The 61,359-nt window shown below is 32.4% G+C and overlaps 3 protein-coding genes across 4 annotated transcripts; all 3 read right to left on the reverse strand.

The window, feature by feature from the left end:
* Positions 1 to 2,628: 2,628 nt before the first annotated feature.
* LOC134683490 (uncharacterized) lies at positions 2,629 to 4,565 on the reverse strand. Its single transcript, XM_063542800.1, has 2 exons — positions 4,444 to 4,565; positions 2,629 to 3,425 (listed from the first exon to the last, which is right to left on the reverse strand). The coding sequence occupies exons 1-2, from the start codon at positions 4,496 to 4,498 to the stop codon at positions 2,731 to 2,733; spliced, it is 750 nt and encodes a 249-aa protein (XP_063398870.1). The 5' UTR covers positions 4,499 to 4,565; the 3' UTR covers positions 2,629 to 2,730.
* Positions 4,566 to 13,482: 8,917 nt separating this feature from the next.
* LOC134684690 (uncharacterized) lies at positions 13,483 to 17,210 on the reverse strand. The gene is made up of 2 exons (XM_063543993.1): positions 17,096 to 17,210; positions 13,483 to 15,725 (listed from the first exon to the last, which is right to left on the reverse strand). Exons 1-2 carry the CDS (start codon positions 17,148 to 17,150, stop codon positions 13,726 to 13,728), a joined length of 2,055 nt encoding a protein of 684 aa, XP_063400063.1. The 5' UTR covers positions 17,151 to 17,210; the 3' UTR covers positions 13,483 to 13,725.
* A 16,069-nt stretch (positions 17,211 to 33,279) lies between these two features.
* On the reverse strand, positions 33,280 to 58,776 carry LOC134684721 (uncharacterized). Of its 2 annotated transcripts, none has more exons than XM_063544027.1 (4): positions 57,902 to 58,776; positions 43,752 to 43,868; positions 36,086 to 36,227; positions 33,280 to 35,267 (listed from the first exon to the last, which is right to left on the reverse strand). In XM_063544027.1, exons 1-4 carry the CDS (start codon positions 58,024 to 58,026, stop codon positions 34,548 to 34,550), a joined length of 1,104 nt encoding a protein of 367 aa, XP_063400097.1. In that variant the 5' UTR covers positions 58,027 to 58,776; the 3' UTR covers positions 33,280 to 34,547. The 2 variants fall into 2 exon arrangements, with proteins under 2 accessions (XP_063400097.1, XP_063400099.1); XM_063544029.1 differs by lacking the exon at positions 57,902 to 58,776 and adding an exon at positions 48,209 to 48,500.
* Positions 58,777 to 61,359: the final 2,583 nt, after the last annotated feature.

Genomic DNA, 61,359 nt, shown 5'->3' on the forward strand with positions numbered 1-61,359 from the left:
TAAAATCACAGAAATACTGAACTTAGAGGAAAATCAATTTCGGAAAGTCCATAATCACAGGGCAAAATCAAATAACAAAACGCATAAAAAACGAATGGATGAGAACTGTCATACTCCTGACTTCGTACAGGCATTTTCAAATGTAGAAAATGGTAGATTAAACCTGGTTCTATAGCGCTAACCCTCTCACTTTATAATGACAGTCTCATTAAATTCCATTTATTTACATTGATGCGTTAAACAAACAGACACAATAAACAAAATAGTCAAAACATGGATAAATCAGTCATCATCGTATAACAATTTTAAAAGGAACAGTTTAACAGAACACAAACACATCTACTATCTACGAATACTTTGAGTGTCTGACGTCAGAAATTTGTATACGTCACATAACTTTGTCGTTCAATGTGCATACTATAGTTTTAAAAGTTTACATAGGCAATGTAAGCCTACAGGGTTCTATGTAAAGTATTCTATGACATTATATTAAGTATAAAGTGTATACATGTATGGCCTAATACAATCAACACAACAAAAATGAAACTAATGCGGATCCAGGATTCCCAAAACGGGGATGGGGACTTAACAAAATGTGAGTGGTATATTTCAAAAGTATGGATAACCAATAAATGAAAGAACACAGGAACCAATGTATGTCTCCCTCGTCCATCTCTCTTGATAACGTGAAGAATAAAGATTTCCCAAAACAATAAAGATAAGCGTCACAAGTGTATGATATGCTTTTCTCTCTTTCAAAGAGTAAAACACTAGTTCCCTTCAATATCATATCAGACATATCTATAATCTATCTAAACACTGAAATGATGTAAATCAGTCATCAAAGTTTGATGGAACTGCTGAAAGCACGTTTGATTTGTTTTAGAGCCTAACCCTCCCGTAACCTGAGACAGTGGTGTAACATTACAACATATAAGAACGAACAAAAAACAGTTGAAAAAGGCTAAACACATCAGATGAATACAAATAGAAATTCTACACAAAGTGGACGTGGTCGGGTACTTGTATATCCCAACAGCAAAAAGTAACGAAGTACAGATCTAAGAGTAAGAAAAATGGAAACCATTACCTTTTTTGCGAATAACATCGTATAACTCCCATAAAGTTAGGAACATCAAAAGGGAGCTTATTTAAACACTTCACCAAATTTTCACATTAAGTGCTAAAAGCTTTTTGATTATTTGTCGAAAACTAGAAAATACCCTGTCGGGTTGAATATTACAGGTGAAATATGTAGCATGCAAAGATAATTCATATAAAAAGAGGTATGAACATACAGAACTTAATTTGTTTTGATGATAATTTCATCTTATTTTTAACATATGTGTCAATTTTAGGTTTTCTATGCCCGTACAGATTTCATAGTTTGTCTGTTTTATTGATTATTCCTCTGTCAACAAAACAATATGTCAAAGGATTTGTAACTAAATAATATACTCCAAGGGAAGTTTTACAAACGTCCTCAAAAGATTAATCATGCTTGCGTTTGAGTTAATTGCGAAAAGTTAACACATTTACTGTTCAATGACAAAATGCATTGGTAAAAATTGTGTACATAATTGTGTGATAACTAAACAGGTGTTTGCAACCAAACATTGCAAACATTGTTTCATAGTGTAAATTGTATGCAGGACATCTTTAGTCTTAGATGTATTATTTTTTTATTAGTTGTTAGTGGCTTTGCAATAGCTGTCAGTAACTGCGAGTACTCTCAGATCTGTACTTCGTATCTTTTTGTTGTTGGGATATACAAGTACCCGACCACGTCCACTCTGTGTAGAATTTCTATTTGTATTCATCTGATGTGTTTAGCCTTTTTCAACTGGTTTTTAAAGTTCGTTCTTATATGTTGTAATGTTACACCACTGTCTCAGGTTACGGGAGGGTTAGGCTCTAACATGTTTTATCCCGCCACATTCGGTATAAATTCAGTGGTTGTCCTATGTTCATGTGTTACTTAAAAAAAACGTAAATTTTTTGGACATTCATTAGACCGTTAGTTTTATCGTTTGAATTGTTTTATATTTGTCATTGTATAGCTAATTATACGGTTTAGGTTTTGCTTGTTTTTGAAGGGTGACCTATAGTTGTTAATTTCTGTGTCTTTTGGTCTCTTGGGGAGAGTTGTCTCATTATCAATTATACAACATATTATTTTTACATTAAAGAAAATATTATCCATGAACAGTATTAACCATAATAAAAAAAGAAAATGCCAGCTTGCACTATTCAATAAATGACATTTTGAAATCCTACAAATGAATCTAATGTCAAGTTTGCCTACCAAACACTACTTAAAAATGTTTTAAGAAAACTGTATAAGGATGTATATGTGTGACGTTAGGTTAAAGTCTATTGGTTTTAAACCTCATCTAAATGTCATAACAAAATGATTGTACTCATGTACGCAAATTATAGACTTAAAACATCTAGACTATCTTCGTTCTTTGAAACTTGTTATTGCTCATTGTTGAATGCTGTATAATGACCTATAATTGCTATATTAACGTCATTCAGTCTATAGTGAAAAAAATGTCTTGGCAATATTACCAATCTGATTATTTTCATAACAAAAACCAATAAGTAAGAAATAGATCGTTACCCGTTTATTGATTATATACAAATATGTCATTTCATTACAAATTGTACAACAAAATACTCTGGATTTCTAAATGTTTGGTACAAAATACTCAAATCGTAACCACGTGATCATAACCACCCACTCCCAACTTGTCTGTTTGTTTCAAAGCGGTTTCTTCTGTCATTTGAGTTTATATCCAATCTGTTTCTACTTTCAAAATTAGTATTCTGTCTGTTTCTAAATCTACCACCTAAATTCGAGTTTTGTACTTCGTTAAAGAAATCACTACCTAAGCTATCAACGAATTCTCCGCCTATTCTGCTGTTTAAATTTTGGTTTCTTCCTCCATCTAAACTATCAACGAATTGTCCGCCTATTCTGCTGTTTGAATTCTGGTTTCTACCTCCACCTAAACTATCAACGAAACCTCCGCCTATTCGGCTGTTTATATTTTGGTTTCTGCCTCCCCCTAAACTATCAACGAATCCTCCGCCTATTCTGCTATTTATATTTTGGGTTCTGCCTCCATTTTGCCACTGGGAACCGCCCTGCAATCTATCTAAATTATCTCCCCTTCCTCTGTTGCATATATCAACATCACAGCCTCTACACCTGACGCCATGTTCAAATCCAAATGTTTCTTGTATACACTCTGGTGTTATTATCTGAAGAGTACATCCTACATCACAGTCAGGTAGTCTCTTACTTGGTAACATGACAGGTTCTTTAGGTATATGTATTTGATCTGTCGGGAATCCAATGGGATCCTTTACTTTAACCACGTGAGCCTTTTTTATCTTTTTGTGATAGCCATATGTTCGACCTGAAAAGATAAATTTAGAAAAGAATGTAAGTCAAAAAATATTTACATTTGCATGTAATAATACACGTCTTATCTTTAATTTCTGTAATTTTAAAAGAAAGATTTAATCATCAAGTTAGGAACAACGACGACGTCGGGAAGCTTTTTACGTAAGAATGTACATTTGAAACTTCGTTAACGATAGTCTCACCGTATCGAAGAGAAGAGCAATAACCAACAAAGTCGTTAAAAAGATGAATATTTTTGACAAACTCAATAAATGTAACATAATTGTCTTTTTTGGCATACATGTCTTTAAGATTTCAAAGTATTTTATATAGTGTTATATTTTGAAACAATTGGCATGCTGTTTAAACACAAGAAACCATTTGTGTTTTGTCTTTTCTTTTCCTCGCAATAAAACATCTTGTTATTGATCGTACTTTATAATACATACATACATTCACTTTATTGTTTTATTATAATTATTATTCGTTTTTCGAACGTATTCATATTTATTGATTCATTAATTTCAACACAAATATCAGAAATAATAGTAAATGAAAAATATTTATCAATTTTGAATTCATAAAATTGAGTTTGCACATTCATTGATTAAATCATTTAATAGATCACACTTTTAATTAAATTGGGTGCAGAAAAATATCTATGGTTGTACCCACGTTTTTTTTATCGAATACAATTTAAATACAATTGCCGGGCGCTCATGGAACAAAACATTTCAATTTAATATTCCAGTTAAAAACGTATAATGCATAATCAGTGCATACATTTTATTATGTTAATGTTATAGTTTTGTCTAGTAAAGGCAAATTGTCCAATTGTTCTTTTGTTCCATTGTTTATTTTTTAGTTACTCGACACATATATCTGGAATTACTATTCATAGTGGTCCCAGTATATTAATTTTTTTACAAAAATACATATTTATCTTTTCAAATTCTATTATGTTTGTTTCTACAAATTATCTGAATGAACTTTAAAGCCTGGATTTATATTAACTAAAATGAAAATCATACCTTGCACTAAATAGAGAGAAACCAAAACAAGCACAATACAAAGAAGAGACTGCATGTTCACTGTTTGAAAATTATGCCCAATCTGCTAAATTTTTCTTCTTTTATACCTTATAGAATGTCCGTATTAGAACTTATACTACGTTGATTGGATTATATTAGATGAAAATAAGATGTGACGTCACGACATTTGACTGATAATGACACCTTAATTGCCCATATGTCATCTTTATTACTTTTTATGGACCCATTGAGCGAATACGGTGTCATATATATATATATATATATAGTAACCTACAACATTGGGTGTTCAAAAGTAACGTATTGTTCATCTATATTGTATAATCAGTCGGGTTTTTTCCCCAAGTGTTTTTCGTACATTTAAAATGCAAAACGTTAAAAAAAACAGGTTATGAAAATAACCTTCAATTTACACACTAACATATGATGTTAAACCAATCAAACACAATAATGTTTTTTTCTCAAATCAAATATGTCAATTTGATACATGTCTTAAGATTAATCAATACGTGTATGCCTACAAACTGGACTATGTCTTCATTCATTGATACCGAGGCTTTATGCATATGAAAAATAATGTTTCTTCTTTAATTATTTTTATTATCATTTTATTATTACGTACCTTGAACAGCTTATGCAAGCAGCAGTAATTTATTTTTACAACGAGCAATTTCGCATTATTTTAAATACATGTTAGTTTATTCCACATTTGTTATAAGGGAAGGATCAGATCTCTCTAAATATGTCGCATTTTTGCACATGTCCAAAGAAGGAACATCTTGTCCTTGTTAGTCTTGTCTGTTTTGTATATAAATTTTGGTTCACTTTTATGTTTCGGAGGTTAGTGTGACATCTTTTTTTGCTAAAATATTGCATACTATATATGGTCTAGCAGAAGCCAGCCTCCAGGTTCTGTATTTTTTCACTGTATTGTCATGAATGAATGAAGTTTATTTCTCATTAACTACAAAGTACATTAATAAAGATAATATATATGTATACACAACTACATTAAATATTAAAGCACATAAACACAATACAAACATATACATAAAATTGAAAACTCATTGGTGTCCCTCGGTGCTGTTTTCTGCTCTTTGGTTATCTCTATTAGACATTTACCGTTTCGATTCTCAATTATGTACTAAACTATTGTCTTTTTGTAATAATTACATCTTATGTAAGAATTCTGGGTTTTGATTGGTTGAAAGCCAATGTATTTTTTCATTAATTTACTGTTATCACATGAATATCAATCATTTTTAGCCGTGGTATATGCAAAAAGGATATACCTTTTTTACCCTCTCTGTCATGGTATTTGCCAAAAAATGCTCGATCCGACTGGACACTTGTAACGTCACGATCATCAATGCGTTGTTGAACATTAACATTCGGTGTAATTAAACGGATATAGCATCTTCTTGATTGGTATTTGCAAAAAATACCAGCTATTGTAGGGTATTTGAAGTAAATTGTACGATATAGGTTCAATGATAAGATGTGATGGTTTAGTTCAATTATACATAGTTATCTTACATTTTGGGATAATTCGCGGGTAGATTAGCTCTTTTTGATTGTTTAATGTATCTTGTAAGAGAGAGTTGTTCGTTTCTTTCTTTAAAGACCAAACAGCCTTTTCATATCAGTGATTTTTCCTTACAATTTTGAGCGAAGGTGTTGCATGATTTGAGGAACAAATATGATGAAAAAAATAGGGTTCACCGACTTAGTTTTGTCACTATAGCAACCTCAGTTTCGTATTTTCCCGAATATTAACATAACATTTGCTTGCTATCTAAACTCTCCAAAAAATTATTAATATCAAACCTACAAGCACAATTCGTGTTTCACGTTAAACAGTAGATTTGTATCTTTCAAATACAGGTTCAAGAGTTTAAGGCTCATATTGATTTGATCTGTGTAATTAAACAGATATAGCATGTTCTTGATAGGTATTTAAACATAAACAGACTTTCAATACAAAAGCGGCGTGAAAGGTTATTTCAAACAATTTTCCATTCCGACGGATGGTGTTTCTGAAGATTTCAAATCTACTGTTTAACGTGAAACAAGAATTATGTCGTCTGTCCCGAATAAGCAACATTATTGAAAATCAAAAAAATAAATGAAAGATGGAACTGGTTAACTCGTCGTTAAATCGTAATTATACATCACCCTCTCTGCATGATGTCTCTATTAATGACTTGCTGCCATGCATACAAAAACCGTTAGGTATTCATCACATTCGCACGAAACTTTATTCATTATCCCTTTCAAAACTTCATTCTCTGTTCAATTTATGTTTGGAATCCACTGTCACAAACCCTCATTCAAACCAATACAAACTACAAAATATAATTTCGGTTATTGCTAGTCACAGACTTTTCAAGCCAGTTCGCATTGGAAAAGATGAAAAAGAGAAAAGATTTTTTCTAAATCTTTCCTTTGCCAACAAAGGTCTCGATGGCGTCAACCTAGGCAATATCCTTCATCATAAATTAGTTCAATCGAAAATACCTCCTTATTTCAAAGACCAGTCTGTACCAATTATTTCTTATACCTATACCAAACCTATTGCAACTAAAATTTTCAATTACAAACGCGTTTTGCAGGATCTCGATATTGACGACTTCAAGTCTAAACCTCCTGATTGCACTTGTGCTAGTTCCCGTTTCACATATAATCCTGCTGGCCACGTTATTACAGGAGACCTTTACATTGTTAATAACACTTCTCTACGAAACGTGTTATCGAAAGGTCCGAAATATCGTGAGCCTAAATCCATCAATTGGAAATACAACTTTAAAATTCTGATGGATTCAGTCGAGGATTATGCCAGGCAATGGGCTAAGCGCGAGAAGGAAGACGTAGACACTCTATCCGAATGGATTAAGGCAGTGAGGTCGTTAATACAAATCAGTATTAAGAAACTGAATGGGTCCATCAATGCCCATGCTACGTCAATCTTCAAAGATCCAAATGTTTTTAAACACCTATCTGACCTCCATGACAATTATGTTGTTGTCCCCGCAGACAAAGCCCCAAATAACATCGTTTGTGTCTGTAAAAGTCATTACATTAATTGCTTGATAAACGAATTAGGTATAGACAATTCACTTGGAAACCCAACATATACCCTCACGACACTTACCAAAGAGGAAATCCTGGATAATCATAGGTCTGTTCTTTGTTCCTTTGGTATTTCAACCAAAGATGACGAACTGGATCTTCCATCACTGTATTGGATACCTAAACTACATAAGTGTCCTTACAAACAACGGTATATTGCTGGGTCTTCCAAGTGCTTCACGAAACCCCTTTCTAAATTATTAACATCCATCTTATCAGCAATCAAAGACGGGCTTCAAAGTTATTGTGAAACTGCCTATTCCAGAGGTGGCGTCAATCAAATATGGATACTTAAAAATTCCAAAGATCTCTTAGAGTACATACAATCTAACTCTCTTTCATCTTGTAACAGTATTAAAACATTTGACTTGTCTACTCTTTACACAAGTATTCCACATTCCAAACTAAAAGACAAATTAAAAGAGTTGGTATTACTTTGCTTCATAAAAAAGAATGGCCAACGTAGATACAAGTATCTTGTCTTAGGGAGGGATAAATCCTACTTTGTAAAGAATCACTCTGATTCAAACAAAAAATTCTCTGAAACCGATATTATCAAGATGATTGATTTCTTGATTGACAACATATTTGTTACGTTCGGAGGACGTGTTTTTCAACAGACTGTCGGCATCCCAATGGGCACAAACTGTGCCCCTCTACTTGCTGACTTGTTTCTTTATTATTATGAGGCTGACTTCATGCAGGAACTTCTTAGGTAGAAAGATAAGAAGTTAGCAAAATCCTTTAACTCTACTTTCCGCTATATAGATGACGTTCTTTCACTAAACAATTCAAAATTTGGTATGTGGATCGCATCTATCCCATAAAACTTTACGACAAAAGAGATGATTTCAGCTTTCCAATTTGAATTTTCCATTTCTAAGTAGCAACATTCCAGCAGCACCTGCATACGGGGTATATATCTCCCAATTGATACGATATTCCCGTGCTTGCGTTTCCTATCATGATTTTCTTGATACTGCTCACAAGGAAGCTATTAAACCAAGAGTTCCAAATGGTGAAGTTGAAATCATCCCTTCGTAAATTTTACGGACGCCATCACGAGTTGGTTGACCGTTATGGAATAACACTTTCACAAATGATATCGGATATGTTCCTTACGTCGTAACTACAATCCCCTTCCCTTTCATGAATTTGACCTACCGAATTAGACTATTTACCGGATTTGTAATCACATAAGCAACACGACGGGTGCCGCATGTGGAGCAGGATCTGCTTACCCTTCCGGAGCACCTGAGATCACCCCTAGTTTTTGGTGGGGTTCGTGTTGTTTATTCTTGAGTTTTCTATGTTGTGTCATGTGTACTACTGTTTTTCTGTTTGTCTTATTAATTTTTAGCCATGGCGTTGTCAGTTTGTTTAAGATTTACGAGTTTGACTGTCCCTTTGGTATCTTTCGTCCCTCTTTTACAGAGTATTTGACTATACCAGACTCGATGTGCTTGTCTCTTTTTTGCGTCAATTTCAGAAGTTTGCCGTAACGAACTCATTCATTACTGTTGAAAGACGGACATACAAAAGCATGGACGGAGTTCTTAATATCATTATTTTACTTGACTAAGACGGTTGGAATGCTGAAATCCATGAAACACGGAAAATAGGACGTTATTATTTGACGTTTTTTCATTGCTAGAAACAACGTCATAGAGCTTTTATGTCAATAGCAAGTTGCGCTAGCTGATGCGCATACACAATAGGCTGTTATGTGAAAAAAAACATTTTTATAATTCCTATGTTATACTTTATCTTCTACTATATACATAGATCGCCGTGGTCCGATACTTCAACCCTGTTAAAATAATACTTTAAAAGTCAATTCAATAACAATGATTAATTTTTCTTTCAAATTGATTTTTGTTCAATTTCACTCATAATAAAATTGAGAATGGAAATGGGGAATGTGTCAAAGAGACAACAACCCGACCAAAATAAAAAAACACAACAGCAGAAGGTCACCAACAGGTCTTCAATGTAGCGAGAAATTCCCGCACCCGGAGGCGTCCTTCAGCTGGTCCCTAAACAAATATATACTAGTTCAGTGATAATGAACGCCATACTAATTTCCAAATTGTACACAAGAAACTAAAATTTAAATAATACAAGACTAACAAAGGCCAGAGGCTCCTGACTTGGGACAGGCGCAAAAATGCGGCGGGGTTAAACATGTTTGTGAGATCTCAACCCTCCCCCTATACCTCTAACCAGTGTAGAAAAGTAAAAGCATAACAATACGCACATTAAAATTCAGTTCAAGAGAAGTCCGAGTCTGATGTCAGAAGATGTAACCAAAGAAAATAAACAAAATGACAATAATACATAAGTCTGCTATCTACGAGACGCGTGTCAAGTGTGCTAATTTATAAGAAGCCTGGTATCTAAGAGATTTGACGAACTTATATTATTTCGCTATTCAATCTTTTAAAACACGCAGAAGATTTAGCACGCTAAACATGCTAAATATTTACCACAATGATTTACAAAAAAAGAACAAACAGAAAACAGAAAAAAAAGATAGCAACGAATAAATAATGTCAAAATAAATTAAAATGTACTTAATTTACATATAAATTGTAATAAAATTGAATGTAACAAATAAGGAAATAACTTTGCCGGAAGCTTTTCTATTATTTAAGAATGTTTTTATTGACGTGTACTATTTATAGACATTACAAAAAACTAAATATTTGAATGCATATGAATCAAGCAAAATTTACAAAAACATTTAAATGCAATTAAGAATAATATAATTTATAAAGAAGTCAAATATCATGTTCAGCTCGTGAGGACTATAAACAGACTGGCTCTGCTAGTATCCATAGTGATTGAGATTATAACGTAGAGTTGGCTGTTGTGTCCCTGTTTTTGACTTGTTTGCCTATTGTGTCTGTTTATTTTGTTTACGTATCGTTGTCAGTATAACTGATTTTGATGCGAGTGTCCTACTACTGAGAGGTTTAGCTAGCTATAAAACCAAGTTAAATTCGCCAAGGTCTACATAACATAATTCCTGTACTAAGTCAGGAATACGACAGTTGTTATCCATTCGTCTAATATGTGTGAGCTTTTGATTTTGCAAATTTTAATTTATTTACAAGATTAAAACATCGATAAACTATTGTTACCACACCTGATATGACATCTGACAGCTTAAACCATCTAAATGATTACCTATTAGTACATTTAGTATATGTTAGTTTGATTGGATAAAACAATAGCGCGTCATTTCAAAATCCTGCATATGAAAATAAAATGTTATATTCGTGATGACACGTACTTCTACAAAAATAATCCTCACCAGAATAACAGAAAAGCGTAACAAAACGTTTTCCGTGGTCTGGTCATCATAAGAAAATTAATCCTACTTAATTTTATTGGCATATGAAAGTGTTGACAGTGCACACTTGTATAGACTGAAGCGCGGAAGCGCCTAATGCAAATGTGCTTCACTGCCTCCAGTCAACACTTTAACAACCAAATATTATTTTTTTTTAAAATGGCATCGATTACTTAATTCAACATGTTGTCTCTCATTCATTATTTTTTTTTTGGCAATGTTTTTATTACCAATAAACTGCATATACACACACTCATAGTAATTAATTCCATAGTACATTAGGAAAATCGAGCCATGGTTTCCAGCTGGCGAATGCTCTTTGTAATGGTTCATTTTTAATTAACACATTTTCTTTATCATATTTTTTAAAGCTACAATATTTACTTGTTCACATTGCATTGTTTTGTTTTGTATATATATAATGTGTTTGTACAATGTTTAGAGAGATAGATTTTGTGTATTGAAAAACATTTTAAAATGCAAAACGTTGCCCTATGTAGTTCAAAACTCATAAATCCACGGACAAAAAACTAAATCAAGATAACGAACTAAACTGACGGAAACGCATTTAATATAAGAGGAGGACACCGACACAATATAACAATGTAACACACACACAGAAACGGACTAAGCATAAGACACTATCCTATGAGAAAAACATATATAACATCAAAACCAAATATATGATTTTTTAGATAGATAAGTACCGTGACACGTTTTATAGTAATGTGAATACACACTAAAAAATAAGAGAAAACAAACGACACAACGGAAACAGATTGTTAAAATGTATCACACACAGAAACGAACTATATAATATAACAATGGCTCTATTCCTGATTTGGTGAAGGACATTTTTAAAGGTCAAAATGGTGGATTGGACCTGGCATGCCAAACCTCCCTCTTTTATGGCCATGTAAAATATAACATTCAAATGACAACACAACATTACAGGCCTACAATATAAATAAATAGAAGAACACAATTGACAAAGAAACACACGAATAATAGCTAACAAAAGGCAACAAGTTTAAAATTTTAATACGCCAGAAGTGCATGTTGTCCACACAAGACTTGCTAGTGACGCCCAGATTCAAAAGTTTGAAAGCCGAAACAAGTACAAATTTTAACAGCATCGAGTACCAAAAGTTCAAAAAGGTTGTGCCCAAAACGGTGAGGGTTTTCTATTTTCTAGGTACAAGAACATCCTATTATTTAGAATAGTCTTTACTTTTGAAAACAGTAAATTTTATAAAATGACTATACAAAAGATATATGATAAAACTGAAGTATTAACTAATTACAGGAAACAACCAAAATACATTACATAACCTGATTAGACACATCCGAATAAGTTGAAACCTTAAAGCCAAGTGACGTCATATTTGAAATTGTAAAAAATTACAAAAAATTGCCAGCTGTTATTTTTACTATTACTCGGGAATGTGAAATTTACAAAACGAAACCTCATTTAATTGAGTTTGCTCAAGATCAAAGTCTGCAGTTATAATTCTAGCTGATTGTATCATGAAACGAGCGAGGAGATAAACTATGCGTCATTATATCTATGGTATCTATTCGTGTAGGGTGGTTCGTAGTGCCTGTTATACCTAGAAACATATCGTGTTGCTTTTGTTTATATAAACCCCGTAAACTATTAACAAGATAGTTAACCAAAGCTAACTACTGATTGTGTTTATTTTATCGTTAGATAAGATACGTGTAATTGTTTACTGTTCCAAAGTCTTTAGTTAACACACTGCTGTCCGATTTTTTCTGTAAATTTCCAGGAACCTTGTTAAGGTATAAGGGAGACTTAGCTCTCTTTTAATTCTGTAACGATCAGTTTTGATATATACACATAGTGATAATAAAATGTCATCATTTTGGTAACATATTTAAAAACCAAAATATTCCATCTCTATTAAAGATTTATGTGAAACTGCAAATCAAAAAGACATTTATAACACCAAATCTGGCAGAGGTTTGCAATAGTTATTTTTAATAATCCTTAACATACTAATTGTCAGTCAGATTTTTTTCTAAATGAAATATGGTTAATTCAAACGAATAATTTGACGTCGGATACTACTACGACATTTAACAAAATAGTGGTAATCTGTTGAGTCTCCGTTTTTAAATTGGTTATTTATTTATATAAAAACTTTTCGAAAAACTAAGGATTTTCTTACCACAGGAGTAGATTACCTTAGCCGTATTTTGCACAACTTATTGGAATTTTGGATCCATAATGCTCTTCATCTTCGTATTTATTTGGCTTTTTAACTGTTTTGATCTGAGCGTCACTGATGAGTCTTATGTAGACGAAACGCGCGTCTGGCGTATAAAATTATAATCCTGGTACTTTTGATAACTATTATTTGTTTGCGTTCTGTATATTTGACTGTTATATTGTCTTTTGAATTTAAACAAAGAATTAATAGATAACTCGAAACTTCCCAGTACAATACAGAAATACCTGTCAAATGCCGGTAATTCGTTAATTTCATATAGGTAAAAAAAAAGGGTTACAGGTTTGTAAATTTGTGCGTCATATGTACGGTTTGTCATAAATAAAATTCAGCAGTACCGCTCTAATGAAAAGGTACAGGCCAAATTATGTTCGATTGCATTGATGGTCAATCAATAAGATTATGAACTAAATAATAATTTTTATTTTATAAAATAAAAGTATGGATTTCTATGTATGCTTGTAATCTACTTGCCAAATAAATAAGTAGTCAATTCAGAGTTAATAAAATAACAAACAATAAATGTAATTACTGTTGAGCAATGGGACCATGAAAACTGTTAGAGCTTGCCGGTAAAGCTTGGTTTGTTACGGGATCAACAAAACCACCTGTATTTGATGTTTGTACATTACTTTGGCCTTGATTCACAAATCCTTGAACAGATGCCCATGGGTTTGAGGCGGTTAACGCAGGTCCTGGAAAGTTTCCATTTAAAGGCGCTTGACCTGGAAAATTTCCATTTAAAGGCGGTTGACCTGGAAAATTTCCATTTAAAGGCACTTGCCCTGGAAAGTTTCCATTCAAAGGTACTTGACCTTGAAAGTTAGAATTAATGCCTGGAACAGGAGGCAACTGGTTTAGGAACTGAGAAACTTGACCGTTTGGGTTAGGTCCTAAATTTTGGTTTGAAACTGGTTGTTGCATTCCAGTCATAAACGGGTTTGTGTTTTGTCCAAAACCTTGGAATCCTTGTGGTACAAAACCCGGGAATCCTTGTCCCTGTAGATTTGTATTTACTCCATTGGCTGGAAAACCTTGAAAATTTGGAGGAATTCCATTATTAGGAAAACCTTGTTGAGTCTGTGGTATTCCACCAGTAGGAAACTGAGGCATAGGGAATTGTCCAAATGCTGGAACCTGCTGCTGACCTCTTAATTGTTGTATTTGAAATTCTAATGCAGCTTGTTGTCCTCTGAGTTGGTCCAATATCTGCTGATTTTGAACCAATTGCATTTCAGGGGATTGACCTCCACCTTGTAAATTTTGAGGCATAAACCCCGGAGTTTGAGGCCAAAGATTATTATTTTGTTGACCTTGAATTGGTGCTGGGATATTTTGTAAAAACGGATTCTGCATTGTATTTTGATTCATCAATGGATTCTGAACATTTTCAGTTAAACTTGAATCAACTGGTGGTAGTAACAAGTTTGCATTACTGCTGTCAAATCTTACTCTGTTAGCGAAGTCATTGTCAGATGGAGGCGCATTAAGAACAGCTAGAGGATCTCTTATTTGTTGTCCAATGTCAGGTATTATAATTGGTTGAACTGGCGGTGAAACGGGTAGTGCAGCAGGTGGCAGCAAGTCTGGTAATATTGTACGTAGAGGAGAATCTGGTCGTGCAGCAGGTGGCGGCAAGTCTTGTAGAATTGCAGGTAGCGGGGAATCTGGTTGTGTAGCAGGAACCGGAGAAACTGGTCGTGGTGGTGGAGCAACTGGGGTATCGTTTGGTCCGACACTGTCTGCTGGTAACCGAACTGACGAGCCTGGAAATGGACTTAAAGGTTCAACGTTATCTTGAAACAATCGAACTGATGAATCGGGTGTAGGATCACGACTCACAACGTTGTCTTGGCGCAGCCGCACTGAATTATCAAATAAAGATTCTTCATTTCGTAAGATATCTGGGGAAACTAGAATGGATGAATCAGAAAAGGAACCTAGACTTCCAATATTGTTTGGGGGCAATCGAACGGACAAATCGGATAAAGAACCTCGCCTTCGAATGTTGTCTTGGGGAAGCCGAACAGCTGAATCAGATAAAGAACCTAGATTGCTGCGGGTGTCTGGATGCAATCGATCAGACGATTCTGGAAAGTTATCTGTATGGTGAACATTATCAAAAGGCCTTCGAACTAAAATGTCTGGGAAATTATCTCGGATAGATGGTCTTCTTTCCTCTTTTTCAGCATGGACTTCAATAACTTTGACTGTTTTTTGTTGAATCGTTCTAATATTTTTCTGTTTTATTGAATGTATTTTTTTCACCAAACGTTTTAAATCTGTAACCCTTTTTGTACATTTGTTATTGTCACATCCTTGACATTTGTAACCGTTTTTATAGAAATAGGTTTTCATCCGACATTCGTCAGGAATAAATTCCTGTTCACATGCCACAGGTGGACATGGACCTGATGACTTCTTGAAATCTTCCAGGAGACGTTTCTTACGTGAGAAATCTTCTAGGAGACGTTTCTTCACTTTAGATCTGAACACTTTCTTGTTTCTATCATACCGATACGAATGACCTGAAATGAAATAAATATTGAGGTTAGAAATATTAAAACTTGTATTAAATCAATCAAATCATTATACATAAAAAGTTGAATAATTTATGAATAAAATAAAGATTAAGATTAATAAAGATATAAGTTTCTGACTGAATTGTATGCTGCTTTAACTTATAAATTTTAGTAAGCTTATAATAATGCTCCTACCTGTCGTGTTTGGTGTTTTTCCCGCCTCGTCGAAGAGATGTGCAGTTGTGTTACACTATTTATACAACATTTAAGTGTTGTTGTGATCAATCAATTTCAATCGGTATGATAGTCGTGTGAAAAGATGAATGAAAGTGTCTGTATGTAAATATGTGTTTGTTTAGATTTATCTATCTGGTTTTGAACCACCATGTGATTGAGTTGATAAAATCATTTATATTTGGCACATGTAATTTCAAAGAAAAATATTGGACCACGCAATCTCAATGATGTTCCTTTGGCATTAAAACGTTTGTTGTTTAACATGTTAAAGTTTGTAATTATATCATTTTAAGGGGGAAAAAATGATTAGAAACAATAAGCTAATGCTAGTTGGTGTGTTATTACACTAGCATAAACATATACAATTATAAGTGTTGTCTCTTTGACACAATCCCTATTTCCATTCTGAATTTTATCATTTTTATGGATTTTATATATCAGTCCCCTCAATCATGGTCCATTGACGTTTACATATTTACATATTAAGGTTTGTGATTATATGAGAAAATTTATTCGAGAGATAAAAAAAAAAAAAAGTGCGAATAAATCAGTTTAAGATGAAAAACTATAGTAAGTTAATGATACTTTGTATCTAGTTGTATAAGTATTTGTATATTATTTGGCCCTGTACCCTAGGGTAAAGTTTATTAACTTTGAAAAGTTCCATAGTTTACATTAACTCATCATACCAGGCTTATATTCTTGTAAGAAGGATGTCAGTTTCGTTTTCCATTTAGAATTAAAACAACATTCAAGAAAGGCATTGGTGTTACCCGTTTATAATAAAGAAATATAATGACTATATATTAAACGGAAAAGAAGTGATTGACAAATGAACACAACAAATAAAATAATAAACGACAAAAAGTACTGATCTGATAAGTCTGGGGGATTGAGGAAAGATAATCCAATTAAATTCAACCAAACAAAAGCTTGTTTCCCACACCTATCTTTAATTTTTTTTTTAATCTTATTTTGTTTGAAAGTCAAATGTATTAACGTAATTAGACTTAATTCAGTTTATTGTTTAACTCTTCTACATAGTATATAGTATATTCTAAGAAATTGCCTTACACGTAGAGTGTGAAAATAGTCACGAATACCTGATAATTGACTGTTTTTAAAAACTTTCAACTCACCGTTTGCTAGATATATATGAATCAACAAAAGAGTCACAATAGCCGATGTCCTCATTGTTACTTCCCAAACACCTTTACGATAATGTTTATAATTTGAACTTTTTTTCGTTTTATATCGTCATCTTCGCGCCATTGTATAGTATAACAATGAAATATTTCAATTCAATCAACAGACGTTTTTCATTGGTTAATGCATCTTAAACGTCAAGTGATATCATCTCTGACAATCATCGTTTTGACAGAGGATAACTACCGTACAAATTCATCTATAATTAGCATGTAAATAATGACATATTAATGATAAATGTACGTATATTTTGTTTAGATCCAATACGTTTTTTACCTGATCATCTCCCACAAGGTATTTTATGGATAATGATATATTGTTTTTCTGTAAGACCTTTGGTTAACCTTAAAGAAAACTGGGAAATTACCACAATTTTTTTTAAATAGTCGTCTTAGCTTACATTTATATATAAATTATGTCTTCTCATGTCTTGTATAACAAAGTAAATTGAATGTTATAGTAATCTTTAATGCCACTCCTGTTTTCTCTAGAACTGTTCCACGAAGCTAATTAAAGAAGGAGTGAGACTATTTGTCATTCGGTTTATTTGAAGTATATATATCATATATCGGTAACGGTTTCGGTACAAATACATCTTCGGATTTCAAATGTTTGGCTTTGAGCGTTCTTGATGAAGGTAAATCCAGAAAAGCGCTTCAGACGCATAGCATTATTAAACGTGTTGATTTCAGTTTTTAATAGGAAACGTGATGTTGAATAAGAACAACATGTGAATAAAAAAAATTGTGCAGTATATGTTGTAAATTTAGAATGCGTGTATTCAGTATTGCGATGTTGTCATTTTGGACTTAGGTTTGATTTTTGTTTTTGCGATTTGAACAAAAATCCAAATTTAATTAATATGAAAAGTTCTAAAATGCAAATTTAAATTATTGCGATTATAATTCTGTCGCAGTTTTCGCAATAATAAAAACATCGAAATAATTTCTGAATTTACAGTATGAAAGAAACAATATCCAATACACAATCAAATTCAATACTTCTGTCTTCAGCAATAGATAGGTGTGTGTCTGTGAAATATCATAATTTTGTAATCTTCCTGTGTTAATACAAAAATGTAATGTTATTGATTGGATAATTCATAATTTATTATTTTTTATGGTATAATGGAGTTCATACTTTTGTTTATCGTTAAATATTTACTAGTAGAGTTAAACAGCATAAAGCTTGTCACAAAACAAAAAGATGATCCATGCATGTTATAAATTGTTAGCTCATCAGAAGAAATAAAAGTATGCATTGCTTTGAGTGCTATTTCATGAGAAATCGCAGCTACAGAAACTACCCGTTATGCGGGCATATGATAGCCAGCGAGAGATAAACCAATTCAAATACGACATTGCTTAAATGCAAGCTCATCGTATTGAATAGGAGTATGAAGGAATATGGATAATCCTTTACCTAAATTCTAATTGAAATTAAGGCAACAGAAGTATACCGGTGTTCAAAAGTCATAAATCGATTCAGAGAAAACAAATCGGGCTTTGGACCAAAACCGATGGAAACACATCATTTGAAATACCAACAGGAACACCTAGGTTAAACAAAAACAATCGCCAAAAAAAAACAAACATACAAGCGAAATTTTAGATAATAACTGCATATTCCTGACTTAGTACAAGAAATATTTAGAAAGAATGGTGGGTAGAATCTGGTTTAATGACACATGTGACATGCACTACATACCGCTTTATGACAATGTTAAAATTTATTACTAAAATATTATATACATTTATGTATCTGATGAAAATTCAGTAGATTGTATAGGAAATGAAACCAATAGCATGGAAATACTAAAATTCAATTACTAAAATAATTACAAAATATTATACAATTACTGTCTTTTGATGAGGTAAATATGTGGTTTTATTGACTTTTGAAAAACTAATATTCACTGAGGCCAACGGCCGAAGTGAATATTAGTTTTCAAAAGTCAATTAGACCACATATTTACCGAAACAAAAGACAGTAAATGTTTTATTCCATATTCCAAGAAAAATGAATGTTATGGAAAATATTTACCAAAATCAATTGTAGATCAAACGTTTTTTACCAAAATTAAACATGTAAAAGCACGCGACGTTTTGCGCGGTGAATATCCTTTTTACGCAGGTGAATATGCTTATTTATTCAAAATCACATTCATATAAAAAAAAAACTACTCAAATTTTATCAATATGGAATAATAGAAATTATTATAAATTAAGGAATGTATCTCCCTCATGCAAAGCTCTGATTCCTTTCATGGATTTGGCTATAATTTTTGGAACTTTTGGATTATAGCTCTTTATCTTTTATATAAGCTTTGGATTTTACATATTTTGGCCACGAGCATCACTGAAGAGACATGCATTGTCGAAATGCGCATCTGGTGCAGAAAAAATGGTACCGTTAATGTTCCTACATTCCCTACATTGTGAGCTAACATCATTGTCAATTTTTTCTCTGGTATGCATAGTTGTCTTTTTGGGAGGCCGTATCTTGACCAATAATAGTTTACTGTTTATAAATTGTTACTTGGATAGAAAAAAATAGGTTTGAAAAACAAACCATTACGCAATCTCCAGATCACATGTTCAAGTGTTAAATCATATGTCTACAAGCGTTATTATATTTTAGAGAGTTAAATTACATATGATAAATGCATTCTTCTGATCTCCTGATAAAGAATCATCAAAATAAACGTTTTGAGAAATGGCATGCGCTGAATGGACGTTTCTCGATTTACCAGTTGCTTACAAACCTAAACATTGGAAATACAATGATGTATTATACGTTGCACCATTGGCTTATAGATTAAACAGACAAATGATAATTTAGCGCATCCGAAAATATATATTATGAGAAATTTGTAAAAAAAAAAGCAATAATATTTGAAAGAGTCGCTAAGAGTACATGGTACATTTTGGAGGAAATAGGAAATTAATCATGCAATGATTCTCATGATATTCTTCTCAAGATATTTGAAAAAAGCGTAATCGAATAGCATAATTCTCAATTCAGAACAACTTGTCTGGTCAAGGTTTTGATCCTGTGACCTCTTTGTTTCAAAGCAGCCGACTTTACCGACTCAGCTAAAGCAGTTCTGGAAGAAATTGATAACGGCTGGCTATATAGATATAGGAAGATGTGGTGTGAGTGCCAATGAGACAACTCTCCATCCAAATAACAATTTAAAAAGTAAACCATTATAGGTTAAAGTACAGCCTTCAACACGGAACCTTGGCTCACACCGAACAACAAGCTATAAAAGGCCCAAAACTACTAGTGTAAAACCATTCAAACGGGAAAACCAACGGTCTACTAAATACACACTGGCCATGCGCTTTGCGGTAGAATGTACATCAGAATTCGTTTCCAATTGTATCAGCAATACTGACCACTGATAATAGGATGTGAACCAGCACGGTTTTTTTTGTTTTTTTTCATTTTAATAACCCCAATCTGACATCAGAGAAGCCAGAATCACCACTCATGGTTAAAGTGTATATCAAATCGATAAACAGCTGTCCCATAAGTAGTAATTGAATTCCTTGACTTTTAAAAGTTCGCAAACTTTACATCAACTCATCATCATTATTGCCAGCAGCAGCAGCAGAAGGAAAAAGAAGAGACACCATGTAAATACATTTTACAGTGATATACCTACTACCTCTCAGTTGAATGAATTGGCAAAACAAATTATGAAATTAGTACATCATCTAGGCTAATAATAATAATTAGCATGTCTGTAAATTAGACATCTTGCATAAAATTTCGTTAATAAAATGGACACACTTTTCACCACTAATGGTTATAGTGTATATCAAATCGATAAACAGCTGCCCCATAAAGTATAATTAAATTCCTTGACTTTTAAAAGTTCGCAAACTGTACTTCAACTCATTATCATTATCGCCAGCAGCAGCAGAAGGAAAAAGAAGAGACACCATGTAAATATATTGTACAGTGTGTCCTACTACCTCTCAGTTGAATGAATTGGCAAAACAAATTATGAAATTAGTACATTATCTAGGCTAATAATAATAATTACCATGTCTGTAAATTAGACATCTTGCATGAAATTTCGTTAATAAAATGGCAACACTTTTCCCAACTACGTTTCATGTCTGTAAGTTTTAAACTACTAATCTCCAAATTAACCTTTAAATATCTGCATTTTATCCTTTTGAACTATTACTCACAACGTTCAACTACTACTATTTAAATATTTAGAAAATTATATAGAAAATGACAAATCAAACTGATATAAGTATTTATTTTTTTGAAAATCAGCTTTATCTTTTCTAATTCCATAGATAATGAGACAGTCATGTTCGTACATTGTGATTATTCTGTCCGGATGGATTATAGATATAATATCATTGATAAAATATTATAGGCGACTTCAGATGTTATGGGGATAGGTGCATCGGTCTGCTGCCTCATTTATCCCACATGTCCTTTTATTATATAAATATGTCTCAAATTTGATAATGAAGAACAACTATCTACTTTTCATAGTTTTAAATTTCTTATAGTATTTTCATGATTTAACAGAGTCGTGCCAATGTAATAGCACAACATCTTCTAATTGTTTCATTGACTATTATATAGTAATCGTTATATAGCAAGTCATATAGCTCTTTGTGCGTTTGTTCTTATACATCCATGGCTTTCAAATAATTGATTTGACCGTTCCTTTGGGTAAATCAAGAAAAGCGTTTAGTACGCACCATTTTCAAAAGTTTATTTTCATCTGGTAAATGAAATGGCAGCAATTTAATTTTCCGAAGCTCTTATTGCAGTGCGTCATTTCAAAAAATGTTATCTTTTCATTCTCAAGATTTCAGGTAATTTGAAGACATTTCTAGGAATGGTGATATATGTGAGAACCAGGAAGCTATGGTACTGATCTTACTGTAGAATATTATGTTTCTGATTCTACGCATTGATATACAACCATTACAAGATATTTTATATAAACAATTATCATAATCATACTAGAAATTATTTTTGTCTTTGATAACTGTTCATATATAACAAAACAACGATATGTTGGACTACTTCCCTTAAACTTTTTATTATGTAAAAAACGCTGCAATCACTTACATGAAAATATGATTTAATTGATACATTCTTAAAAAGAAATTCGTATGAAACCAAATTAATGCATTTTAAAGTGACAGAAAAACATGTCAGAGATTACAAAAAAAATCACATGTTGTTGTATCGAATTGGGAAATTAGATTTTAGATTTTCATTATAATTTGAATAAGTTCAATTTTTTGTGTGTCTGATTTTAAGAACAAGATGTTTTTATTATGTTAACCACAGTCGTGACTTTAAAATAAATATATTATAATGACTGCATGTAATAACTCTTTTTTCTGCCTACCACAAACAATTTATCAATATCCTAAGATGGATATGTTATGGTCACCTGAGGGGTTTCCCCACATTCGGTTGGCCTACATATCAGTGGGAAAATACTCATAAATACAACAGGTGTGCATTCAATATCACGTGGTTTATTATAGAGATTCGTTTTTTTATCATATTTATATGCTATTAATTAAAATTGAGTAGAAGTATTTGTTTCATGTGTGCATTCGCCGATTAACCTACTTCATTCTCAAATTTTCTTAAACATGTGATAACAATAGAATTGAAAAGGGAAAAGGGGAATGTGACAAAGAGACAACAACCCGACCAAAGAGCGGAAAACAGCCGTAGGCCACCAATCGGTATTCAATGCAGCGAGAAAAAAACGCACTAAGAGGCGTGCTTAAGCTGAGCATCAAACAAAAACTTATTACTAATGCAGTGATTATGGACGTCATACTAAACTCCGAAAAGTATATAGAAGAAACAAGAATTAATTCACAGGTAATAATCTCCAATTTACAATGAAAATAACACTTTAAAGGTTTTTGTTCGTCCGAAGCGCATTTGTGGATTTAACTTCATCAGAAATGCTGGATCCCAACCTTTTAAAGGCCAGGTAGTATACCTACACACGTCAAGAACTAATATGACCAGCATTGACATTAAAGATTAGTTAAGCCAAATTCATCTTAAATCAGCTTTGCACTTTGGCAAAATCTTTATAATGTATGCACGATGTTTCAAACTTGTGTTAGTCTATTTGTTATTTTTCTCGATGTTTTGGTTTGCCATGATTTTGTCAATCTCTCATCAGCATACGAGTTTCTATTTTTCCTATGGTTTTGTTCGTCTCTGTTTAGATTTTCTATAATTTTGTTCCAAAGAATGAATACAACTTAAAATTAATCTACATATGACTTGGTATATAATTCCAAATGATTGACCTATGAAAACTTTATTTTTCCTGATCGTCTAACAATCACATGTATATGCAACAATAATAAACTTATGACACATATTTTACCACGGTAAAATTATACGTAGTCATGACAGCTTTTTGGTTAAATATATTCATGGTATTTAGTATATTTCAAGCAGGTCAGTGACACTTTTTCATAACATGTTACGCTTTCTAGAGCTATACAGTAAAAGTGAATAATGGAAAATAATCTTTTGTGTTTTTGAGTTTCCATCATATAGAAACACTTCTCCTTCTAAGGTAAAAGGTAAAAGGTTTGTTAACTATATACACACACTTACGGGGCGCCGAATGGGACTCTTGTGGTTTTGTACTCAAAATTCAATTTTGTACGGACAAAAGTGACTTTTGTTCAACAAAAATGAGTTCAGTTTAACAAAATTTTTATCATACTACAAATTCAAAATGTTGTCATACAAAAGTATCTATCAGCGGACAAAAGTCACTTTTGTCTAGACAAAATTCATTTTTGTTACACAAACTTGACTTTTGTTACCTAATTTAAAAATTGGGCGACAAAAGTCAATTTTGTATTCAAATTACAAAAATGTAGTTTAGTTTGGTTTCTGTGAACTAATTTGTATACAAAATCGAGTTTTGTTACACAAAAATTGACTTTTGTTACACAACATTGACTTTTGTTACACAACATTGACTTTTGTTACACAAAATTGACTTTTGTTACACAAAATTGACTTTTGTTACACAAAATTGACTTTTGTTACACAAAATTGACTTTTGTTACACAAAATTGACTTTTGTTACACAAAATTGACTTTTGTTACACAAAATTGACTTTTGTTACACAAAATTGACAAAATTGACTTTTGTCTCAACAAAATAGACAAAATTGAATTTTGTCTCAACAAAATTGACAAATTTGAATTTTGTCTGAACAAAATTGACAAAATTGAATTTTGTCTGAACAAAATTGACAAAATTGAATTTTGTCTCAACAAAATTGACAAATTTGAATTTTGTCTCAACAAAATTGACAAAATTGAATTTTGTCTCAACAAAATTGACGAAATTGAATTTTGTCTAAACAAAATTGACAAAATTGAATTTCGTCTCAACAAAATTGATTTTTGTCTCACGAAAGTCAATTTTGTCCTCAAAAAAATGAATTTTGTCGTCACAAAATTGACTTTTGTCTCAACAAAATTGACTTTTATCTCAACAAAATTGACTTTTGTCTCGACAAAATTTACAAAATTGACTTTTGTCTCAACAAAATTGATTTTTGTCTCAACAAAATTGACCAAATTGACTTTTGTCTCAACAAAATTAACAAAATTGACTTTTGTCTCAACAAAATTGACAAAATTGAATTTTGTCTCACAAAAGTCAATTTTGTCTCACAAAAGTTAATTTTGTCTCACAAAAGTCAATTTTGTCTCACAAAATTGAATCTTACCTCACACAATTGACTTTTGTGATTTAATTTCCATATCAGGTAACAAAAGTCAATTTTGTATGCAAATATGTTTATATTTGCATACCTTTTAGACAAAACTGACTTTTGTCATGACACATATGAATTTTGTCTACAAAAATGAATTTTGTCATGACAAAAATGAATTTTTTCTACACAAATGAATTTTGTCATCACAAAATTGAAGTTCTCACAAAACAAGTCTGTAGCACATAGATTTGTAAGACAAAAATGATTTTGTTATGACAGAATTGAATTTTGTACAAAACCACAAGAGTCCCATTCGGCGCCCCGTACACACTTGTATCAATACTTTTAGTTTAAAATAAAATTATATCATAATTTACGATCATTTTTCGTTTTGTTTAAGTCCGTTTATATATAGGAATTCTTAAGAAACTAAGACTTCAACACTCTCAGGAAAAGTTGACCTAAGATGGATTTAACTTGTATGTCTGGTCTTGTCATATAGATTCTGAACTGTTTCGGTTCTCAAACATCCTTGGTTTTGGTTGTTTTTAATTGAAGTTAGAAACAGGCTTCAAACGCATAATATGTTCATGTGTTATTTTCATTATTTTACCATTACGACGGTTATTATACCTGTAAATGTGAATTTGCTTGTTAAATATTTATATGAATGTCTTTTAATGTAATGTCCTAGAAGTATAAACTAAACATTGGAAAATGATATATAAAATTTGAACTCTTGAGTATTTCTTGCATTTCAAATATATTTTAGGAAACATCATGAAACAAGTAAGTTCTTCAAAAATGCTTGTCGTGCGTAAATTTTAAATTTGCGGACAACATTTAAATCATGATGATGGATGAAATGTTATCTTATATATACTATTCGATTTCCATATGCCGAAGACATCATCTTTCAAACAGTCTAATAAAATTTACGGTACCAATTTTCTTGCACCAGATGCGCATTTTGACAATACATGTCTCTTCAGTGATGCTCGTGGCCAAAATATTTGAAATCCAAAGCTTATATAAAAGATGAAGAGCTATAATCCAAAAGGTCCAAAAAGTATAGCCAAATTGTGGCCTGGAGCTGTTAGTAGTCCTTTTTTAATTTATGGATCATGTCATTTTGCTTAGTTTCTTTTTTTACATATTCTGCCATCGGACTTGTTTTAATCTGGGTTTACTATGTGTATTGATACGTGTTTGTTTATTTTGCATTGGTTATGTGTAGTTGGGGAGGAGATCTCACTTAACATGTTAGTCTTGTAGAATTGTTTTTAATTATTTGTTCCTTTATATGGTTTGGAGTTCAGTATGACGTTCATTTACACTTAAATAGTATACACTACTGTTTATTCGTCAGCTGAAACCCGCCTCCACATGTAATATGTTCTCGCTTGTTGGAATCCAGTTGGAAGTCTTCGGCTTTCTTCTGCTTTTTGGTCGGGTTGTTGTCTTTAAAAACATTCCACACTTTCATTCTAAATTTCATGTTTCTCATGTAAAAAAAGAAAAAGTATATGGTGTAGAGGCTTGCAATCAGTTATACACAAGACGTAGGACAAAATGCAGACCACATCTGCTACAACATCTACAAATTAAAACCAAAGATAATTACTTCCAAACTGAACCCCGTCAATCTGGTAAAAAATGATGGCAACTTCGAACAACGACTAAACTTAAGTATGCCACCAATAATCAACGTACGGCTTTCAATTTGGGCAAATTTTACATTGACAGGAAACTAAAAAAGGCCCCTACATATATACCACATTTGAAAATAAAATTAACGGTACTAATTTTCTTGCACCAGATGCGCATTTCGACAATACATGTCTCTTCAGTAATGCTCGTGGCCAAAATATTTGAAATCCAAAGCTTATATAAAAGATGAAGAGCTATAATCCAAAAGGTCTAAAAAGTATAGCCAAATCCGTGAAAGAAATCAGAGCTTTGCACGAGGGAGATACATTGAAAAGTGACATTTAAAATATCATAATGTTGTAAAGCTTGTTTGATATATGCACGAAATCAATGTTATATCAAACAGTTCCATAATTCAATATGCATCTTACTCTTATCAAACAGTAAACTAGAAATAATTTTAAAAAATCAGATAAATTGAGTTATAACTTTGTTTACAATGCAAATTATATAGTTTGTCATATTATTACTAAGCATGATATTAATTTTTGACAAGAACTTAAGTAACACTGATAGATATATACAAAAATAGGATGCTCATGTTTGATATGATACATGTTATATCATCATATCTTCCTTTGGTCTATAACTTAACTTCTCGTATATTTGTTTTGAGTTGTTTAGAAAAACTACCGTCTTTTTTTTTTTAATTGATTAAAGTGTTCACTGTGTAATAACTGGAGTGGTTCAACACCAGATAGCCTAGCTGAACACCAGATGTTAAAGGAAATATACATCTAAAATGCCACAACTTTATCTTATTTCCTCATTTATAAGATTATAAAAAGCGAAGTATCGTCGGGTTTGTTGTTCGTATGCACTAATAGTGAAACAGGAAGTGCTTTATATTATGACAAACCTGTATTCCCCCCCCTACTTTCTGTTTTTGTTTTAACTAAAGTTTTGATTACTTGAATCAACTATAGAAGTATTAATAAATATATTGAGTTATCCTTCTTTGCTTACAAATTATTCAATTTGTCATGGATATACATTTTTTTTACATGATCAAATGAAAAATATGTAAAAGAGGAAAGAAAGATACCAGAGGAACAGTCAAACTCAAAAATCGAAAATAAACCGACAACGCCATGGCTAAAAATTAAAAGACAAACAGACAAACAATAGTACACATGACACCAAATAGAAAACTAAAGAATAAACAACACAAACCCCACCAAAAACTAGGAATGATATCAGATGTTCCGGAAGGGTAAGCAGATCCTGCTCCACATGTGACACCCGTCGTGTTTCTGATGTGATAAAAATCCGGTAAATAGTCTAATTTGGTATGTCACATTCATGAAAGGGATTACAGTTACGACATAAGGAACATATCCGATATCATTTGGGAAACCGTTATTCAATAACGGTCAACCAACTCGTGATGGCGTTTGTATCATTTACGAAGGAATGATTTCAACTTCACCATTTGGACCTCTTGGTTTAAGAGCTTCCTTGTGAGCAGCAACCCTCTAGAAAATCATTATAGGAAATGCAAGCACGGGAATATCGTAGCAATTGGGAGACATATATGTATATACTCCGTATGCAGGTGCTGCTGAAATGTTGCTACTTAGAAACGAAAAAATCACATTTGGAAAGCTGAAATTATATATCTTTTGTCGTACATTTTTGTTTTTAACCGACCCTCATTGTCAAATTCGAGATGTCCGTCAATATATGAGGCCGACTTAACTGCATCTGTATATAAAAAAAGAAGATAAGGTACGATTGCCAATGAGACAACTATCCACAAAAGACCAAAATGACACAGACATTAACAACTATAGGTCACCGTACGGCCTACAACAATGAGCACGCCCATACCGCATCGTCAGCTATAAACGTCCCCGATAAGACTATGTAAAACATTTCAAACGAGAAAACTAACGGCCTTATTTATGAAAAAAATCAACGAAAAACAAATATGTAACACATAAACAAACGACAACCACAGATTACAGGCTCTGGGACAGGTACATACATAAATAATGTGGCGGGGTTAAACATGTTAGCGGGATTCCAACCCTCCCTTAACCTGGGACAGTGGTATAACAGTACAACATAAGAACGAACTATACAAATCAGTTGAAAAAGGTTTAACTCATCAGATGGACAAAATAGCATCCTTTATCTCTAGTTTAATGGGATAGATGCATTCAACATAGTCACCAAATTTTGAATTATTTAGTGATAGAACAAAAGTGTATGACCATCAATAATTTCCGAATTATTTAACAAAACTTAATTGAAGCTAGAACAGCTCCATCCTAAGTGTTGCAAGGCATTGTATCTACTAAATCATACTTCAAAGGAATCGTCACGAGCAGTAGAAAAGTACTACCAATTACATAACAGAATTACGAATCATACAAGAAATCATTATTACAATTCTATCTCATGTTATCATTAATGTTTGTGTTCATAAAAATTGTAAGCCTTTTTTGATAATGAAAATATAAATTTGATTATAAATTCAGTGCCTTCTAATCCTTTGTATGAATACCAACTGTCAGCCACGCCCTAGCCTAATCATTTCACAACGGTTAACCCTTAAAAGAAAAGTTACTGGAATACGCGAGGAACTAAAAACTTTATGTTATTTGTTACATACATATATTCACATGCATGGCTCTTCAATCGATCGATACCTGTATATTGTTCAAGGTCGTGTTTATCCCTAACTGATTGTAATGTCTTAACAAAAAGAGGCATGACTTAATCTACATCCAACCAATCAATCATTTCTGATCTTTTTCATCAATGGTTTTAATCTATGAGATATGAAATAAATACGTAACTGTGAGCATTGCTTTACATGATATTATTGTTTGAATGTACTTGACAATGTGTTTATAAGTAATTTTGTAAAAAGTATAATAGTATCATGTTCCTTATGTTAATTCATAGCTAAGTAATTTTCCTGTACTTTATAAATGTGTGTCCTTTGATAAATTTTACAATTCGTTGAGCTTTTTTGTTGTTCATTTCAAACAAACATCATCATGATGATCGTCAGTGAGCCAGACTTATCATATACTTGTAGACAACATCGGGCCATTTTTATTAAATTGTAAGAAGCACAAAGCTACATGTAAAACGTTAATGTGAACTGCCATGTAGATCCAATTGAATGTTCTATATTGTGCTATTGCATATAATTCTTACGATTTCCTGCTAATTTAGGTACACATCTTATCTCATATTCCGTTTATTTGATACCGTAATAACAAAACTGCATAATTTCAACGTTGTTTTAAAAAGGCATGTCAGAAAAGTTTGATTAAGTAACTAACTGGTTGTTTTTAAATATACAACAAATGCAAGAAGACTTATATGAAAATGATTATTATTATCAACAATCATCCTTATATTGATTAAAATGCGAAATGAACTCGAAATTACAAGGATTACACAACGATATTTTTCAATCAACAACTTGTTTTTGTATCATCAAATATACATATGAAGAAATAAGTGTTATACAATATGAACAAGAATTAAAAATATTCTGCATGATGCATATTAATTGAACATTGAACGACTTGGGTGTAGTCTTATCTCTCTTGGTGTGGGTCTGAAAGACCCGGATATTATCCAGCCGTGTAACCTCGATGAACAGTATATTGTCAAGTAAAAAGACTATAAATGACTGCCATACAAACTATTGGACTTTTGGAATTTTCATTTTTCTCCGTATGTTGCTGCAGTGTTCAAATCTTCAATTGAAGATAAAAGATAAGTTGCACTGAATTGTGTTTTTGAGCAGGATCTGGAAATTTCTATTGTGAAAGTCGTTAAAACATCCTGTTGTGCTACGGAACAGAATTTCATCAACTGGTCCTGGTATTTTTTTTAAGATTGGTTTCATCCAGCAGAAGTTGTCTTTCTTTGGATTTTGAAATCTGAATTCGAGCGGTTTATCCTTCGTGATGAATTGAGTGACTGGTGAAAATCCAGTTAATCATCTATTATATCGACAAGAAAATCCTCTTCATCAATATAAGGAATGGATGCGTTTTCTATGAACTTGGTCGTGACTTCCTGTGATATTTTCCACTTCCAGAAAATGAACAATTATTTTGATGCAACTTTATGTTATCATTTTGATGTTACTGTATATGTATACGTGTATAAGATTTTATGTACATTTTGATGTTCCTGTATAGGGATTTGTTGATACGTAATTACGCCGTTAAATAATTTATTGGAAGTTAATAAAAGTAATCAAATCATGTTATTAACAAATAAAAAAAATCCTTTTTTTACATAAGTCTACTTCAAATCATCGTAGGTCTGTCTGCATGTACATTTCTTCATGCATGTAAATTTCTTCGTCTGCTTTGGAAATACATAATATATTCAACCGTTCACTTCATTTAGAAACACCAAATTACAGCTTATCAACAGTGAAAATGGTTTTCGACATATTTGAACACGCCGGATGGTCAGATGAGACATTTTTTTCAAATGAATGAATTACCTGAGCCACTACATATATATATATCAAATAAGCCTGCGCAAAAAAAATAGTACCATAAAAGATCGTATAAGATACTTTTTGTTTACTGAAATTTAAATTATATTATTCGAAAATACAAATAAAAGCGATAAATAGATTATTTCACAAATTCTAATGCAGTTTCGGTGTGCAACTCTAAGTTATCGAAAATCTTGATTCCAAACACCATCGTATTATCACTATACATATTTTTTGGAATCATTGGGAACACCACTGTTATAACAGTTTATAGATTTCGAATGAGGAAAAAGTCCGAGGACAGATATTTTATTCCGATATTGGCTGTTTCGGATTTGGCAGGAGCTACAGCGTGTGGTATTGTTATTACTATTATTATGCTCTTGACTTCTATGACAATAATGGTTTTTTTCTACATACGAATTGGGCATAAGGTATACGTTCATTTCAAAAACAAGAACAATTCATACTCATCTGGTAAAGAACAAACAAGTTCAAATATTGACACAGAAATGCACACTATCACGTCTATTATTTCCAGTGGTGACGGACCTACGACGGAACATAAGGATTCAAATCCAGAAATAGAAAAACATGAACCGGAAGGAATAACATCAAAAACTAAGTCAAAGGTCAAAAATTCAACAGGAAGTGCTGATATAAATAAGAGGCTTGTACATAAATTTACAATAATGTTCATGATGATTACAATAGTATTTCTTATTAGTTATATTCCTAAAGTGATACTGATAGTAATTGAAGGTCTTAATCCATATTTCTGGCAGAACTTCTCCGACAATGAACGACCCGGAATTCTATTTATTTATAGAATGTTTATCGTTAACAATATCGTCAATCCGTTTATCTATGCTTTTATGGATTTGGATTTCAGAAAAGAAACAAGACTATTGTTTACGTTCAAAAGTATAGCCTCGTTTTGGAAGTAGGGTTACCATTGTTTAAGTAAAATAGTAAAGCCTCTTTGGAAGTAGGGTTACCATTGTTTAAGTAAAATAGTAAAGCCTCGTTTGGAAGTAGGGTATACCATGGTTTAAGTAAAATAGTACAGCCTCGTGTTTAAAGTAGGGAATACCTCTCGGAGTGTTCAGTGTAACCTTTGTTTTTCCTAATAGTTTCTGGTTGTACGTCGATTTAAAAAACAATGTAAGTTTTAAATTATGTCAGTACCGAAACACGGACTACTATAGTACTGATCAGCATGCGAGGAGTTACACGGGAAAATTCTGTTCGCCAGCAGCGATATCGATCGAGGAATAACAAATGAAAATACTATTGTACAAGATATTTCATGATGGCTTCTTCTTTGTCCATTATCGTCAGGAACGCTCAAAAGTTGGCCAAATATTTGAAACCCAGAACGCATTGAATACGTGTGGAGCAATATGAACAGAAAGGCCTATAATGATACAATAGTTTCGGGATGCAATAAATTTGTGTTCGTCTTTTTCTCGTTTTAGCCATGGTGTTGTACGGTATATTTTGATGCTTCTTTTGAATAGTAATTTAACATAGACGTGCATGATACACGCGTAGGACATTTAGTATGCTAACGTTAGTTATTTTACCATCTCTGCGAATGTTAAAGTGGGTGTTGAAGTCGTGATCCTCTCAGTCGAATTTGACGATCTCGGTTTGATGGCGGCTATTAAAGCACAGCTCCTTTAATTGAAATCTTCCCTACCTGTGTCAATAAATTAACCTTACAAAATTAGAAACTGTAAAGCTTTTGTGTTGTCTTTATCAATAAGTATTATTAAGATATGAACTGTTTATAGACCTCTTCTAGCTTTTCTCCTTATTATTTTGCAATTTAATTTAATCGGATATAGCCAATCTTGATACTTTCTTCGATAAGCCTACAAATTAAAAGTACAAATGGATTCCGACACAAAAAACAATAGGTAGGTGTTAATATATGAACGTTTTATCATATTTTGACGCTTTTTTGTGTCACATTTACCATGCTGTCAATTTTGTATTTTTGTGATTTTTCTCAGTTCTAAGAACAAAATGCATATTATTTCATCTTTTTTTATAAATGATTGAAAAAGTACATATCTAAGAAATTTGAAAAGACCAAAATGATATTGGATGTACATGATTCTTGTAAAATCATTTTTTGTATCCCTCACCCATTTTCTCAAAATTTCACTAAAAATACAGACTTGATTGGTCTGAAATTTGAAACTGAATTACTCAAATTCCATTCATTGCAAATACACAATTTTTTCACAGAGTTATGTTTGATTATAATCTTTTTAAAATTCATTGATATTTTCCATTTGTATCACATGTTTTGGAAATAATTCAAGAACGAAATTTCAACTAGACTGAACGAGACTGAAAAGTCAGAAGAATACATCCTTAATTAAGTGGCTGTGAACGTACATTGTATCTTTAAATAGTATTATTACTTGAATGTACTTGAGTTTAGAAATTTATATTTATACTGTTTAAATGTGTTTATAAAACAATTTGTATTAATTTCCTTATGATAATTTAGAGAAGTGCTTTTCCTGTACTTTTTAATTGTAATTATAAATCTACAATACATTGCTCTAAGTATTCATTTCTCATTTCAAACTAACATCATCAATTTGCTCCATTATCCTATCAGCCTGATGAAATCGAGAATGGAAATGGGGGAAATAACAAAGAGACAATAACTCAAACCAAAGAGCAGACAACAGCAGAAGACCACCAATGGGTCTTCAACGCAGTAACAAATCACTCACCCGGAAGTGGGCCTCAGCTGGCCCCTAAATAAAATTGGGTACTAGTTCAATGAAAATGAACTCTAAGCATGCAGCTGAAGACAGTAAAAGGGGGATATTATAAAAATGTATTATACACAGAGTTTAAATAAATGTAAACTGCTCAGTATATTCTTACACAAGTGCTGTAATATTATGTTGTACTATTGTATATAATTCTGATAAATTTGGGTTTACATCATATCTAACTGATTGCGCAGTAACACAACTGCACGGCAAGTTCGACATTGTTTTAAGAAGGAATTACGGACGATTTAAGTTAAGAACCTACTGTTGTCCTTGTACATTATTATACAGAAATGAGAGAAAAGACATATATACTAATCATTATAATTATAAACAAGTTTCCTTATATCTATGCAAATGCGAAATGAACTCGAAATTACAAGGAATACACACTGATATGTTTCAATCATAACAACTTGTTTTTGTATCATCAAATATATATATGAAGAAATAAATGTTATAACATATGAACAATCAATAATTTAAAATACGCTGATGCATATTGATTAAACATTGAAAGACTTGGATGAAGTCTTGTCCTTGTTCGTGTTGAGCCTGATAGACCCGGATATTGGCCAGCCGTGTAGCCTCGATGAACAGGGTATTGTCATACTAAACATTATAAATGACTACAAAACAAAATATTGGAATTTTCATTGTTCTCCGTATGTTGCACATGTTCTGCAGGTAAAACTTCTTTAACTGGCGATTTATTTCCTGTGTCACTAAATTGTCTTTTTTGAGCGGGAGTATCTGGTAACTTTATATTTGTCGTAAAAGACGTCCTCCCAAAACCAAAAGCTGTTGTAACATCAAATCGCCTTTCGTCACCTGGGCCTGCTATTTGTTTATAAGTTGCCCTGCTATCTGTTTTTATATCTGAATACGAATTGGCTGTCCTTGGTGATGAGTTGTCTGTCCTTGGCGATGAATTGTCTGTCCTTGGCGATGAGTTAAGTGACTGATGAAAATCTTGTAAATCCTCTATTATATCGTCTAAATTATCTCCTTCATCAATATGAGGAATGTAGCCATTTTCAGTGAATGTATTTGGTCGTGGATCCCTATGATAAATTCCACTTCCAGAAAATGGAATATTCCTTTCCGGTGCAGACATGCGCTTTAATGATTTATGAATACCGGAAATCCAGAGACGTCCACTTGATTTTGATATTCGGCTTTTTCCAACTAAAACGTCATTTTTATGTTCAATTCCAATAACATTGTTATTGTCTGTAATATCGGATTCGGATTTTGATTTGCGGTCGAGCGGAAAATTGCCATTCTGAGCTGTGATTTTTGTAGTAAATAACTTAACAGTTCTTGCACTGAGATGTGCCTGAAATACAAATAAAAATAGTAAAAAACAACGCCGATTTAATCATGTTTTTTTTTCTAAAAACGTTATTACTTTTTCGAAGTTGAAAAAGGTGCATACATGTATGTTCATGAATTTAGTTGTACTCTACATAAGAACATGCCTGTACTAAGACAGGAATATGACAGTTGTTATCCATTAGTATGATGTGTTTTGTGCTTATGATGTTTCCATTCGATTAAGGACTTATCGTTTTGAATTTTCCTCGGAGTACGGTATTTTTTTGTTATTTTACTTTCTACTCGTGAGTCATGGTTTATCATTGTTATTTTAATCTAATCGATAGTCTTGGTTTATCATTTTCAATTTTATCTAATGGTAAGTCTATCTATATTATTTTAGTCTAATCGTTAGTCATGGTTTATCATTTTTAATTTAATCTAATCATTGTTATTTTAATCTAATCGTTAGTCATGGTTTATCATTGTCAATTTAATCTAATCGTTAGTCATGTTTCATCATTGTTATTTTAATCTAATCGTTAGTCATGGTTTATCATTGTTATTTTAATCTAATCGTTAGTCATGGTTTATCATTGTTATTTTATTCCAATCGTTAGTCATGGTTTATCATTGTTATTTTTTTATCATCGTGAGTCATGGTTTATCACTGTTATTTTAATCTAATCGTTAGTCATGGTTTATCATTTTTAATTTATTCCCATTGTATACGTAAGTCATGGTTTATCATTGTTATTTTAATCTAATCGTTAGTCATGGTTTATCATTGTTATTTGTTTATCATCGCGAGTCTTGGAAATATTTGTAACGACTATTTACCTGATGTTTGAGTCTTGTACCATTGAGTTTGTGTCTTTGGTGATATCTGACGATAGAATCTAGGTAAGGATACGGCTGATTGTCCATATAATACAAGTTATCCTCGTAGTTTATCCTGTGATGCTCAACGTAGTTCTCTGATCTGTAATAAAAAAAAACAATAAAATCTGTTTTCGGATGAAAAGGCAAAACCGAAGTAGAAAGTTGCCCACATATGTTTAAGACTCGGGACAGTTTGAGCTGTTTTAGTTGGTCCTTAATATACCTGATGACTAAGTGGACCGTTTTATAACAGTTTAGATAATATCAAAATGCATTTCATACAACACTGCATGGGTCTAACTTAGGCAGTTTTATTAGTTTTGGTACTTCCCTATTGTAAGTTTAAAAGCTATCAAACGTTTTCTATTGTTTTCTTTCAAAACTTTTGGTCCAATGCGAAATTGACGATACTTATTCCAGAAACACTTATATATCAAAAGTTTTTATATAGCATAATGAATTTCCTTGATTTCAACTGTCACATGGGATATGGACCTATAATAATAAGTTTAATTTGTTGACATTATTGTTCGTTATTTTAATATTCCAGTATACCTATATATACAATGTATAATTTTTATTTTAGTTAAATGTAAACTCTCACATGACTTCCTGGTTCCAAATCCATTCAAAATTACTCAAGTGAAATATTGATGTTTACTTTGTATAGATATATACACTCAGTCAAATTTGTATATTTTAGTATTTATAGTAATAACCACATGTGTTCACAAATATGTGTGGGTATAATATTGTTCTTGTTTTGTTTACTTAAATTTTAAATTTCGAATTTTAGTTCGTAAAACAGTTGTCCATTGAACATTATAATTCAAATAAAATAAAAATGAGATACTTAAGGTTTTTCTTTAATTGTTAGTTATTACACTTGACGGGTTGTATTTAACTTGATGGATCGCTTTAACATATTCCTCTTGCGGAACTAAATTCATTGTGAACTCTGATTGTCATCCCGATTCTGTGTGTTTTCAGCCTCTAATTATGGAGAACAATGCCACATATTATAACGCAGTTTCGGTGTGGAACTCGAAGTTATCGAAAATCTTGATTCCAAACAACATCATATTATCACTATACATATTTTTTGGAATCATTGGGAATACCACTGTTATAATAGTTTACAGATTTCGAATGAAGAAAAAGTCCGAGGACAGATATTTTATTCCAATATTGGCTGTTTCGGATTTAGCGGGAGCTACGGTTTGTGGTTCGTTCGGAATTGCACTGAATATGATGCAGACAGAATTTTACAACAAACATTTATGCAAGGCATGGTGGTTTTTTGCAGCTTTTACGACATATATGTCTATTCTATTGTTACTGATTATCGCAACACAAAGGTATCTTAAAGTATGTAGACCTAAAGGACATCAAATGAAACAATTCCATAAACGTTTAGCGGTAGGGTTGTCTTTATGTCTCGCTTGTGTATTAGCCGCACCGACAACCGCTTTGTATGGATCTGTTGATTTTCCGAATGCGGACGGGAGTGTAGTAGGTGTGCGATGTAGCAAGTTAAAGGAAGTTAACAAAACGTTGACGCTACTGTATGGCGTAATTATTATTGTTATCCTCTTGACTTCAATGACCGTCATGATTTTTTTCTACAGTAGAATTGGGCATAAGGTATACGTTCATTTCAAATACAAAAAAAGTTCACATTCATCTGATAAAGAACAAACAAGTTCAAATATTGACACAGAAATGAACACTGTCTCGTCTGTCATTGTCAGTGACGGACACAACACAGAACACAAGGAATCAGAAAGAGAAAAACATGAACCGGAAGTAATAACAACTAAACCTAAGTCAAAGGTCAAACATTCAACAGGAAGTTCTGATATAAATAAGAGGCTTGTACATAAATTTACAATTATGTTTATGATGATTACGATAGTATTTCTAATTTGCTATATTCCTAAGGTAATCCTGATAGTGATTGAAGGTCTTAATCCATATTTCTGGCAGAACTTCTCCGACAATGAACGACCCGGAATTCTATTTATATATAGAATGTATATTGTAAACAACGTCATCAATCCGTTTATTTATGCTTTTATGGATATCGATTTCCGAAAAGAGACCAAAACATTGTTCAGCTTCAAAACTTTAACCTCGTGTCTAAAATAAACAAAAACGTTGTTCACATGTCATGTCTCTGAAGAAGACAAATCGTTGTTTACACGTCATGTCTGAAGTAGACAAAACGTTGTTCACATGTCATGTCTCTGAAGAAGACAAATCGTTGTTCACACGTCATGTCTGAAGTAGACAAAACGTTGTTCACATGTCATGTCTGAAGTAGACAAAACGTTGTTCACATGTCATGTCTGAAGTAGACAAAACGCTGTTCACATGTCATGTCTGAAGTAGACAAAACATTGTTCACGTTATGTCTAGTAAAAAATGTCTGGGTTTTTTTCATGTCATGCTTTAAGTAAAACCATGCTATGCACATACGTCCAAAGTAGATAAACCATTGTCTTCATGTTGTGACACACAAGTTGTCTTACATGTCATACGTTGTAAAGACAAAACTTGTTTATTCCACGGTGTGTCTATACTAGACAAACACTTTGTTTACACGCTATGCCTATGATGACAAATATTTTTTTATATGATATGCCTGAAATAAAAATACACTTTGTTTAAATGCTACTGGTATGCGCCTTTTAGACAAAAATGTTTCGGTAAATGTTATGCATATAAAAGACAAACATTTATTTACACGTTATGCCTGAAGTAAACAAAAACTTTGTGCATACATGTTATGCCTATAAAAGACGAGCACGTTTACTTTCTATGTCTGAAGTAAACATAAATGTTTTGTACATGTTATGCCTAAAATAGACAAACACTTTGTTTAAATGCTATCTTGCCTGAAGTAAATAAACACTTTGTTTACATGCTATCTTGCCTAAAATAGACAAACACTTTGTTTACATGCTATCTTGCCTAAAATAGACAAACACTTTGTTTACATGCTATCTTGCCTGAAGTAAATAAACACTTTGTTTACATGCTATCTTGCCTAAAATAGACAAACACTTTGTTTACATGCTATCTTGCCTGAAGTAAATAAACACTTTGTTTACATGCTATCTTGCCTGAAGTAAATAAACACTTTGTTTACATGCTATCTTGCCTGAAGTAAATAAACACTTTGTTTACATGCTATCTTGCCTGAAGTAAATAAACACTTTGTTTATATGATATCTTGCCTGAAGTAAATAAACACTTTGTTTATATGCTATCTTGCCTGAAGTAAATAAACACTTTGTTTATATGCTATCTTGCCTGAAGTAAATAAACACTTTGTTTACATGCTATCTTGCCTGAAGTAAATAAACACTTTGTTTATATGCTATCTTGCCTGAAGTAAATAAACACTTTGTTTACATGCTATCTTGCCTGAAGTAAATAAACACTTTGTTTATATGATATGACTGAAGAAGAAGAGAACCACTTTGTTTCAGTACATGAAACCTGAAGTACACACAAACGTTTTAATCATGCCTAAATTTGAAGTAGACGAAAATTAGCTGTAATGCTAATGAAAGAGCATTGAAAGTTTTTATAGCTTGTATGCTTCTAATGACATTATTAAAATTATAGATCTCTACATAGTAGATTGAAGACAAAAGAACATTTGTTATTTCAATGTCCCCTTTATAATCACTTGAGATAAGAATTGTTTGATAAAAAATTTATAAGTTGTTAAAATTTCGAAAAGTCAAGCACAAGTGCCAAATTTAATTGGCTTTTTATTCAAGAAAACGTAGAGTTATTGAAAATTGTTGTTATTTATATTAATAAATGTTTCGAATTCAGAGAGCTGTCAAAATAGTACAGATATGTTTTTATGTAACCCGTTGAGAATATAATATTGTTATGGGTTTTTGACTAATATGTTTATGGTAGTTTAACATCTTAGAATTATATATGATGTATATCAACATGATTATGACAATTACCAAAATCATCGTAATAAATTTCTTTGCTCTTCATGGGCCCTTTAATTGGAATAGTATTTATCTTTTCTTGTCATTGTACGAAAGTTTTAGAAACTCACTCATCGAAGGCGGATTTAGGGAGGCCAGGGGTGTGGGGGTCTACCTTTTGAGGGTAAAATTTGGATATTATATAGAAAATCACTGAAGCGTGACCGCCAATGGGTCTCCACTTATGACAATTTCTAAATCCAACAATATTGGTAATTTTCATATTTGACTTTTTTGTGCTCTATCTGTTATTTAACATTTTGATTTCAGTCCAACTGATTTATGCAAGAATCTGAATACATATAACGGGAAGTAATCCAAACAAAATCAATTAAACTCATTTAAAGCCAATAAATATGTTTATGATGATATACTTTTCAATTTATTGTGATAATGTCAACTATAATTCAGCATCCTTTCAAAAGAAGGGCGGAATACACAATGTATCTTATCCCACAATATCAAATAACTGATTTAATTACGGAATACACAATGTATCTTATCCCACAATATCAAATAACTGATTTAATGAACTCTTCAAACATGACAGTTATGTGTTAATTTTACATAAACTTAACAAAAGCGTGCATATTATGTAAAGCTACAGTGTTCTCTCCTCAGACGTGAACAATTCCAACCAACATTTGGAATATCAAAAATTTATCAATGATCAGACATTGATTTTATTATGATTAAACATAAAACCAAGTGTTGGAGACAATAATATAACAAATGTATGTCCCATTTATGTGCATTATGGTTTCTGGTCTGTGCGTCCGCTCGTCTGTTCGTCCGTTCGTCCATTTGTCCGTCCGTCTGTTCCGCTTCATGTTAAAGTTTATGGTCAAGGTAGTTTTTGATGAAGTTGAAGTTCAATCAACTAGAAACTAAGTACAAATGTTCCCTATGATATGATTTTTCTAAATTGATGCCAAATTAGAGTTTTAACCCAAATTTTAACACACATAGAAAATGAGAGTGCGAGTGGGACATTCGTGTACTATGGACACATTGTTGTTTGTATATACTTCTATTATGCTGTACCATGGTTGACATCTGGTGTTATATCAAAATGTAAATAAGCAACAAACATCATTCATATATGAACAGCTGTTCACTAAAAAAATATACTGAAAGGTTTTTAATGCCTTTTCTTGTGTCGATGAAAATTTTAAAAAGAGATAAAAACTTAGTTGAACTTTATTGCTGATATGAAATTAGAAAAAAAATTCTTACAAAGACAGTAGAGGTCTTTGATAAGATATTTATAAAAGAGAAGGAGAAAAACTTTTGTCGGAAATCTGTATGTATCAATACTGTGTATCAATATAGGATTAATGTGTTTTAAGAGGGACGAAAGATACCAAAGGAACAGTCAAGCGCTGTATTTAATTAACTGGTAGCTAAGGTCTCGGTTTCGCTACTTATTTTGTTGGAAATCTGCTGCACTAAACCTTTTCCCATCCTTTCCAGTATAGCGTAGACAATTTTCTATAGTAAAACATTATACTTCCAAGTTAGAACATGCCGTTTCGTACACGTGCTGTCAAGAGATATATATCCTGGGACCAGTGATAAACTTGATCATATAAAACAGTTGTCACCCAACATGTAATAATGTTATCTGATGTATTGATATAATGTCTACTGATAATAAATCTTCGTCCTGTGTAAATACTGTAAGACCTTGTACTAGGTTTATTTTATTTTTATATTCAAAGTGAGTGTACCCGGTATTTCAAGTGATCTTATGTTTTATAGCTATTACATTTTTCGTCAGGTATTTCAGACGTTTTGTTGCAACCTCAAGACATTTTTCATCGAAAAAAATAGCAACGTTCTCGTTTGAATTGTTTTACATTTGTCATTTCGAGTAGTTTTATAGCTGATTATGCGGGTTGGATTTGCTCATTGTTCAAGGCTGTACGGTGACCTATAGTTGTTAATTTCTATGTTATTTGGTTTCTGGTGGAGAGTTGTCTAATTGGAAATCATACCACATCTTTTCTTTTTCTTTTAAAAAATAAAGGGAACAAAAAAAGTTCTAATTACACAAGAACCCTAAATATAAAACGATGAAAAGCGAAATGTATTATTTGTTATGAGTCGTACGGGTTTATCGTTTAAAATACACTTTTTGGAACTGTCCTTGTATGCAGTTTTGCAATGTCAATAACAGTAGATGGGTCGTTTCAGCTTTCTCCTTTTTTTAAGATTTTGACTACAATACCACTTCAGCATGTTACGTTCGAATTGTGATTAGAAAATATAATTCAATTGGTCTCTTTTGTCGTGAGTTTTGCACGTTATTGAAGGCCTTTCAGTGATCATAGTTGCTTTCATATACGTCATTTTGGTCTCTGGTGGGTAGATGTTTTATTGGCAATCATACCACATCTTTCTATTTTTATGCCGTTTAAGGATATTTCCTTGTTTATTCACCACACAATTGAAATAAATAATTCTGTAATTTGAAAATGTCAAGAGTAACCAGATGTTTTCCGCTAGGAACTTATTACAATAAATCATACTGTAAACATATAGACTCCCGCATGTACAAAGGTAGTTTACTTGACAAAGTTTCAAGATTTCTCATTTACTTTCGGTTTTAAGTGCAGACTAATTCCTATCTTAAGGAACGATAGAGTTTTGAAAGACAGACTAAATAAAAATGATATGAGAATTGTTTTAATGAAGATAACATGTGCTTTTAAGTAAGATACAATTTCTTAACTTGAATAAAACAAATAACTTTTGCAATTGAAATACTTCATCAAAGATAGTTGTTATTTGGTGTCATTTGGTCTTATTGACTTCTTGTATGTTTCCAAAATCATATGGTGATGACTTCCTGGCTATTCAATTTCTACAAATTATTTTTTTGAAGGGACGGATTTTGGTTTTAATGTTCAGTTGAAAGACAGATTTTTGTGATCATGAAACTGACTAACGTTAAGAATATAAAAACTGTTACAAACACTTAAAAAAATATTCATACATGATAGTTTAATTTCTTTTAGCAATCAACGTTTTCTAAATATGATTTGAATATTTGGTTTAAGACAAAAATATATGTGAACTAAGATTTTGTTATTCCTCATCATAAGTTTGATATGGTCTGTCGTATTGATAATCAACATACAATTAAGTATGTTCGCTCATTTTGTTTTGATTTTTTGTCAGATATTTGGAATCCTCTGGATTTAGCCATGTAGTTCCATTAAGAAAATATCCCGACTAACCCCTACTTTTCTTTTTATAATAGTTTTGAAGAAAACATATTGGAAAATCCTATAAAATCCTTGTTATGTTTTGTATTCCTTTTGAAAGAAAAAAAGTGACAATGTAAAAATGAGAATTATTTCCCGCCAAATTTCCAATGGCTTATATATCGAAAACAATGACACGGACCCCTAATTGTTTTCTGATTTTTGAGCTCCTTTAATTATATACTATCAATTCATAACAGTCTTTTAAAAAGTTTGTTATTTGGAAACAGAGAAGCGAACATCCTTAACACTATAAAGATACATTATATTTGCTTCATCTGTGATTATCAGATTCATAATCACATATTTGAGAGGTACATTCTCATTGGTTCTTACCTTAATGAAAGATACATCCTATCAGATTCATAATCACGATATAAAAGGTACGTTCCCATTGGTTCAAATCTTAATACTGATTCAGCGTCGTCCTTACTAAACAATATAGCGCTTAATCTGCAAAGAGAAAGAGACATTTATAATTAGATAACGAAGAAATTATTCACAAGCATGATATGTTGCTATTTGGTAAAACATTTTCAAACATCAAACATTCGGCGTGTATTTTTTTCGTTTTATATGACTTTGAGCAACACAATTACATATAAAATGTAAAGTATGCTATCATCCGCTATCCTGTACGCATCTCTACAAAATGTCAACTTTAAATTATAATAGTCGGCGATATCACGATGTATTTTCTGACAAATACAACAACTGGAATATAACGTCGACTTTGTTGATATATAAAACTATCTCCGGAACATTGTCTCCTTGATAACTTTAAAATATGTGCAAAAGACAATCCCAATAACAGATTAATGCAAATCTCGAGGCAACAAAGAGTTGACCAATTTGTAATTAAACGCTTAATCCCCAGTCGCATTCGTTTAAGTCGGTCACCGAACAATCTTTAGTGGTATGTTGTATCCGCCGTATTACGAATTATACAGTGCACCATACACTTGCCCATATGCACAATAGTTTAAGTGTAATGTAAATCTCTATTTTGTTGTTATAAATAGTATTTACTTATATCCTTTGGGTTTAGAAACTCTCAAATCAACGAGATAAGAGAACAAATTGTAAACTTTCATCGTTGGTCCATGTCAATAAAACATAATGATAAAATACAATATGTATATCAGATGATTTCTGATAGTATAGGTCATAACCAGTCAACCAGTTAAGGAAGACAATTTACATAATTAACATAATCGTTAGGTCAAAATGTCCAAATATCGTCGGGTCACTGCTTATATTATTATAATAATATGATGTTTCGCGTGAGCAGCTAAAAAATCATATGCAACAGTGGAGCGGAGGGGTAGGTATATTACAAAATGATATTAACTCTGCCAATCGAAAGGCTGGTCTGATTAAATACCTACCCTAATATCCTAATACTTATATATTTAAAATATTATTAAACCGAGCATGATACTGTCTAAGACAGTTTTGGAAAAGAAGGTTAGTAAACGAGAGGCGAAAGATACCAGAGGGGTATTCAAAATCACAATTAAAGTCAGTTTTGAGTCCGAAAGTAAAAAAGTGAAGAAAGTTGCCTGTGCTTTAGACTTGTATAACTTGTAGTTTGTCAAGTATGAAGTTTACCGTACAAGTCAAGTGTGTTCACTTGTAGGGTACCACAATGCATTTTAAAGAAAAGTCGAGCCTTGAAGGGCACCAACATGAATAGGACAAACGTGAGTCTGTGTTATAAACTTGTAAGGTGCAACAGACTAATTTGTAATAGTATATACATTTTAATTAGAATAGTCATATATAGAATATCAGAGAACGCAAAGAGCAGTTGTACATATGTTGGTTCATTGACGTTAATTTGTGAAAGGTTATTTGTTATATATATTTTGTAGATAGAACAGTTTGGATCCAGTATCAAACTGGTAACGAACTCATTCTAAAATAGAAATAGACACGCTTACCCTGTGTTCATATTAAACAGGATTTTGAACCTAATTTTACAAAATTTTCTTTGGGGCATAACTACAACCCCCTAGCAAGTTGTTGCTCACTTTGTTTTAAGATGTATTTGCTTTCCTTTCTCCAGTAAAAAACTCAAGTAAATTAACAGAGCACTTCTATCTACAAAATATAAAACGGATCTTGACCATTAACCAGGGCCGCAATTTCCTGTAAATGCATGGCCCAAGGACTCCGTATTAAAAGACTATACATATATATTTATATACAGTTATGACTTGCAGCGTATTGGATTACCCCACAAAGCACTCATGTCAAATGTAAAACATGGAAATAATTCATATAAAGATGAAGACCGATGAATTTTATAATTTTCCAAAAAGGGTTCGGTGGGCATCTACACTTTTAAAATATGATCCTTCGCACAACATGTACACAGGGTAGCGTGTCTATTTCTATTTTAGAATGAGTTAGTTACCAGTTTGATACTAGATCCAAAATGGTTGTATTTACAAAATATTAAACAAGTTAATGTCTGTGTCATTTTGGTCTTTTGTTGATAGTTGTCTCATTGGCAATCATACCACATCTTCTTTTTTATATTTATTCATAAATTAACGTAAAGGAACCAAAATATGAAATATGTACAACCATTTGACAACTGCTCTTTGCGTTCTCTAATATTCTATATATGACTATTCTAATAAAAATATATATACTAGTACAAATTTGTCCTAGGTCAGGAACAAATTAGTCTGTTGTACAATTATTTACCTTACAAGTTTATAACACAGACTCACGTTTGTCCTATACATGTTGATACCCTTCAAAGTACGACTTGTCTTACTGCATTGTGGTACCCTACAAGTGAACACACTTATCTTGTACGGTAAACTTCATTCTAAAAATGTACGCACGGTCAACGCTTTTACAACCCTATAAAGTTACAAAAAGAAGCATTCAATACTTATAATTACATTTTTTAGCTAGGATCATGGAAACACGATTTTTATCCTGTTTTAATGAATTCACCTGTGCACTTTATTGTGGGACCTCGTGTCATCATGCATGATAAATGTAATTGTCTCATGCAATTGTTTACGGAATAACATGTGATGTCATGTTAGCCAATCCGAATAACGTATTATAATGAAACATACATCTCATGTTATTATATATATATATAAAGGTTCAACTTGTTATAAAAAGAAGGTCGATATATTTTACGCTTTCAGAGTAGTAATGTGGTATTGGGGAGATCACTCTCATAGGGAAACATGCTCGATTAAACATGGTCAATAATGAAACCGTTATCGCTGTATATCACAGTATTTTTTTCAAAATATATTTTCGATATATATGTCGCGAACAACAAACACGTCTAATTCTTCCATTTCGACGGAAGAAAGAAACATCAGAACAAAATCAAAATTGCTTTCCAAAGGAATGCAGGAATATGGAAATACATAATTACTTGTATTAGTATTAGACCTATTAAATAATTATAGTGTGAACAAATACAAATGCAGTTTACACTTTCGATGGTAGAGCCGACTGTAAAGGTTAAATGGTATTGTAAACTACCACATGTTTAATGAATTTCAGGAACTTGCAATGTAAAAAGTAAAATCACAAAAAACACTGAACTCCCGAGGAAAATTCAAAACGGAATTTTCCTGATCGAATGGCAAAATATTAAAAAAAAACACACACATCAAACGATTTGATAACAACTGACATATACCTGACTTGGTATAGTCATTTTCTTATGTAGAAAATTTAGTAAATAAAAATGGTTGAATAAAGTAACACTAAATATACTGAACATATAGTAAAATAATGAGAACTAGACCAACTATGATGAACTCATACAAGAGTGTCAAGGATATATTGGTATTTCTTCAAGCTCCATCGTTTGCCTTTATACCAGAAATATTATAATCAGTATACAAGATATGTAGTTACATTGATCGAGCGTGGGATGATAGTAATGATTAATTTGATTTAGTTGTTACTTTTAACATACGTAAGTGTGTCACAGATGTCTTCTTATATATAGATTAGTCAGGACTCTCAAGGGGTATACGCCCTGCAATCCCCACAAAATCAAAGAAATATATATGTTCATATTTCCTTAAATGTGATAGAAAATAGACATGATCAGACATAGGTATTTCTTGAAAAAGTTGATGTTGTATTCATGTGTCATTTCACCAAAACAATATATTTTAAACTTTGGTTTTCCAGTTTTTCATGTTTACAATGTAACGCAAACGCCTTGTAAAAAATCTATGTTTCCAATGTAGTCTTAGCGGTCTGAGCTACTTCCAACAAATAACATGTAAATATTTCTTAGTGATACACATGTATATCTCTGGGGAGTTTCAATTTAAAAATGAGTTAGACGACAATAAACCCCATGAAAATAACAGGTCTAACTTGATGACTAACGAACCTTATATGAAAAGACTGAAGAATTGTTTGTGAGTAAAACGTTGAGTTTACACACCAATAGTATCCATAAAAATCACCATTATCATACTTATCATTCAAATAAAATGCGTTAAAATAAGTCATTTTCAAATATTTCGTCACTTTATTAATAAAGCTATTTAGACTGTAGAAATTTAGATAATCCATTGAAAAATTCATTAAGAACACTAACATTTATATTTGTTAGAACAGTAATATTAGAAGAGAATTTATAAAATGGAACAGCTATGATTCCCAAAACAGCTATCTTTTCCCCATAATACAACAAGTAATTATAAACATATCAATCTGTATATATATGACGATGACGTATATGTTTTTTTTGTTTCCAATCAATTTTGAACACTCAAGAAACTTACCGTGTAGTTATTGAATTAAATTTCATTATATTCCAGTTTATTTTAAATCCACATTTCTAACGTTAATTCTTAACCGTACAACTGTACATCTGAATACCATAAGACCATATAAATTCCACAGATGACAACAATGGTCATTTGTCATCACATTCCCAAATCTTTATTGATTTTTGATCATAGGGAATACATATTCTGTGACACACAGGGATCAAATACCTGAGTAACATGTGCCAGGGTGATAATGGGTCGTAAAGAATAATAAAACACATGTACTTGATCTTGTTCTTGTGAATGGTCAACACCTACTGACATAGTGACCGGACGTTCTGACGTTTGGATATAAATTAAAATACATAAACAGTCATTGTTTTATGCGGATATAGCTTTTTTATGTGTGATGGACATTTGGTATGTTTATTGGAGAGTATATATAAAGATAGGTGGAACTAATCTCTAAGAAAATCGAATGATACTCGTACGATATTCTGATATTTGATCATAATGCAAAATTTCAATTACAACCACACAAACGTAAATAGTAAAAACTAAAGTCGTAACGGGATTGTAACAGTTTGCTTAAAAACATTTACTGTTTTGTAGTAAACACATAATACCAAACAATATAATAGAGCCACATCCTTCCTTGGATTTGTTGATACACCACACAATATAAATATAACCCCACCCTTCCTTAGATTTGATGATACACCACACAATATAAATATACCCCCCCCCCCCTTTTTCTTAGATTTGTTGATACACCACACAATATAAATATAACCACACCCTTCCTTAGATTTGCTGATAAATCGTTAATCAACAGTTAGCCACGAAATGATTTGCAGCGATAAATCAATAGATCGAATTTAGTCAGAATGGTAGTCACTCTATTCAGAAACAGAACTGAACAATAATAATTTTTAACTGAAAAATATTTTCCTTTTGTTTGTTTCGTGGTTTTTTTGTTAGTGGGGTGTGATTGATTTCCATATCAAACATATCAGCCGTGGTAGTGGTTAGTGCATTTAACTACCCACACAAAGGTTCCTGGTTCGATTCCAATACATGAATGAAAATTTCAGGGACTGAATTTTCGGCTCTCCCTTGACACCATTTGCGAGATTGGTCTTGAGGGAACAACATATAAATGAGATTAAATTTAAAAACAAAACATACAAGACTAACAAAGGCAAGAGGTCCCTGACTTGTTGGGACAGGCTCAAAAATGCGGCGGGGTTAAACATGTTTTGTAAGATCTCAACCGTACCTCCACACTTTTAGTCAATATAGAATAAACAAACACAGTAATAAAATTAACGGTACCAATTTTCTTGCACCAGATGTGCATTTCGACAATACATGTCTATTCAGTGATGCTCGTGGCCAAAATATAATAGTAATATACGAACAGTAAAACTCAGTCTCAAAGAAGTCCGAGTCCGATATTTAGAATAGGTTTAAACAGAAGAAACTAGGCAAAGTATTAATGATCAACACAAATTAATAAAGGATACCTAGCTGTTACATGTACCAGACCCGAATTAAACTGATTGAAAGCTTGTGTCCTCATCACATAAAAATCAAGCACAATTCCTCACGTTGGGAGTTTAGTATCATACATTAAAACATACAAGAAGAACATAACCCGTATCATGCCAACTACTGGTTTTAAAATAAATGTGTGTTATTTCTGATGCAGAGCCCTATGAGTGAATCACTATTCAATTTTTAAAAAATTACCTGACAACAGTATGGTAACGACCATACCAAGTCCAACAGAGCATTTTTTTCAATATTTTTTATTTTTAATAAATATCCTTAACCTTTATATTTTTTCATTTTGAATTCTTATTTTGACGATGGACCTTTGATAAGACGTCAACAAACTATAATTAATTGTCTAGGTTTGATCAATATGTACGATTTTTATGTAGAATTAGACTTGAAATGCAATGGTTTGCATACACAAAATGCAAAAGATGCCAATACACTAACACCAAATAATGACAGATTCGTCAATAAACGGCAAAATAAACATACTAACGGACAGTTCTTATAACCTGAGGTAAAATACACAAAAATGCATTAATTGTTGTCATATATATATTAATATACAGATAAAAATATAAACATGATGATGGACAGCCGGAAGCCATATGTATATATCTGTTTGTTCTCTATGTACCTTAACATAATGTCAAACTGTTCAATGATCGAATATACTAGTTTTGTACCTGCAGCAACTGGCGGATCCTGGGGTTGGGACCCCCCTTATTTGGGACTCTCAATGCATTTGAAGAGGTTCATATGGTTAGAACTCCACCCACACTCTCGTTATCCTGGGATTGGATCCCCTTTTAAAAATTGCTGGATCCGCACCTGTTTGTGACTGAGATCTCTTATTAGACCCCAAGAAATTTAGTATTTTTTAAAGTGAATATATGTAAAATTATTTTCAATTTACTGTGATGATTTGAATCCTTCTAATGCAAAACTATGAGAATTTGACATTTAGCGATAAAGCTGATTAATATTTGTATAAATCAGCAACCTTTTGATTAAATGTCAAGACCTATAGTCGTCTTAAGTCTGGTTTGACATTGATAAAGCCTAAGAAAATATTAAAATGTTATCAGGACACTCATATGTTAAAATATTTATTATTATTTAATTATAAAACTTTTGCCAATTATTTTTAAATACTTTTTTGAAAAGACACACGCTACAGTTATATTTTTGGTGTCCTGTTTAAAAACGTTCCCGCATATATGCCATTTTACAACAAACAGTTATCTTTTAACTTGAATAGAATAGAATATCATATATGCAACTAACAGTCAACTCAAATTGAATACAATAAGATATTAACAATAAGTTATAAGGTAGTAAATATAAGGAGACTAAAATCAAGGTAAAACCAAAACTTAGGGAATTGCATGCACTCCAAAAGGATAAAAAATAATCTACAAAACGAATACTTAGACGTACTGATAACCGAATTTTAAAGCATTTCCAATTGATCTAATGTATTTCTTTAACACACATTTTTTTCGAAATTGTTCGCAATATGGTATGATCAATTTAAAGTTACCTATTTGGGTTACCAGGGACTTTTCGGCTTGCATAAATGCAATCCAAAACATATTTTTGCGTGTGATTTTGGTAAATACCGGCTAAATAATGCCATAGTTTGTAACATTGTATGGAAGCCCTTATGCCTTAAACAATGGACAAATGTTTTGAGACATCGGAAAAGGTATACCATAATGGACCAAAAAAGAATACATTTTTAGCTCACCTGTCCCAAAGGGCCAAGTGAGCTTATGCCACCACTTGTTCGCCATGTATACCATAATGGAACAAAAAAGAATAAATTTTTAGCTCACCTGACCCGAAGGGCCAAGTGAGCTTATGCCATCACTTGTTCGCCATGTCGGCATGTTCGCCATTGCTAAAAATAGAACATAGGGGTCAAATGCAGTTTTTGGCTTATATCTCAAAAACGAAAGCATTTAGAGCAAATCTGACATGTAGTAAAAATGTTCATTAGGTCAAGATCTATCAGCCCTGAAATTTTCAAATGAATCAAACAACCCATTGTTGGGTTGCTGTCACTTAATTGGTAATTTTAAGGAAATTTTGCAGTTTTTTGTCATTATCTTGAATATTATTAAAGATAAAGATAAACTGTAAACAGCAAAAATGATCAGCAAAGTAAGATCTACAAATAGGTTAACATGACCAAAATTGTCAATTGACCCCTTAAGGGGTTATTGTCCTTTAATGACAATTTTTCACAATTTGTTCATCATATTTGCTAACTTTAAAAAAAAACCTTCTCCTCTAAAACTACTCAACCAAATTCAACCAAACTTCAACTGAATGATCAGTAGGGTGTATAAAATAAAGTTTGTGTTTTATTTTCTATTTCGTCAAAAAAAACATGGCCATCATGGCTAAAAATAGAATACAGGGTAAAATGCAGTTTTTGGCTTACATTGTATATCTCAAAAACTCCAGCATTTAGAGCAAATAAGACAAGAAGTTAAAGTATTTATTAGGTCAAGGTCTACCTGTCCTGAAATTTTCAGCCGAATTGGGTAACTGGTTTTTAGGTATAATGCCCCTGAATTGATTATTTTAAAGTAATTTTGCAGTTTTTGGTTATTATCTTGAATATTATTATAGATACAGATAAACTGTTTATAACAAAAATGCTAAGCAAAGTAAGGTCTACAAATAAGTCAATTTGACCAAGATTGTCAATTGACCCCTTAAGGAGTTATTGCCCTTTAAAGACTTTTTTACAATTTGTTCATCATGTTGACTTACTTTAAAAAATCTTCTCCCTTGAAACTGCTGTATTAATTTCAGCCAAACTTAGGCTAAATGAGTTTCAGAGTATCTAGTATAAATTTTATATTTTATTTCCTTGTATGTCAAGAAACATAGCTCCTATGACTAAAATAGAACATAGGAGAACATTTTTTTTATTTTTTTTGCTTTTGAAGAAAACAGGACGATTAAAAAAAACATTTAAATAAATTGAAAAGCCAAAATAATCATTGATGAGAGATTTAACCAAAAAAATTAAGGTGGGCGATTCGGGCTCTTGAGAGCCTCTTGTTTCATCAGTTGATCGTGAGGGCATTCTGGTGTATGTTTGTCAGTTTGTCTGTTTGTATACCTTGTCGACTCTAAATAAAGCTAATTAATCATTATTATTATTATTATTATTATTATTATTATTATTATTATTATTATTATTATTATTATTATTTTTATTGCTGTCGCCTAGATTTCCATTACGTAACTTTTGTGTTGGGATTGTAACCGATCTATAAATATGATAAATACGCGGACATTATCGAATGCAAAAAAATAATCCTTATCGCTTTTTATAAATTCATTGTTCAATGGATACTCCTAAAAATATCTATTTAGAACATAAATTAATAATATGAAAATGTTTTGTCGTTAGAAATATACATAAGTAAAAAAAAATATATGCATAAGCACAGAAAACGTTTGTTAACACATGAAGAAGAATTATATCTCAAGAACGTTTGCAGTCTCCAATGCAGAGTTATCAGTCTTTGCTCTCTCTCATGTACCGATAACTCTGCATGGGACATTGAACGTTTTGCGGGAAAATATTAATACCTACTGAAATCCAATCTATTAGAAAAAAAATCGAATTATTACAGAAAAAAGTAAAATCACAAAAATACTGAACTTAGAGGAAAATCAATTCGGAAAGTCCATAACCACACGGCAAAATCAAATAACAAACCGCATCAAAAACGAATGGACAAGAACTGTCATATTCCTGACTTGGTACAGGCATTTTCAAATGTAAAAAAATGGTGGATTAAACCTGGTTCTATAGCGCTAACCCCCTCACTTTAATGACAGTCTCATCAAATTCCGTTATATTTACATTGATGCGTGCTTGTTTCTACCATGCACCTGCACCTGCACTATTATTACTATAGTGGAATATAATGATATACAAATGGCTGAAAATTATATATATAGAGATTATTACATTGATACAAGTGGATTATCGGATTTATCCAATCGAGATAGTTAAATTATCAATTTTAAAGTCCGAGCCCCGGCTTTTCCCGTTTCCTCCCCGAGGAGTTTGTGCATTATATTTCATATTTGATAAGTTTAAAAACTACGAGCAGGGTAAATATATATTGTTTCTATAAAAATATATAATAAAATTTTATGCTAGCTGCTTTTAATGTATAGATTTAAAAGGATAACGATGGAAATAACGTTAATATACACAGTAAGTTCCTGCGCATGTGTCAAACCTATTTGTTATGCTCATTAGAACACGGCTTTGTTTACAACGTGTAATAAGGACGTCATAATAGAACACCTGTTAGAATATTTTGATCATTTCAGGGAGCTGAGAAAGGTTATGACCTTTGACTCAGCCAATTATCTTCTGAGATCACCGGCAACCACACGTTGATTAATTTTTTTTTATACAATGGGTTCGGAAAGGGATATATGTCCATAGAGTTAGAGAAATATATATATATGCATGTAACTGTAACTGTAATATACATATATTAATATAATATCATTATAACAATAAACCAGAGTACACACTTTTGTATCACTACAATATAATAGTTTTAACAATGAGGTTGAATTTATCATCCACGCACGAACTTGTCTCAGAAAAACATATGTCTGTACTTTAACCTCAATTAAAGGTATAGAGATGTGATTTTTTTCTGAGACAAGTGCTTGTGACCATCCACAAGAACTTGCGGTCATCCGATGTTCAGTACTTTAGTACTTTGATTTTTAATAGACGATACGAAAGATAAAAATAAATAGTTTAGAGTAATTCTGTTATTTTCAGTTTTATGTATTGAACAAAAAACAGGTCGAAGTAAGAAGTGTTTAAACATTACTGGTGTACTGAAATTTATTTGAAAAAAGAGGAACTTTCTCACGATTTATATGTGGGTTGGCTCTCCTTTAGATACACGTAGACACTGGATGTTTTATCTGAAGTTTTATTACTTAATGTAAACTCCATGTTATTTAAAACCGCGTTTTTTATGGTGAATTGAGACAAATCATGCTACATAACGTGTTGTGGCTTAAAATGCTACCATAAATCTTTTTAAAATAGGTGCATACATTTCAAATAGTTTAATTGTTTTATATGTTATCCTTGAAGTCTTTTAAAATATGTTTGATGTGGAGAGATTTTAATAAAAAAATTAAAATTGTAGATCTCACACTCATTCAAAATGTCACAATAATGGATACATACGACTCGATCGGTTGAATATCGTAGGATTACAGATGTACATGTAATACGATTATTCTTGAGTTGATACACAGAAACACCAAAACGGTCAACTAATTCGTCAAATGCACCGTGAAGGTTACATATAGTGTATATTTCTGTTGTACTCAGTACTTGCGTTTCTGTTTGAGTAGGGTTTTTTTGTGTGTGTCAGGAGCAAAACCCTTGGTAATGTAGTCCGTATAGTGTGAATTTGCAAGTGACAAATGTAATAATTGAGCCTTTTGATGACGTGCGTTGTGGCAAAGTGTACATGTATGTTTACTGCTTAGAAATGGGAATTTAACAATAAGAAAATTAACAGAACATGAAATGACGTCACAGAGCTTTAAAAATAGGTTCTTTGATATTCGAGGATACCTCCTAACATATCACAACAAAAAATGACGTCACAGAGCATCAGTTTATGATGTTCTCTTTGATATTCAATAGAATTGGTGTTTGCTTTTAAAACGCCATATACCGGAGGACACCTGCTAAGAGTTCACAACAAATAACAACAAAAGAGGGCAAAAGATACCAGAGGGACATCCAAACTCATGAATTAAATATAAGTTAACGAATGACGTTCTTGTATGAAGTCAGTCTCGTAAGAATAAATGAACAAGTCGACAAAATGGGACACAGTTGGTTCCCATGGGAAGGAGATAGTTTGATTGCTTTTATCTTTGAGTCAGAGTGATTTTTACAAAGTAGGAGTTATTCCTCTCTAAGACAAAATACTTGTTTCTACGATGTATGCAGTAAGAGTTATGATCAGCGTTCTCTGTTTGTAGTGAGAGTAACTGTATGTGCCTGTCCCAAGTCAGGAGCCTGTAATTCAGAGTATGTCGTTTGTTTAATGTGTTACATATTTTGTTTCGTTCATTTTTAAAAATAAATAAGGCCGTTAGTTTACGCGTTTGAATTGTTTTACATTGTCATTTCGGGGCCTCTTATAGCTGACTATGTAGTATGGGCTTTGCTCATTGTTGAAGGCCGTACGGTGACATATAGTTGTTAATTTCTGTGTCATTTTGGTCTCTTGTGGAGAGTTGTCTCATTGGCAAGCATATAACAACTTCTTTTTTTATTATTAGTTATATAGTTATTGTGTAATCCCATTTGGCCCTTAATTCTGAAAGACAGATAAATAAATCAGCATGCCTTCAGCATTTACATTTTAGTTTAAGGTTATTGTTTTGATCAATTAACTGCTAAAACTGTTAAAACATTAACACATATGTGCAATACTAATTCTTTATTTTAGTACGTATGTAAACGTTAGATCTAAATTACCACTTCGTAGCCTCAACAGAATATGCAAGTACATTTATCAAATACTTCGAATGGTTGGAGATTTATCATTCTACAATTCGTAATAAATCTTCGAATGAAAGGTATTTAGTATTCAACATCCCATAAAATGTCTTCGAATGGTATGATATTCTAGGAGGAACGACAGATACCAAAGGGACATTCAAACTCGTAGACCGAAAACAAACTGACAACGCCATGTTTAAAAAAGAAAAAGACAAACAGACAAATACCAGTACACATGACACAACATAGAAAACAAAGACTAAGCAACATGAGCCCTACCAAAAAAAAACGGTTGATCTCAGGTGCTTCGGAAGGGTAGGCAGATCCTGATCCATATGTGGCACCCGTCGTGTTGCTTATGTTATTTAAATCCTATTAATAGTCTTATTCGGTAGGTCACATTCGTAAAAGGGGAAAGGGATTGTAGTTCCGATATAAGGAACACATCCGATATCATCTGTGAAACGGTTATTCCATAACGGTCAAACATCTCGTGATGGCGTCCGTAAAATTTACGAATGTGTGTTTTCAACTGCACCATTTGGAACTCTTGGTTTAATAGCTTCCTCGTGAGCCGCAACCCTCTATCTAGGAAATCATGATAGGAAATACAAGCCCGGGATTATTGTATCAATTGGGAGATATATACTCCGTATGTAGGCGCTGTTAGAATTTTGCTACATAGAAATGGAAAGTTCACAATTGAGAAACTGAAATCATCTCTTTTGTCGTAAAGTTTTATTTTCAACCGACCCTCATTGTCAATTTCTAGATGTAAGTCAAGATATGAGGCATACTTAACTGTATATGTAGCATCCTTTATCTGTAGTTACCGGTATATGGGAAAGATTCGTTCAACATATTTACCAAATCTTGAATTATTTAGTGAGATAACATCATCTACATAGCGGAAAGAAAAGTTAAAGGCTGTTGCTTACTTCTTATCTTTCCCTCCTAAGAAGTTCCTGTATGAAGTCAGCATCATAATAATAAAGAAAAAATCGACAAGAAGGGGGACGAAATTGGTTCCCATTGGAATTGCGACAGTCTGCTGAAAAAAAACGTCCTCCAATCGTAACAAATATGTTGTCAATCAAAAAATCATGCATTTTGATAATGTCAGTTTCAGAGATTTTTTTGTTTGAATCAGAGCACTAGTGATACTTTACAAAGTAGGATATTTCCCTCCCTAAGACAAGATAATTGTATCTACGTTAGAGGACTTGTAATATTCGACATCTCATTATATTAAGTCTTCGAATGTTAGGAGATTCATAATTCGATCAAAAGTCTCTGTTATTATCTGAAGTTAAGAACACCTAAAGACAAACATCAAAAGAGAACTGCCATTTTTGAGCTGCTACCAATTCACATGGGTCCTATCTGTTCGCGATACGTCAAGAAATCGGAAACTCCAGCTGTATAAATATTTTTTGTATGTGCATGGGTGTTGTGATTAAATGGATTAAAAGGTGCACACTGAATAAACAAAAAACATATATGTTTGATAAGGTGTCAAATATTGATGCAAAGTGTATGTAACTCACCTAGCGACATTTTCGTTAGCTGCTGCACTGATTACGACCTGTTTGCTGGCTCCAAATCCCATACGAAAATATTGATATACAAAGAAATATGATTGTCGATCAGCTGTCTTTCGATATATTTTCATTCAGAAATGGATTTCGTCACTATTGAAACATGCTTGTTTACTTGATATCCATATTTATAAACGTTTCACATCAAATGATGGGTAGGGTACATGTTCTTCTGACAACAATTCTTAGTTTCGTTCCTCACCATGTATAGCTGAAAACATCGTACTTTTTACAAACAACTATCAAAGAATTATTCAAAGTATTTTTCGAACAAGATTAAACTGCTTCTTTGAATTCCAGAGGTTCATAAATCATGCCTCGATTTAGAAGTCCTCTAACCGCACCTTGTCTGTTCTGGAAACCTTCCATAATTTACCTCGCAACGCAAGCTTTAATAACAGAAGGGGGTATCACAGAATTATTGACATTAGATTTACATACAATATATATCTCGTAGTTTATCGTTTTTTCTCCTTCACGTTTAGTTATGTAAACATATTGACCGATTTGTTGTACGGTTCTAAATCACTTTGATTCAATATTAAATCGTTCATTTATTCACTATCAATACACATTTGTATTTTTCTACACATTTAGTTGATGATGATGCATCTTTGTCCACGTGTTTTAATTTAATTGTCAATTTTAACATTTGTGTAAACTTCTATGTGATTAAGACGTTTCAAAATGTCGACATCTGTTGCGCTTTGAAAGATCGAAAATCAATATTTACCTGAATTTTGTAGATAAGTTAATCAAAATATCCATTGTATGATTCGGATAACACTAAAGATGTCCCATACATGAATAATACATTTACCTGATCTTACCTTGTGTGTATAGATATCGATTGCTGTCCAGAACGTGCAACTATATTATTGATGTATTTATGGCCAATGTGTCAAAATATCACATTCCTGTAGGTGCGAATAATATCTAACTGGAATAATAGAAAGCAAACCCTCCAATACAGATTTATATTTAGCTTAATATTAATTAATACATTAACAGCTTTAGGTCATAGTTTTCTGCACTTCAATACACTGTACGTAAAGAAACTTTACTTAATAATCTTAATTGGCTTTCCGAAAACTTTGATTTATATTCTAGCGAAACTGGTAATTTGCGGAAACTTGGAACGTTCGAATGAATAAAATATCAGAAAGTTCAAATATGTTCAAGATTTAATTTTTAGTCAGCATCACAGAATAATATTATTTTTCAATCTTTGCTTTTTTATTTTTTCCCGTTTCCTCTATATATTCATAGTTTGTATATTATCTAAAACAATAATTAATTTTATATGGGTTTTGCTCATTGCTGTAGGCTGAACATATAGCTGCTTACTTTTACGTCATTTTGTCACTGGTGGTAAAATGCCTCAACCGCGAACACACCGCATGTTATTTTTATAATTAAAATGGTCGTCATAACATTTTGTTGTCGATATTAATAATAAAAAGGGAGAAATTAACACGTAATATATCAAAGTCTGAAATGAAACTAGTATGCATAAATTTAACATTCCCAGTTCCCATCCTTTTTCTCTATTTCCATGACTGACAGTGCGCTAGAGTTATCTTTCTTGATATAAATAAACTCATCATAGATACCAGGACTAAATTTAGTATACACGCCAGATGCGCGTTTCGTCTACAAAAGACTCATCATCCAGTATCATGTACTGTTATATTTTCTATAACAAATATATAGGATGAGAACTGTTGATTTACTGCTACCGGAAAAGAAAAAAGGAATCTAGAATAAACTGATAAGGTGGGGGTTGTGGTTTTTTACTGAGTCAGAATTTGCCCTATTATTTTTATTTTCGCTCAAATATCCGCAAATTTCGGTGTTCAAATGTCCCATACTTTGGCGCTCGAACGTGTTTTTTTTTATCATTGCTCAAATGCCCATTGCTGGCTGGTTCATTTGGGGACTAACAGTCTAACAGCAGAGGTATCAAGCTAAACAAACAGTATATTGTTCTTCAAAATAGAAATTACATACAAAATTCACGTTAGCTTATAGATATCAAAGTCTGAAATGAATTTATGAATAAATTTCGCATTTTTTGGTGATATTTGAATGACATTTTTTGGCATTAAAACTCATCTGCCATTTGTTTTCCAAGTCTTCCAATGCTGTTAAATCCCTTTGAAGAAGTTCAATGTCAGCTTGGTTGGTGTTGGGTCGGAAGAGTAGGCTGTCATCCGCGAATAATCTGGTCACTGATGAAGATGCTGTTTCTGACATGTTAATGTAGGCCAGTAACAGTAATGGACAAAGGACTGTGCCTTGGGGTACACCAGCTGAGAGTACTGGTACTTACTAAGTTAATCTTAGTACTGGTACTTGTGAGGAGACGGCACCCTCTAACACATGCTGCCCTTTCTGTTATGTAGAAAGGAGCGATTCCATTTGTTGGTTTTGGGGTTAGTATTCCGGCTAGTGTTGGAGGCGGTGATGTGGTACCTTGCCAAATACTTTTGCAAAGTCTAGCAGGATGATGTCTTCCTGGCCGCTGCTTTTCAATTTTGATGCAGTGTTGTTAAAGGTTACGATTAGTTGGGATTCACATTGTGGAATCCTTGTTGTGCATCAGTTAGTATTCTATTTTTGTCAAAATGGTCCATGATGTTGCTATGTACAATATGTTCTAAGACCTTACATGTGATGGAAGTTAGAGATACTGGTCTGTAGTTAGATGCTAGGTGCCTTTCGCCTTTTTAAAAAGTGGAACTAAATTGGTATCTCCCCAATCTTGCGGGACCTCACCAGTGTTCAATGATGTTTGATATAGGTCTGTGAGTATAGGATCGGAGCAAGTTGTTCTGCTGCTGCTTTCAGTATGAAGGATGGTATTGAGTCGGGACCAGTAGCTTTATGAGGTTTCAGATTTATTGACCATTTGTGGACTCCGTTGATGCTAATTTTTATGTCCTTCATGGTGGAGTATGGACTTTTTCCTTTATCTGGGAAGTTATTTAGGTTTTCTTTAGTATATACTGCCTGGAATTGGTCGTTTTGCTTTGCTCTTGTTGTCACTTTGCAGAAATCCCATTTAGTTTTTAAACGGTGCCACTCCTGTCCATTTTTTACCTTTGCTCTTGATATAAGACCAGAATTTCTTTGCATTATCTCTATAGTCTGAACTGACCTCTTCCATATATTCCTTGTTGGCTTGCCGGACCGCCCACTGTACTTCTTGTTGTAGTCTTTTATACCTGTTTTTGTGTCTTTTCCTTTTAGTTTTTCAAGCCTTCTTGTGTGCTGTTTGCTTTTGGTTAATTGTGTGTCTAATAGTTGTATTGATCCATGGATCAGTGTTTTTTCCTAGACTCATTTTTGTTGTTACTCATTTCTCTATAGTGGTTTGTGCTGCTGTTTTAAATGCCTGCATAAAG

Source organism: Mytilus trossulus, chromosome 9, assembly GCF_036588685.1.
Source record: "Mytilus trossulus isolate FHL-02 chromosome 9, PNRI_Mtr1.1.1.hap1, whole genome shotgun sequence".
In the NCBI taxonomy this organism is placed as follows: domain Eukaryota; kingdom Metazoa; phylum Mollusca; class Bivalvia; order Mytilida; family Mytilidae; genus Mytilus; species Mytilus trossulus.

Coding starts and splice junctions, on each gene's coding strand:
- LOC134683490 (XM_063542800.1), bottom strand. CDS start 4,498: ATGCAGTCTCTTCTTTGTATTGTGCTTGTTTTGGTTTCTCTCTATTTA. Junction 3,426..4,443: donor TTCTCTCTATTTAGTGCAAG/GTATGATTTTCA, acceptor TTATCTTTTCAG/GTCGAACATATGGCTATCAC.
- LOC134684690 (XM_063543993.1), bottom strand. CDS start 17,150: ATGAGGACATCGGCTATTGTGACTCTTTTGTTGATTCATATATATCTA. Junction 15,726..17,095: donor TCATATATATCTAGCAAACG/GTGAGTTGAAAG, acceptor ATTTCATTTCAG/GTCATTCGTATCGGTATGAT.
- LOC134684721 (XM_063544027.1), bottom strand. CDS start 58,026: ATGAAAATATATCGAAAGACAGCTGATCGACAATCATATTTCTTTGTA. Junction 43,869..57,901: donor GCTAACGAAAATGTCGCTAG/GTGAGTTACATA, acceptor TTCTCTTTGCAG/ATTAAGCGCTATATTGTTTA. Junction 35,268..36,085: donor GTACAAGACTCAAACATCAG/GTAAATAGTCGT, acceptor TTTGTATTTCAG/GCACATCTCAGTGCAAGAAC.